Genomic DNA, 72,089 nt, shown 5'->3' on the forward strand with positions numbered 1-72,089 from the left:
GAAGCCTCAAAAAAAGAAAAAAAAAGCAAGAGTGTAAAATGACTGTAAAACATTATGCAAAAATGCTAAACTTATAAAAATAAGCACTTAACTATGATTAAAAAAAAACAGAATCTGGAGGGAAAGTCACAGCTCTGGTTTTCGGTGACCAAATTCTTTACTCAGCACTGCACTCGTGAAAACTGGTAAGAAATGTAGTATATTGAGATCACAAGATATAAATAAGCAAAGGACAGAAATGAACACTCTCTACAACCATTGAAAATTGCCCCAAAACCGACTAACGTGGGGCTTCCCTGGTGGCGCAGTGGCTGAGAATCTGCCTGCTAATGCAGGGGACACGGGTTCGCGCCCTGGTCTGGGAAGATCCCACATGCCGCGGAGCAACTGGGCCCGTGAGCCACAACTACTGAGCCTGCGCGTCTGGAGCCTGTGCTCCGCAACAAGAGAGGCCACGATAGTGAGAGGCCCGCGCACCGCAATGAAGAGTGGCCCCCGCTTGCCGCAACTAGAGAAAGCCCTAGCACAGAAACGAAGACCCAACATAGCAATCAATCAATAAATAAATCTTTAAAAAAAAAAAAAAAAAACCCGACTAACGTAAAGTACCAATTTACTCCCATTAAATTAATGTCGAAAAATAAGAATTCACAATGTTACCTAGGGTGCGAATAGCCATGTATGAAACAGAGGAGGAAAGTAAATACAAAAGGGAAAAAATCATTCTCATTGTGAAACTACATCATTGTAATTTAAACCCCACCTATCTTACAAGATGACGGATGTCAGCAAAACATGGGCCTGCCTTGATTTCAGACTTCTAGCCAGAACCGTCAGAGAACACGTTTCTGTTGTGTCAAGCCACCCAGTGTGTAGTAATTTGCTATGGCAGCCACAGGAGATGAATACACCCACCTTGCCCGAAGTCTCGGAACTCAGGGACCATAAACCTGGGATTGACACCTAGATCATCCGGCTCCAGAGCCCATCCCTTCAGCCACTGCCTTGTGTCACAACTGCCTGTGATGGTTGTGCAAATTAAAGGAGTAGATTGATCCCGGCACCCACCATACTGTAGCACTGCACAAATGGCAACTATTATTAGTCTTTAATGATGTGGAAAATGCTCACGGCCTAATTTTAAGGGAAAAAAAGAGCGTGATTTAAACTTGAGTGTAGGATATGATCTCAACCAGGATTCATCTGGCATAGAAAACTATTTGACTGAGAAGAAACCAAAGATGGTTGCCTATGGGTATGGAATAACAGACGATGTCTTTTTCCCTTCTCATATTTTACTCTTCCATTTTTGTCTTCTTTTTCTCCTCAGTGAGTATGCATTACCTTTTGATTTGATTTGATTGGCCCTTTTGACTCCGAAAGCAATGTAAAAACAAGTAACACATCCTAAAATACAGCAAAAGCCATTGATAATTGCTCACCCACCTGGTCAAGTTCACCCCATGCTTTCCCTTCTTAATCAGAGCAAACAAATGTAGAAAAGGTAATTCATATAAAAAAAGCTGTGCAGAAGGAGCGCCTGCAGCTCCGCCTGCTGGGCTGAGCTGGCTGGTGGAGCGGCCCCAGGAGATGCCCTCTCAGCTGCTCCATGGGGACAACACCCGCCGGGGACCGGGGCTCAGGCTCCAGGGACTGAGAGAGTCCTCAGCCTAGCAGGGAGTTGCTGACACAGTGGGCCCCTCACAGATGCAGTGGCAGTCCCTAAGGGGTACTTGCACGCCCATTTCCAGCCCACACATGGTTACTGAGCCCCTTTTACTTGCCAGGAGCCACGGCAGTGACAAAAAGGCTCAAATCCCTGCAGTTTTGCTGTTTGCATTCTTGAAATGGCAGTCAGAAAACAAACAAACAAAAAAACAAAAAACTGTATGGCGATTCTATCAGACAACCGTGAGTGTAAGAAAGGAAAAAGAAGGGTATGGTGGGTTGCATAGTGTTCCCCAAAAGTTTACATTTACCTGGAACCCCAGAATGTGGCCTTATTTGGGAATAGGGTCTTTCAAGGTGTAATTAAGGTAAGAATCAAGATGAGGTCTTACTCGACCCTAAATCTAATGAGAGTGTCTTTATGAAAGACAGAAAAGGACACACAGAGAAGAGGCCATGTGAAGATGGAGTCAGAGACTGAAGTGATGTGGCCACTAGCTAAGGAATGCCAGGATCCACCAGAGGCTGGAAGAGGCAAGCAAGGACTCTCCCCTTTGCAGGGAGCATGGTCCTACTGACACCTTGATTTTGGACTTCTGGTCTCCAGAAGTCTGAGAGAATAAACTTCTTTTGGTCTAAGCCACCAAGTGTGTGGTAACTTGTTACAGCAGCCCCAGGAAACTGACCCCAAAGTTAAGGTGACTGGAGAGCGGGATAAGGGTCTATTTTATAGATGGAGGTTGGAGAAGCTCTCCCCAGCAAGAAGTATTTGAGCAGAGTTGCTAGAAGGGAGAAGCAGGCCAGGAAAAGAGCATTCCTGCGGAGGGAAGAGCCACCGCCAAAGTCCTGGAGGGGCAAGAGAGAGAGCTAGAACCGGAGTCATGGGACGTTGCCAGGCCAGGGACAAGACCCTAGAGGCCTGTGGGGTAGCAGTAAGGATTTCCCTCCTTTGGAAGGGATGTTCTCAACGAATGCCCGACAAGACTACCAGTTAAGAGCTGCTGATGGTCCTGTCTCACCTTTCCATGCCACACCAGGGCCATAGAGATTCAGGAACCCGCCTTGGCCAGAAAGGCCATTTAGTCACAGCTGTTCTGCGGCTGCCACCCTGTGCTGGCACCAAAAGCGTCTCTACAAGTTCCTGGTTCAGCACCCATGTCCTCTCTACACGCAGATTCCTAGACTTATGGCGGGATTTCCAGCCTCACCTTCCCAGAGGATCAGCCAGAGGGATCCCACACTCCCATTTTGCTCCTAGGTTCTACTTCCCCAAACTAGAATGTCTTTGGTTCAAGGGCTTTCATTGACTTTCCCCACAGAAAGCTAATCAGGGAAGACTGGGAAGGCTCTGAGTCTAGCATCTGAACACTTCTTGGGAAGAAGAAGTCATTTTTTTCCATGTCAACTTTTGCCAACCTCAAATGACACATAAGAGAAAATCTTGATGTCATTGTGAGATCACATTATGAGACATCTGGACCTAGAACAGAAAATGAGGTTACTTGTCACATCCATTTTGATTCCTTTTATGGCCCAGAGCCAGTTCCAAAGGGGCAGCATGCTGAAAAGAGAGGTGACTTGGCCAAAGTCACCTAGTTAATGTGGGGTGGTAGAGTGGGGGGCAGAACCCCAGTCTCTCTACTCCAGCTCAAGTTCCCAATCCGATAGCTAACACTGCCTCTAACCTGGGGGGTCTCAGTCACTTTCCTGTCCCCAAAACCTGAGGTTCCTTCCCTCCCTTTATTTCTTCCATAAATATTTATTGAGCATCATCTACCATGTGTTAGACACTGTGCTGGGAGTGCAGGTGTGGTTCCTACCCTAGTGACAATGACCGTCGTCAAAGTGCCATGACTCTCAGTAGCCTCCTGAACCAAGGGTGGGCTGAGGAGGAAAAGAAGACCCTTTGCTGACCATATCAGGACGACTCAAAGACAATGTCCCCCAGGAGTAAGGGGATGGTGTCCAAAGGGAGCAAAGACAAACAGAGCCTGGGTCTGGCTTTACAGAAAAGAAATTTTGCCAAGTCATATACTCTTTTCTGAGTCTTACCCTGCTCGCACGTGCCAGGGGCAAGATCTTCCCATGTCATATCTAACTATTCCTCAAAACACTTCTTTCTTCTTGGTTGAGGCTTTCCCATAATTATAATCATAATAGCTACTCTTTATTTCCATGACAAGAGTGGGCTAGCCCCGCGTTCTAGGTTTGTTTTGTGTTTTTATTCATTTCAATTAGTTCACAAAGCAGTCCTATAAGCTTCCCTTGACATCATCGTTGTCACTGTCATTCTGACTACCCCGACAACTACCACAGCCATTTCTACCATTATTGTTTAAAGAGAGCGGAGAGATATTCCAAACAGAAAGAGGCAGTGTTGAATCAGAAGCCGGGGAGACTTTCCCCACCAGACCACATGACCCCTCTACACATATACATTCTCTACAACCAATTATTCCAATGCTCTCTCCCGGATTCCTTTGTGATGTGAATAATCAGCCTGATTGATCTATTTCCTCAAATGGCATTTCGTTAGAGTGTGACACATCTCATCAACATTTGCACTGGGCCAAGAATCAATAACACTGGTGATGTCCAGGAAATCCAAGGATTAGACAGAGGAGAAAGGGAATTGACATTACATTTGTATAAGGTGTTTTAGGAAGTGTTAGATTACGTGGTGGTCATCTGGAGAAAAACAAAGGTGACTTCCCAACAAAGCAACACTTATTTTATTCATATTCTTTAACTAGGCAATGATGTGAATGTATTCTATATGCCTAGCACATGGTTACGTATTCATAAAAGACACATTGTGAAGTGAAGAAATGTAGGGAAAGCATATTGGTTTTGCCAATGCTCATTTACGTGTTGTTCGGTGAGCCATCTCCTTCTCTGAGACTATGCATCTTCAGATTTTTTTAACATTTTATTCAGCATTTTATAGTTTTTTAAAATTAAAGTATAGTTGATTCACAATGTTGTGTTAGTTTCAGGTGTACAGCACAGTGATTCAGTGCTATACAGTAGGGCCTTGTTGGTTATCTGTTTTATATATAGTAGTGTGTATATTTTAATCCCAAGGAGGCAAGAATATACAATCGGGAAGAGATAGTCTTTTCAATAAGTGGTGCTGAGAAAACTGGATTGCTACATGTAAAAGAATGAAATTAGAACATTTTTTCACACACTATACAAAAATAAACTCAAAATGGATTAGAGGCCTAAATGTGAAACCGTAAAACTTTTAGAAGAAAACATAGGCAGAACACTCTTTGACATAAATCACAGCAATATTTTTTTTGGATCTGTCTCCTAAGGCAAAGGAAGCAAAAGCAAAAATAAACAAATACGTTTTCAGATTTAGAGAAAGACACACCTTGGACTGGCAGTCAAAGAGTTTTAAAAACCTTCCGTGCATTCTACAGAAAGGATTTGGGTTTTCGTAGTTTCCCTGACACGAGTGACTATTAGTGTATAACATCTCAGAAGAGATAGGAAAAGGGAGGATGAGAGTGTGAGCAAAACAAGAAAAAGAATGCAGAGCTCAACTCTTTCAAACGTAAAACAGATGGCTAGTGGGAAGCAGCCGCATAGCACAGGGAGATCAGCTCTGTGCTTTGTGACCACCTAGAGGGGTGGGATAGGGAGGGTGGGAGGGAGGGAGATGCAAGAGGGAAGAGATATGGGAACATATGTATATGTATAGCTGATTCACTTTGTTATAAAGCAGAAACTAACACACCATTGTAAAGCAATTATACTCTAATAAAGATGTTAAAAAAAAAAAAAGAAAAACCTAAAAAGCAAAAAAAAAAAAAAGAGCTATTGAAAATGAAGACAGAGGCCCCCTGAAGCTAAACCATGATTGAATAGGGTAAGGAGATTTTGATTTTTAAAATCTAATCACACACTTTGTAGAATATTCCATCATTCAAAAGTCACATGGTCTGTCATTCCTGTCTTGGGTCCTAAGACTTGTTCTGGGGCTCACATCTGAAGGACCTATTCTTTCCCAGGCTCTTCCCAGTATGATAGCTCAATACCAAGAGATGCTGGATCAAGGACTTGACCCTCTGAGCAGTGGTTTCTCAGTCGGTGAAGGAGGAGTGCTAATTCTCCTTACTGCACAGAGGTGTATGGGGACCAAGTGAAGAATGAAGCAGGGCAGCACTTAGAAAACACTCAAGACCTAGCCACACAGAGGAATTTTGATTGTTCACAACCCAACTGGCTGCCTTTCTCTCCTCTCGTCCCTAGATCTACTGATAGATGTACAGACAACAACTCTCCTTTTTGGGAAGGTAAAGATGATCTTTTCGGTAAGTTCCTCACCTCCTGATTTCATCCTCTGCCCCTGGTGAGTGCTCAGCAGACTATCCTGGTGGGGATGGCGATGGGACATTTGGTGCCAGGGTATCAGAACCCTTGCTCCCCTCTACTGCGAGTTGCTGTGTGACCCTGAGTAAATATAGCCACCTCTGGGCTGCAGTTTCCTCACTGGCATAATTGGGGTGATCTGTCTAAGCGGATGCCACTCACTCCTGCAATTCAAGTACTTATGGCTCACTCAGCAATGAGGAGGATTTCAAGATTTACCCTGAAACATCGTTTTAACCTAGCATTTGCTGACACAGAAACAAGTGCTTCTTTAGAGAACAGGTTAGACACTGGACTCACAGGAAACCCTAGTCTGCTTTGTAATGAAGTAGGTCCCGGGACACCATGAGTATCAGCCTTGACCTGGGGCATTGGACTGAAGTCAATGCTGATGCCCTCCAATGCCCTTCTGCACCCCCAACTGTTCACTTACAGTCCCTCGTTCATTCACTCAGTGTCTGATAGTGAATCTGCTGCCTGTAGCAGAAATCCAGCCGCAGCGGTGAAAACAAATGGGATTTAGGTATCTTCCAACACAAGAACCCCAGCAGGAAGCAGCTCAGGTTCAGGGCTAATGAGAGTTCTCACGGACGTTAGCAGGGATCCAGGCCCCTCCCTCCTGATGCTCTGCCATTCCAGGGTGTTGGCCTTTCTCCTTGTACTTGGTATCCCAAGGGTGCAAGACAAACATTGCATGGGCACCCGGGGGCAGAATGTCAGTGTTACAGGCAGGAAGAAGGGGACAGAGCAGAAGCAAAGAGTCTTCTCTTCTTAAGCTTTTGCACTGTTTTTCCGGGAATGAAGCACCTCCTGGTATTTCTGCCAACACCTGATAGGTTAGGGCTATGTTAGTTACTTAGGCACTCCTAGCTTCAAAGGATGCTGGACAATAAAGTATTTAACTTTCTAGCCTCTACAAGAGAAGGTAAGGGAGGAGGTGGTTGGACCAGTGGTGTGGGAGCCTGTCTGTGGGACCTGCCAAGCATACATTCAACAAACAGGGACTGATGGCCTCATAGGACCCAGACCCCAGGCTAGAAACCCTGGGAGCTCCCAAGGAGAGAGACATAGACAAATAAACAACCTGAAGATGGTAGTGTCCAAGGCAGGTATCACAATGCAGCCTTTAAAGCATTTACATTTTATTTGTTTCTTAACATAAAAGTAAAAAAATGATCTTGAAAGAACACTTTTTAAAATATAGAAATAAAAGGAAAAAAGAAATAGAAACACCTTGCCTTCAATATTAATGTTTTGGTGCTTTTTCTTCTAGCTTGTATTTTAAATCAGTTTCAATGGTCAGAAGCCAAACAAAATGCATTGGTTCATGTACCTGAGGGCTCCAGGGATGGAGGATGGTGTAAGCCACCTGATTCCCCAGTGTCAGGACCCTGGGCCTCTTTCCCTCTCTCAGCGCTGCTCTGCCTCCTGAGATGTGAGCTTTACAAGATGCATTGCGTACATACATCTATGATCCCCAAAGAGACCCCTTGTTTAAGGGCCTTCCCAGGAGTCCCTGACTGGCTGACATGGGGCACATCCTTCAGGAGGAACTTTGCAAGATTACGAGGGAACTTCAGGTTGCCAGGCAGAGAGAATTCCCTCTCTCTCTTTTCAAAATTAGGATAAGCTAAGTATATGATAATGTTTATTGAATGAGTGAATGAATGAATGAGTAGGTGAGGGAGTTGGGTTCACCCACTAATCTCACTTCACCCTCCATGTCATCCCTCTGATGAATTCAACACAAAAGAAAGCATTATGTACCTTTTACAGATTAAAGAACTGAGCCCGAAGAATTGCAATGACTAGACCCAAATTTTTCTGAATCCTCTCTTTTGGTTCACTCAGCTAATCTTCATCACTAAAATAAATTAACATATAAGGAACACAGAACAAAGCTCAGCTTGAAACAAGCATTAGTTCAGAATAAGCATTTGTCATTGTTATTGTTGGTTTTATTACTATTATCTGTGATAGCATGTGTCAACTCACTTCTGATCCACTTGGTTAAAGCATGTGTCAGGTCCCTGTGAAGTCCCATAATTGCTTAGTGGACTTTTGTGCTATGGCAGGGTTCTTCTGCAGAAGGCTGGCATTTCAGCACCATCAGCACCTTCAAAGGTGAAGACATCTCTGTCTACTTAGGAGGCCAACTCATAAGGTTATTTCAAACCTACTAACTTTTCATTTTAGAAGCAAAACTTCATACAAGGCAATTCCGAATCCCCTCCAGGAAAGATCAGGGCAGATGGCAGTCTACTAACAATCCAATCCTCAAGTCACTGAGAGTGTTTTTCTTTTTATGTTTATTTTCTAAAAATGTACATAATTCATGCTCATCTGCAGAATTTTCAGGAGATACATAAAAGTATGGAAAAGGAAATAAATATCACATATAATTCCACCTCCCAGAGACAACTATAACGTTTCATTGTCTCTTTAATATTGATTTTTCTCTATGCGATGTCAATACTTTTTCATTTTCTCTTCCTCATATTCCTTTATGAATGAATCAAACTTTTACTAACTCATATAAATATTCACCACTTCTCTTGACATGTTTTATTATTCAATCTTGTAAGACACTAAGCACATCCGCGAAACATCCTTTGATGTGTTTGACACAGAGAACTCCATAATTTCAAATGAAATTTTCTGTGCAAGACCCATTATTATTTCATAGGGCATTAAATATATACTTTTCACAGGTTTTCCCCTGAAAGGCAGGCAGTGAAGAACCTGAGTGCTTGATCGGGGCATTAGCAGGTTAGCAGAACCAGCAGCCTGTTCTGACTTTTCATTCTGAAGGCGTTGGTTCACAGGGGTGTCAGGACTGGAAATCAGCATGGAAATAAAGCATCTATTTTACTATGTGGGGAAATGAGGTCCTGAGGGGTGTGTGCATAGTTCTTTTAACACGTATCTCAGGGCACTGTAATTTCTGGTTGGTACATCTGTTTCTTGCTTTAGACAGAGATCTTTGGGGTAGGAACTATATCTCATCCATCATGGGATCCCAGGGCTTATACGATGCTGGTGCATAGGTGCTGCTCAGGAAATATCTGCTGGACTCAGCTGAGGGACAGGTGGATTCATATCAGGTAGCTGAGAACCCTGGGGCACTAAGGTGGAGGCACGCGTTGTTCAGTGAATGGTAGATGGATGAATGGATGGAAAAAAATGGAAGAAAAGAGGGAGGGAAAGAAAGAGGGAGGGAAGAGAACTATTTGAATCTTCCTTACTATGTTATTATTAATCTAATCTCCTTCGACCTCCTTCCTCTACACAAATGAATCCCAGCTTCATCAATTTTTCTAGTTCGTTTCCAAGTAGCTCTTTATTTTTTTCATTAAAATTTTTTTTTCAGTTTTAGTATTTTTTTATTGAAGTAGAGTTTATTTCCAATGGTGTGTTAATTTCTGCTGGACAGCAAAGTGATTCAGTTATACACATATATACGTTCTTTTTTCAAATATTCTTTTCTATTATGGTTTATCATAGGATATTCTAAAATATGACATGAATGAACCTATCTATGAAACAGAAACAAAATCATGGACATACAGAACAGACTGGTGGTTGCGAAGTAGCTCTTTAAATGATATTACCTTCCACTTCACCAGGAAACACACTGGGAGTGTTTGGGGCCTGGCTGGGCCTGGACACTCCCCAGCCCCAGCCCTACCCCAGATCTCCAGGCCCGGCTCCCCTCTGGGTAGTGCAGACCCCACTCTGCCAGGAAGGGTATGTGAGACAACGCTTCCAGGGCATAAACCCGCCCGTCCCGAGCTGCGGGTTTATGAGACACCAGCTGGGAGTGAAGAAGCCTGCCGGCCTGCAAGGAGGAAACATGGAAACATGTCAACAGGCTCGGGGCTGGGGAAAGCAGCCATGCGTCCTCCTCTGGACCAGCCCCACCCTGGACCACAGTGAGGTCACAGTGGCCATCACAGAGCCCTCCCTCTGGGACGGCTGTGGGCTGCACACCTTGCAAACTTCACACTTGAGCACGCACAGCTTCCTCCAGACAAAGGGCTAGCATTACCCGTTTATCAGGTAGAAAACTGGAGCTCAGAGAGCTTAAGCTGCTTGAGGTCACTCTGCCAGGGGGGAGCGGAACCAGATCCTAACAGGACGCAAGCTCTCGGAATAAAGTCCTAAGAGGAGAACCCTGGGGGCAGGGTTTCCCCCTCGGTAAAGAATCTTTTTAAACCAAGGTTTAAGTGGACCGTGGATAGGCCCATGGGTAGGTGTCCTCCTCCTCCTCGAGTCCCACAGGATGTTAATATGTGTTATGTGGGAGAAGGGAGTTCTATGGCCAAATAAGTTTGAAAACTGCCGCTCAGATCTGACAAGTGATTGAGGCGAGTCATAGTCACGTGCCCGAAGGGTCCTAGTGTCTGAGTCCTGCCCCAGGGTCTCCTCCTCCTTGGTTTTAAAATCCCTCTTGTCGAAAATGGCCATTGAAAACGTGGCCTAAAGTCATTCAGTCAAATGACCAGACTTTTCTTCTCCCTCTTATAACTAGGACGCAATATAATGTCGGGGAGTCATGAATGTGTTCTGGGTCCCAAACTCAGTGCCCTGAATATCGCAAGCTTGCAGTTATCACCAAGAAGAGAATTCTCAATCTGGTGAGTCTGGTGGGGCTTCTACTACCAAGAGATGAATGGTATTTGTTCTCTTGTTCAAAAGACCTTAACTGAGCAATCAGCAGGCACTTGCGGCAGGGTGTAAGGTGGGAACTAGTGGTAACATAGATATGAATCAAGTCCAGATCTCAAGCAGCTTACAATTTAGAAGGTATCTCTACTCTAGTAAAGATAATGAACTATGTGATGGATAAAACACAGGGCTATAAGAAAAGCACAGAGGGCTCTGAGTTGCCAAAGGAAGGAGAAAGAGATTGCAGCTGGGGAACTCTGGGAAGCCTTCCTGGAGGAGGAGACATTATGATAATCTGAATCATTTGCTCTTCTTCCTCTTCTCCTATGAGCAGAGTATATTTCCTGTTCCAGTGATGCAAGGTTTGACTTGCTGTGGCCAATGCGATGTTAGTGAGCTTGCTAGAGAACAGAGTTGAATGTGCTTGCTTGCATAAAGCTTTTTTTTTTCCTCACGCTACTGCCATCACCATGACAAAAAACAACCATGGTCCAGGGAGGATGAAAGAACCCAGCCTCCTGCTGGGAGCCAATCCCACCTGAGTTCTGCTTAGATCAGCTGATCTCCAGCTAACCTGCAGAAACATGAGTGAGAATGAATGTTTGTGGATTTAAGCCACTGACTTTTTGTGGTGGTGTGATGTGCGGCATTTTTGTGACAATTGCTGTCTAACATAAATAAGTTGGATCTTGAAGGAAGGATATGATTTGGATTATGGAGAAGGTAGGGGGCCTCTCAGATGGAAACAGGGAGATAAAGGCAAGGAAGGGGGATTTCAGGCCTGTGGGAAAATAGCAAATGAGGTGGAAAGGGATTCAATAGACTGAAGGCTCAAAGCATTGGAGCGACTCCAAATTTTAGAAGGTCTGAGGCCAGTGTGAAAAATTCAGGCTTTCTACTAAAGAGAATTGTAGGAGGCAGAATAATGACACCTCCCGGAAGACCTTCCTAACCCTCAGAACTTGTGAGTATGTTAGCTGACATGGCAAAAGAGATTTGCAGGTTTCATTAAATTAATAATCTTGAGATGGGGAGATTATTTTGGATTATCTGGGTGTGCCCGATGTAATCATCAGGGTTCTTATAAAAGAGAGGCCGGAAAGTCAGAGAAGACATGTGGCAGAAGCAGAGGTCAGAATGATGCCACCAAAAACCAAGGAAAGCAGGCAGCCTCTAGAAGCTGGGAAATTACCCCCGGAGTCTCCAGAAAGGAAAGAAGCCATGCCTACATCTTGATTTTAGTCCCATAAAACTATTTTGGCTTCTGATCCCCAAAACTGTGATATAATGCATTTGTGTTCTTTGAGTCAGTAAGTTTATGACAGTTTACTACAGCAGCAAAGGGAAACTCATACCGTGACAGAGGTTTATATGCAGGGGAAAACCCTGATTAGAATTGTATTTTTGGATGATCACTTTATCAAATTAGCATGTGTAATATTTATAATAAGAAGAATTAATAAGAATTAATTTATGCTAGTAATAATTATTACTACTAATAATTATTACTACTAATAATTATTAACTATTATAAACAGTGTATTATTATTATTATTATAGTCATCACTCATATCCAAGGGGGGCTCCTGGAACAACTCCCCCAAGGATACCAAAATCCAAGGATGCTCAAGTCCCTTATATAAAATGGCATAGTATTTGCATATAACATACAGCCATCCTCAGCATCAACTCATTTAAATCATCTCTAGATTACCTTATAATACCTAATACAATGTAAATGCCATGTAAATTGTTGTAAATACAATGTAAATGTTAGGTAAATAGTTGCCTGTACTTGGCAAATTCAAGTTTTGCTTTTTGGAACTTTCTAAAACTTTTTCCCAGTATTTTCAATCCACAGTTGGTTGATTCTAAGATGTGGAGGGCTGACTATACTAGCGTTTATTGAGCACTTAGTATTTACCCAGAACTTTTCCAAGAACTTTACAAGCGTTAACTCACAACATCCCTATGAAATGGGAGCTATGACTGTCCCCAGCTCACAGACAAGGAAACCAAGGCACACTGAGGAAGCTAAGCACAGAGAGATGCAGCAACGTGCCCAAGGTCACACAGCCCGTCTAGCTCTGCACTTAGACATTGAGGGTCGGCCATGGGAAAGGATTCGCTGAAGTGACAGAAGGGATGGCGGCCTAAGGTGGAGGCCACCATGGATGTTGCCACAAGGAAGGAGAGAAAAAAACGAGGGCAAAGCGTAGTATCAGCAGGTCAAACGTAGGAGCACTCGGGCAATTGGTCAGCAGAAGGTACCCTCCCGGCATGAAACCGCATCTCAGAAACAGTGATAGAAGAAGCCTGTGTAAACTTCTATGAAAAGGTTTAACATTTTTAAAGGAGATAGGACACAGCAAGAGGCAGAAATAAAAGCAGGAGAGGAGAATGGGGTGGAAGAAGGCAGGGCTGCCCCGCTTTAAGTAACCTTTAGATTCATGAGAAAGAGATGGCTCCTCTGGGTGGACACGGTCCTCCCCGTGGTCCCACCGCCTGGTGGGGACGGTTTGCAGAAGATTCCATCTCTCTTGCGCTCAGCCAGGGGCTCTGTGCTGTGTAAACCGCATGACCGTACTCCACTGCCCAGCTGCAAGGGTGAACACCAGCAACTCCCTTTGGGTTTTGTTGTTGTTTGTTTGTTTCCGAGAAACCTTTAATTTTAGAATAGTTTTAGATTTACAGAAAACTTGCAAAGTTAGTACAGAGAGTTCCTATATACTCCACACCCCATTTTTCTACTGTTAACATCTTATTTTATAGTCAGATATTATCTCTACGAGAATCCAAACGCCAACCATTTAATTCATTAAACCTAAAATAGTATTGAACACCTACTATGTGATAAGTGCGGGGTGTCGGCAAAATAACAGTGAGAGAGCAGACAGCTCCGTTTTTTTGTGGTTTACATTCTCACAGGAGAGACAGTCAGTAACTTGTAGATAAGGTGGTTTCAGACAGATAATAAAGAGCAAAATGTAGCAAGAAAGTGACTCGCAGAGTTGGGTGAGGCAGTCTTAGACTGGGTGGTCAGGGAAATCCTCTTTGATGAATTGACATATGAGCTGAAACCTGAAAAATGAGAAGGGAAGAAAGCATCCCAGGCAGAGGAAAGAGTGCAAAAGGTCTGGGGCAGGATAAGCTCAAAAATGAGAGACCAAACAAGTGGCCTGTGTGGCCACAGCACAAGATGTCCTGACAGGCGGCAGAAGCCAGATCAGATATAACCTTTAGGTCAAAGGCTTTTGAGCCAATTGGACAGATTCTTTTATAATCCAGGCTCTACTCCTTATGTGCTGTGTGACCTCAAGCAAGTTACTCAACCTCTCTGTTCCTCAGTGTCTTCTTTATAAAGAGCTGGTGGGACAGGGTAACATCCGGAGGCCTTGCAGCTCTGCAGCCAGCATGACTCTTGCATGCAGTCCACACAGTGGTGCTGGGCATGCACTTTACAAATCCACCGGCACCATCACAGCAACCAGGGGCGAATGATGCTCGTGGAGCCTGTGACACAGGTACCTGGTTGTTCAGCTCCAGTACTGTCCAGCTCTGCCCCTATGAGAGCCCACTCCTCACTCCCTCTATCCTCCCAAAGAAGAAAGCCTGGGTTGACATAACTCCGGAAATGGATTCTGGATCTGAGATTCCCCAGGACCAGCAGCCCACTCAGAGACACCAGAAAGGGCCGTGAGGAAAGGAGACATCCATTACACGTGCTCTGGGAAACTCCTCAGGACATTCCCAGACTTGTCTGAAGAGCCTTTGGGACAGGCTGACAAGATGATGAATGTCAGACACAGAGGAAAAGAGTTCAAAAGCCAAGGGCTAATTGCCTTGGGATAAACTCTGACTGCAGGAGACCCCTGCAGAATGCCATTGCCCTGTGGTGGAGATTAGCCTGGGAAACAGGAAAGCTTCTCAGACTGGAGTCAGAGCCACACGGCTAGATGGTAATGGCCACCATTATTGAGTACTGAGTGTGTGCTCTGAGATGGTCTCACAAAAGCACCCTTAAAGCAATACAACCACTGTCCTTGTTTTTAGAAGGATGTTTCCATTAGGAATATGCTCACAGGCAAATCAGAAAACTGTACCAATAGTGGCTTAAACAAATAGGGTTTGTTTTTGTTTTGTTTTTATTGTTTTTGCACATGGGGAAAGGTCTGGAGATAGAGAGCTCCTAATATTGGTTGGGCTGCTTTGACTTTGGCATCAGAAACCTAAGCTCCTTCTGGTTGTTTTCTCTGCCATTCTTACCAGTTGCCACATTACCTCATGCTTGTTGCCTCATGATTGCAATGTGGCTGCTGTCAGTCCAGCTATCACATCCATTACCAAGGCACTCCTATTTGAAAGGGATTGAATAGGCAACTAATGCCACTATATTCAAAGGGTAAGCTGAGTCAGGGGTCTGTGGCATGGTATGGTGGAGGTGACATGGAATGTCTCCTGTTTACTCTATCACTTGCGAGCTATGAAACTTCAACACCCTCATCCTCTCTGAGCCTCGGTTTCCTCATATACAAAAAGGAAGACAGTGATACTAGTATCCATGTAAGGATAACAAGAAAGGGGATGTGCAATTTCTTAGTAAACAATTAAGTGGCATGAATGTTCCAGAAATTGCGTGGTCCTCTCTGTGTAACACATCATCACTGGGCAAAGAGAATGCTCTGGACTCAGCCTTCCTTGGCTTTGAATTCTCCCTTCTCCACTTATTACCTGGGTGACCAAGGTTAAAAAACAACTTCTCCACCTCACAGTTTTCTCATCTGTAAAATGGGGCAATAACCGTATCTTGCTCACAGGGGCATCGTGCAGGTTAAAGGAGATAATGCAGGGAAAAGGCCTTGCCTGTTACTGCCACATCAAAGGTGTTCAGTAAATGGTGGTTGTTAGTACAATATGCTGGTGACACACAATTTGAAACCTTTCTGTTCAACCTCTCCAAGTTCCAGACCCACTGCTTCTACACTTTTCCTGGATTGCTTGACCTGGATGCTTCACAGACACTGGAAGGGAAAGGAAAAGAGGATGACAGCCTAGAAACTCATACCTCTCCCTCCTCCTTCCCCACAGGCCCCTGTCTAAACTGTCACCAAGCCCCATCGATCCCATCTCTCTAATATCCTCCCACCTCATTCCTGCTCCTCCTCCCTAGAGCCAGAGCTTCAGGGCACATTCCTAATCCTCCAGCCTAGAAACACCCCTCCAGACTACTGCTTCTCAAAATATAATGTGCTCGCAGATCAGTTAAAATGCAGATTCTAATTCCTAGGTCTGGGGAGAGGGGAGAGGATTCTCCGTTATAACAAGCTCCCAGGCGATGTTGCTTCTGCGGGTCTGAAGATCTCACTTTGCATCACCAGGCTCTAGCATCACCTGGATTATAGGTAAAACTGTGGGCTGTAGCCCAAACCCCAGTGCTACCACCACCACCACTGCCATTGCTGCTGCTACTACCACCAAGAATAATAACAACAATACATAGTATTTCTTGAGCTCTTACTGTCTTCCAGGCACCCTTTTAGTCCTTGTATATTTGTTATCTCATTTAATTTACATGAATTCCTCCCAGTTTGTGGATGAGGAAACAGAAGCTTGAAAGGTTAAGTCACATAGACAAGATATTTCTGCCGATTAGTAATGCAGCTAGAGTGCAAAGTCCAGTCTCTTATGGTCAAGGGACATTAGATGATTCTTGTGAAGTCTGTCTTAAATTTCCTGTAGCTGATAATGTTTGGTACCTGGTGTCAAATCCCTTTGGCTCACATCTGATTTCAGGCACAACCATGGTGGACAGTGGTGACAGCTACTGAACTTAAAAGAGCTTTTGTATTTTCTGCTTTCTGTGCATGGTCCAGAAGAACTGGGTGTGGGTGCGGAAGGGTCAGTGGTGGAAAACATCCCCAGGGCAACCGTCAACCAATGCACTGGCCTTCTGTTCTCAAAGGAGCGATTCTGGAAAACATTCCAGACACATTGCAGATGGCCCAACAAAGTCAAGACTCCACTGTCTCCACTGGCCTCTTGTATAACACACCCTCGTAGTAGCTTTTCCTCTACTGTCTCCATCTCTGTTCTCTCCCTCCTGCTTCCTGAGGTCACCTTCAAAATAAACTACTGGTACCCACGTCCTGCTCTCATGCACTGTGTCTGGGGAAACCAAATTTTCAAAGGACCCAAAAGGGCATGGAATGGGTGATAGGGGTGAGTGGGTGTATGGTTTTAGATGGAGAAGGGATGGGGAAGAAAGATGTATCGAGCTCCTATGTTGAGTCAAGAACAATTACACATGCCAGCTCACTGAATTCCCAAATGGTTTGCAGGCTAAATTTAATATCCCCCTTTTACAGGGGAGGAAACTGAGATCCAGGGAGTTGGAACAGCTTGTTAAGGTTACTCAGATGGCTAATGATTCAGATACGATTCAAACTCAGCTCTGCCTGACTCCACACCCAATGTTCCCTCCTCCATACTGTACCAACCCAAACATTCCACAGGGAGACTCTGTTCCAGCCTCCAGTTAACACTCCCTCCATTCTGCACTGTGATGAAGCAGCTGCAGGCATCTGCTTCTCGCTCTGCCCTCCACAGCCTTAGTGATAATATTTGGGTAGTTGAGACTAAACATCACCAAACATCTACAGTCTTTGACTTCTAAAGATGAGGATGGGTTATTCACCAAACATTTGTACAACTTATTTGATTTTTGCTGACTTTTGAAAATGTGTCTCCTAAAGACACGTGATCCTTCCCTTTGTTTACTCTTTTGGTTTGTGGTACAAATCACGGGTAGGGCCCAGGGAGGCATCCCTGCCAGCAAAGCAGCGCGCACGCTCTCCATGGACCCCCCGCGCCGCAAGGGATTTGGCAGAGACCTTGTTGCACTTTCTTCTGCAGCCATCACTTCTCCTGAGTAAAGCCCACTGGTAAAAAGTCACGATTCTGGAGCCCAATATGACCCAGGAAGTAAGCACAGGACAGGAGACTGAAGGCTGGGTTTCAGCGCCAGCTCTATACCAACCAGCAGTGTGACCTTGAATGAGATACTTAGATTCACCGAGACTCAGTTGTCCCATCTGTAAAAGGGGCTCCATCGAGGCATGGAGCACATTATTCTTCTTCTATTTCATTGATTTTAAGACAGGATTTTTGTTTTTTTACATTTTAAAAGCTTCAACAACAGGCAGGATGAATCCTAAAATCCATGTCGTCTCAGATTGATTAAAATACAGCATTGAAGAAACAATTCACACCCAGGACAAAGAGCTGAGGCAGAGCCCCCAAGCCTAGAGCTTCTGCGCTGGTTGGTCACTGACTCTGAAATCCCCAAAAGTGTTTTATATCTCACCTAATAAAATTACTGTAAAAGTTGGTAGAAAAAAATAATTAAAATTATTTTTTTTAATTATTAAAACATTTGGCAAGGGGTCATGCTGTAGGAACGCAGGAAGCACAGGCTTTGAGGTGGAATCCTGGGGTCAGAGGTCTGGTTTAATAACCTGGGTTTCAGGTTATTAAAAACTGGGTTAGGTTTTCAGACAAGATCTGTACCAAATATGTATAAAACTGGCAAAGTTCTTATCTATCACTAACTAGCTCTTTGAACTCGAACAAGTTACCTAGTCTCTCTGAGATTCAGTTTCTTCATCTATAAATTGAGGGGGAATAAAAGTGCTTTCTTCATAGTGTTGTAAGAATTAAAAAGTTAATACATGTAAAGTGCTTTCATTAGTTGCATCGTGTATGTAGTGCTCAGTAAATGTCAGCACTTACACACACACACCACAATAAGCATATATGTGTGTCTGAACAATGTCCTAGACTTTTTCTTTATCAGACCTTTCAAGTGCACCATGAGTGCCCCACTTTTACAGATGAGAAAACAGAGACCAGAAGCTATGTGACCCCCTGAGCTCTCAGAGCTACTAAGTGGCTCAAGTAGGCTGGAGAGAAACCCAGGTATATACCACACTTGAAGGCATCTAAGTGATCATCTTCCCCTAAAAATTCCCTATAACCTGCCTTCACAAGATCTTCCATGGGAATAAAGGATGGCCAGGGGCATAGGACTCCAAGGGCTGCTTGCTTATATTTGCTTTATATTTTGGGCTTCTGAATAATTTTTTGTTTTGGGGGGAAAGGGTTCAGCAGCTGAAAAATAAACAAATAGTTATAGGAATAAATACATAAGTGTCAAGCCACTGGCTTCTCCCCTCCTCCTAACTTTCCTCTTCTGGAAAGTGAGACTCAAAGAAGGGAGATGCTGGCTCAGGTCTCCGTGTCGTTTGATGTCAAGGAGAGCACCAGAGGCTGGGTCTTCACGCTGCCATCTCTCCAAGACCCACACCACCTCCATAGTGGAGCCTCCATAGTGTATTTTACGCTGAGTTTGATTTGGAGAAATTAAGCCATTTTAAACTCCACCACAGACTGGACTCACTGCGTGCCTGCCCAAAAAACCATGAAGACAACTGCAAATGCCTAACTAATGACATCACAAGCTGGCATCCTTCTAAGGGTGGACGCATGCCATTTTGAACATGCACTGCATTAGTAAGCAGTGGAATGCTAATAAAACGTGTGCAATAAATTGCATTTTAAAAGCATCATGGGAGGCTGAGATTGCTCTTTCAAGAAACCCTATGAGGAATTCTTTGATAGAGTAAGAAGGGGGGGAAAAGCCTTTAACAATGGAATAAAAATCACTCATTTGAGTCTTATAAATCCAGACTGTAGTATATGGCGCTTCCTTTGAGCATATTGCTTTTTATGTGTGTAGCATATGCCTGAACACTCATAGATAAATCAGCGGACTAACTATGGCTGGAAAGCAACAGCTCCACCTCCTCCCAATCCCCTCTTATCTAGTTTCTCCCCACCTCTCCCGTCCCTCAAAAAAGAAAACTACTTCCACCCTTAAAATATCTAAGTATAGCGACTGGGCCTCCGGACCGCAGATACTCGCTGCCTTGTCCACATCTTTGAGCATCGACCGCTCTGGAAGCCGGGGTAGGAAACTATGTGAAAGAATCCTCTCATGTCACAATTTCTGGGTGTCACTGGAACATCTGATCATCATTCCTTTGGCAATTCCAGCCTTCTCTGGAAGGTCAGTAGAAGCAATTGATTTATTCACCTCTACAGGAATCACACTCGGCCTATTTTGGTTTTCAGTGAATTATGCCTTTTCAGTTTGGGACCCAACCAAGGAGGTTTCCAGTGGAAGGGGGAGATTCTTCAGTTGGGCTGGAGCCTGGGCTGAGCTTTCTAGAGATGTCACCAACCAGGCAACTTGGAAGACGCCCTGGAAGTCATGGCCTGACAATAACTGATGTTCCCATCACTGTCTATGCAACAATGCGAAAGCCACCTACACAAAGCAGCAAGGAAATGCATCCTAATAGCATCATTAAGTCTTTTGTAGTGGTTTGACTAGGTCAAGGGTAATGGGTCAGTATCATCTTATGATCTAGTAAACAAAAGTGGTGGCACCTTTGGATTAAAAAAAAAAAAATCTAAATAAATGAAGTCACGGTGATTTCAAACAAGGAGAACAGATTGGCGATGAGGAGACCTGAGTTCAAGCACTTTGATTTTTTTTTTTTTTTGGGCTGCGCCGTGCGGCTTGCAGGTTCTTAGTTCCCCCACCAGGGATCGAACCCGGTCCCTCTGCAGTGGAAGCATGGAGTCCTAACCGCTGGACCACCAGGGAATTCCCCAAGCACTTTGATTTTTAAGCAACCCATCCTGTCACCTCTCTGAGACTCGGTGTCTTCACTTGTACAGCAGAAATAGCATCTGCTCAATTGAAATTAGAGAACAATTTGGGGAATCAAATTAGATGATGAACGTAAAAGGGTTTATCAAAAGAACACTAGTTCAGGGCTTCCCTGGTGGCACAGTGGTTGAGAATCTGCCTGCCAATGCAGGGGACACGGGTTCGAGCCCTGGTCCAGGAAGATCCCACATGCCATGGAACGACTAGGCCTGTGAGCCACAACTACTGAGCCTGCGCGTCTGGAGCCTGTGCTCCGCAACAAGAGAGGCCGCGATAGTGAAGAGGCCCGTGCACCATGATGAAGAGTGGCCCCCTCTTGCCGCAACTGGAGAAGGCCCTTGCACAGAAACGAAGACCCAACACAGCCAAGAATAAATAAATTAATTAATTAAAAAAAAAATCTTCTCAATAGAAGCAGAAAAAGCATTTGACAACCCAAAATCCTTTCATGATAAAAACTCACAACAGACGGGTTATAGATGGAATGTACTTCAATGTAATAAAGGCTATATATGACAAGTCCACAGCAAACATGGTACTCAATGGTGAAAAGCCAAAAATTTAAAAAAAAAAAACAAAAGAAGAACACTAGTTCAGAGGGAGGAAAGAACACAGGCTTCAGAATGAAGCTGCCCTCTCTTCCCCCTCCTCCTTATGTGCAGTTAGCCATCAAGTCCTACAGAATCTACTCAATTAAATTCTCTGTATGTGTATCTCCTCTTCTCCACCCCTACGCCACGTCCCTAACTCAAGCTCACCTCAACTTGCACCTATATTATTAGAGCAGGTTCTTCACTAGCCTCTCTACGTCAAGGTATATCCACAGGGCCGTTAAGGCGATTCTTCTAAAATGCAGCTCTTAGCAGCTCCCCATTTCTCCCAAGAAAAAAAAGATTCAGCTCCTGTGTAAGGCTTAGCAGAGCCTTCAAGATTCACCCCTGCCCACCTCTCCACCTTTCTATAGCCAGAAAACATGGCAAACTGTGCGCTCTCTCTTAAATTTTCCATTCAGCTCACATAGTTCATTGACCAAGGCAAGTCAGGGGCCCTGGGAATGATCTCCTGACTCTATTCCTCCAGGAACAATTAGTAGCTACCACGGGTATTGAGCGGAGTAAGGAGCGAGATGAGAGGTGGGCGCAAACCTCTGCTTCCCCGCTGACCTGCTGTAGGACTAGCTAGCAAGTCACTAGACACTCAGAGCCTCGGTCCCCTCATTTGCAAACAGAAAGGGTAACATTACCTTGATTTAAGGATTGGATGAGATCATGTATATAAACACCAGGTCGATATCTGGCACATAATAGAAGCTTAATGTATGACAGCGGCTCCAGGCTTTTGCTACATTGTATTGTTGTTTCCCTTGTTCATGGCTGAGAGAGGTGTTCCTCAGCGGGGTCCGCGGACTGCCAACAACCCGCAAACTCCATTATCCATCTGCCACACGATAAGGGGCTTGCACAGCTGTGAACCCACTCCTGCTCTCCCTGAGAGTCTCCCAGGGTCCCACCCAGGGCATGGCTGGGGTGCAGACAGTAGGTGCTCAGCCCTTGCTCCTCACAATGGGACCCAGAGAAAATGATGGTGATGTGGCGGGTCCAAGCAGAGCTGTGGGCGTTTGCTCCGACTCTTCAGCCCGGGGGTGGGGGAGGAACCGGGCTCCTGGCCCTTTCATTTAACTTCTTATTTTCCCTTTGGCATCAGTTCCTCTGCAGCATCTGGTTTCTATCACTGGACAGATGACATTTGGGGCCCAAGTTCCTTGACCTCCCAAGGACCCTGAGCATCCATCGGGCTTATCAGAACTGTGCGAGCCAAGCCAGAGGAAGGCGCCTGCGAAGATGAGGAAACAGCCTGGATCCAGGAGGGCGGCTGGAGATCCTAGCGAGGACCTGGAGCGGTGCCTGGGCTGCGCGAAGGCCTTGGGCTGCTCAGGCCAACTCAGCTGTCCCGGAAGTCCTTCAGAGGCTTCTGCCACCTCCTGCCGCCTCATCCCAGGCTCCTTGCATGGGGCAGGGCCAGCACTGAACAACTTAGTTGTGCAAACTTTCTTGAAAACAGAAAGCCCTCGATAAGAGAGAGCTGTTTTCTTTGTCATTATCATTATTATGAGACACTAAAGGAGCTTGCCTCAGTGTTCAGAAGGATCTGTCCAGATGCTTAAAGCAGCGCCAGCATCTCCATCTTTCGGGAGACCATTGCCGAGCACTTGCCATGGACCAGACACCAAATTCGATACTGGACAGCCTCATCTGTCTCACCCTCTCACATGTTGATACAAGTTACTTTTCTTTTTCTCTTGAACTTATAGAGGAAGGGATGGAATCCCACAGAGGCTGGGTGACTTACCAGTGCCTCGGGGCTTCCACAGAGCTGAGCCAGAACTCACAGCCAGTTGTGCATAGCTCTAAAGCCCACCACTGTTTTCAAGACCCCTTGCTGTGTGCTAAGAGTAAGTACCAAAGCGGAAGCCCCAGTCCTGCAGGAAAAACCTGAACTTGACCATAAATGAGGTCAGGAGGCAGATCTGTAGTGAGACAGGACTCGAAGGAGGGGTCCCCAGAGACGCCATTGCTGCACTTGCACTTAATGCAGAGCCCCTTCCTGCACACTGGGAACTAAGGGAAGCTCCTGTCCCCAGACCCCGCCCTGGTCTCAGGGAAAAGCAGCTTCCAGGAGCCACCCTCTGCCAGGATGGAACAAGCACTTTAGAATCTAGAGGGCTGATTTTTATTTCTAACAGCTTTATTGACATGCAATTTTCATACCATACACCTTACACATTTAAAATATGCAATTCAGTGGGTTTTAGTATATTCAGAATTGTGCAACCATCACCACAATCAATTTTAGAATATTTTCATCATCCTTAAGAGTGACCCAGTATGCTTCAATCATCATAAGACCAGCAACCCACCCTTTTCCTCCCAGCCGGAGGCAGCCAATCATCTACTTCTTGTCTCTATATATTTGCTGATTCTGGACATTTCATAAAAATTGGACTCATATAATACGTGGTCCTTTGTGACCGGCTTCTTTCATTTAGCATAATGTCTTCAAAGTTCCTCTGTCCACACACCATGCACCCAGTTGTATCAGGTATCAGTACTTTATTCCTTTTCATGTCCAAATAATATTCCACTGTATGGACATACCACCTTTTCTTTATCCATTCACCAGGTGATGGATACATGGGTTGTTTCTATGTTTTGGCTATTATGAATGATGCTGTTATGAGCATTCACGAACCGGTTTTTGTGCGGACGTACATTTCTTTTCTCTTGGGTGCGTATCTAGGAATGGAATTGCTGAGTCACGTGGTAATTCTGTTTCACCTTTGGAAAACTGCCAGACTATTTTCCACAGTGGCTACAGACACCAGCAGTGTAAAACGTTCCAATTTCTCCCCATCCTTGCCAAAATCTGTTACTGTCTGAACTTTTTATTATAGTAATCCAAGTGGATGCGAAGCAGTATCTCATTGAGGTTTTGATTTACATTTCCCTAATGAGGAAGGATGTTGAGCATCTTTTCACATGCTTGTTGGCCATTTGCGTATCTTCTTTGGAAAGAAGATTGTTCGCCCATTTTTTAAATTGGGTTGTCTTTTTCTTATTAACTTGTAAGAGTTCTTTATAATATATTCTAGATGCAAGTTTCTTCTATGATATACAATTTGCAAATCTATTCTCCCATTCTGTAGGTCATCTTTACACCTTCTCAATGGCATTCTACAAGCCCAAGATTTTGTACATCCTAGTTGTGGACGCAGGAGCTAGTGGTGGAGCTGGGAATCCAGAGAACTCAGCCCCAGGCGCTGTCGAGCAGAGGACTGCGCTGTCCTACTCTACGGTGGCTGGCGTGCACCGAATGCTAACCGCGCTTTTTCGTGCACTTGACACCTATTTTGTCCTCACAGTGACTCTAGGAGGGGAAATAGCCATATAGCGTCGTGAACTTTGCTGTCCAGTCTTATGGGATCAATTTCCAATTCTAACACTCACTATCCATGTAACCCTGGCCAAGTTTCTAACCTCCCTGTGCCTCAGTTTCCTCATCTGTAGTAAGGAGATAAAAGGCCAACCTTGAAGGCTATTGTGAAGATTTAATCAGTTAATGAGTGTAAAATGATTAAGGTGTGGCTGGCACAAAGGAAGTGCTTTTGTTACAGTTGGGGAAGTGAGGCTTGCAAAGGTTAATTGCACTGTTTTCTATTTCACAGCTGGTAAGTGGTGGACTCTGCCTTCCTGTCCAACTCTGGTACCAGGGTTTTTACCCACTGCACCTTGCAGACCCAGAAATCAATATAATGGTTGGGTGAATGAATGAATGAGCTAAAATAATTATTTGGCAGCGATTATGACCTGGACAGTTTCATATTCATTATTTCCTTTAATGATTAATTGCTTAAAGATTAGGTACTATTATCCCTTTTAGAGAGAGAGAAGAAAGCCATCCAAAGCCATGACAACGCTCTTTGTCCCCACCACTGCCTCGGTGAGAAGACGAGGGTTCAATTCCACGTCTTTGACACCAAGGTTGATGTCTCTTCTTTACCATCAGAATAATCCAAGAACTGGGGCAAATCCAAAACAGATGCTTCCATCTGCAAAATTCCATCCAGAGCAGTTAGACCAGGGAGAATTCCAGAGGTTATGTCCTGCCTCCGCTGATTTCCAGTCATAATGTGGACCTTTCGGCACATGAATTAATTCTCTGAACCCTGGGTTCCTTTCCTGGAAAATGTGCGTAATAATACCTACTTTGCAGGATTGCGGGAGTGACAGTGAGATGACGCGGTATAACAGCTAGCATCAGACCTGGCACACAGGAGGCATTTAGTAGATTAATAGAATTAACATCAATTCGTGTCACCACATGTTAATAGGTATAAGCGTATTAATTAATAATGATTTCAGCTTGGAGGCTGAGCGAAGTAGTGGGGAAATTGGGGCTTAATGGAAACACAGGAGGTCTGCCCTTCACAACCCTCGAGCTACTGTCATGTCGCTATTGGTCAGAGCTCCAGGAGTCAACGTGACATCTTTAGCCATTACTGCTCCGTGCACTTCTGTTTATTCAGTGCCATGCTGCCGGCCTATGAGGCTCAGCATCCAGACCACACTGTAAGGGGAAATATCCTGAGAAAGACATAACAGCTATCACAAAAGCCATGAACTAAATCTTCCCTTCTAGACTATTCGAGAATAGTGACCCAATTTGCTCAGGATTCTAATAGACTTCAGTATCAGTTAGAGTGCTTTGGGTTGCAAGTAAAATAATATTCAATTAAAATAGAATTATGCAACCAAAATGGCGTAAACAATCGAGGCCATAACATCACAAAACATGCAAATCAGAGGTAGATGTTTCCAGTGTGAACCCACCAGTTCAACAGTCTCGTCATGAGCCCTGAGGCTTTTCATCTTTCCACTCTGCCGTCTTCACGTAGTGGCAATGCCACTCTCAGGGTGTTAAGATGTCTATCAGAACTGTCGTCGCATGACATGTCCAAGGGCAAGGAGAGAAAAATTCCTATCTTGGGTTATTTTTTTCAAAACCAGGAACACCTTTCCAGAAGCACCCACACAGGCTTTTCCTAGCATCTCATTCTCTGGGGTCATCGTATGTCTCTACCTAACTCAGTATCCAGCGAGGGAGCAGAATTGCCATGAGTGACCAGGAGAGGAGGGTCGCCTTTTGGAGGGGCGGGGGTTGACCCATGAACGGAAGCTAGTCAGGCCTGCTCACGGGGAGTAAGCAGGATGATAATGGCTCTTTCAGAAATGGCAACGTGGTTCAGTGTTCAATGTCATGTGACTTCAAAGCCCAGAGCCATGAGAAACACAGAAGAAACATCCCTCCCACATCTTCAGCCCTTCAGGTTCACGTCGGAGTTCACATTCACCATCTCATTCTAGCCCCTTGGGACCCTGTAAGGCAGGAAGGATCAGGGAGTCTTTATGTCCATTTCACATCTGAGGAAACTGGAACTCTGACATTCTAGCAGGGTCCTCATCAGCTAGAGGTCTCACTCCAAGTCTGATACTGTAAGCCCTGTTCACGGCAGCCTCAGATGGGCAGGCACACCCACTGCTGAAGTCCTTCCAAGTGAGGCTCATGTGTGGACACAAGGGCAACAGTTAGGAGATTCTTACTGAAATCTCACACAGCTCCTCTTTAAAGCTTAACCTCCTTGTCTTCAAAATATTTCAGGTTGAAAGGAGATGTGGTATATATACAATGGAATACGACTCAGCTATAAAAAAAGAATGAAATTTTGCCATTTGCAGCAATATAGATGGACTTGGAGGACATTATGCTCAGTGAAATAAGTCAGACAGAGAAAGATAAATACTATATGGTATCACTTATATGTGGCATCTAAAAAATACAACAGGGCTTCCCTGGTGGCGCAGTGGTTGAGAATCTGCCTGCCAATGCAGGGGACACGGGTTCGAGCCCTGGTCCAGGTAGGTCCCACATGCCGCGGAGCAACAAAGCCCGTGCGCCACAGCTACTGAGCCTGCGCATCTGGAGCCTGTGCTCCGCAACAAGAGAGGCCGCGACAGTGAGAGGCCCGCACACCGCGATGAAGAGTGGCCCCCGCTTGCCACAACTAGAGAAAGCCCTAGCACAGAAACGAAGACCCAACACTGCCAAAAATAAATAAATAAAATAAAGAATTATTTTTTAAAAAAAAGTAAAAAATACAACAAACTAGTGAATAAAACATAAAAGAACAAACTAGTGGTTACTCAGTGGGGGGGGATCAATATAGGGGCTGGGGGGTGGGAGGTACAAACTATTGCATGTAGGATGGGCTCAAGGATGTATTGTACAACACAAGGAGTACAGCCAATATTTTATAATAACTGTACATGGAAAGTAACCTTTAAAATTTGTATAAAATTTTAAAAAATTTTAACTAAAACATAAAAACACCTTTAAAAAAACCCAGCAAATAACAAAACAAGAAAAAAAATATTTCAGGTTGAACAATAAGCTCTGGGTAGATAAGCATAGGTTTTAAGAGCCATCTCATCTGTTTTGCAGGCAGGATAAGCGTGCCGGCCTCATCTAGGTGGCTTCAACATAATCCGCACAGCTAATGGAGAGACAAGGGCATCACAGCTGCAGGCAGCCGAGGAAGCAAGCAGGAGCCAATGGCACCCTCCAGCTCAGAGTATGAAATATTTATTGCTCACTTTAATGGACCACGGCTGCCTGATCCAGGGAGCCCTGGAGCGGCCGAATGTTACGATGCTCTTACAAGAGCAACTCTGTGTCTGAAGAGTTGTTTCAGCATTGACTTGCACCTGGATTATGGGAAGAAGCTTTTTCTGTTTGTTTGTTTTTCGAGAGAGAGCTGGTTTCAGTTGTCTATGGAGGGATTTTTCTTGAACTGGAGTTCCGACCATCCTTTATGTGTTTATTCATTTTGTAAACATTCACCAGCCAGCTGTGGGTTCAGGGGCTCTAATGTGGAATTCGACAGTCCTTTCCTGGATTACCCCCAAAGCCCTGAGCCCTTTCCATGCTCTCTGCTGCCCTGCTGTCTGTCAGGACCGTGGGGTGACAGGGAACCATCCTCAGGGGATGTAAAGCGTCATGAGGATTGAACATCTTCTCCCTCCAAACCCAGCTCTTTGCTCTCGGGTCTCTATGCCTCAGGGCTCATCTTCTTGCCTCTGATGCTGTTCCATACGTGACCAAAACATATGCCCAACTGTGAAGGTCAAAAGTAAAAGACACCTCAGAGACTACCGCTTTGTGTGCCATGGACCCCCTTGGTTGTCTGGAACTCCTGTGGACCCCTTCTCATAAAACGAAATACGCAAGATTAGAGGGATACCAATTATATTTCGATACAGTTATCAAAATAGTTTAACAACAAATTGGTAAAATAATAATATTCGGGCTCCTCTATTAGCACGTTCTATAACAAGGGCTAGTGGGGGTGGTCTGAGAAGGACTGTATTTTTGAAGGACTGATGAGCATCTTTCATTCCTACAGTGAAAATATCTGCAATATAAATTGGTGATAGAGTCCCAGGCACTGCTGATAGGACTGTGGCTTGTTGCCCACTTTCATAATCAAGGTAAATTATAAATTTCAGTTAGAAGGTAATAAAAATGAAGATGCATTTTGGTTCCCATCTGTATTGGATTGAATGCTGGCCCCCCAAAAAGATATGTCCATGTTCTAATGTCCATATGGGTAAAGGTGGCCTCATTTGGAAAAAAAGAGTCTTTGCAGATGTAATTAAATTAAGCATCTCGAGAAGAGATCATCCTGGATTATGAGTGGGCCCTAAATCCAGTGACACGTGTCCTCGTACAAAATAGAAGAGAAGACCAGAGAATTCCATGTGAAGATGGAGGCTATGTGACCACGGAGACAGCAATTGGGTTGGAGCACCCACAAGCCAAGGAACCTGGAGCTACCAGATGCTGGTCGAGGCAAGGATGGGTTCTCCCTTAGAGCCATCAGAGATCACGGCCCTGCCCACACATTGACTTCAGACTTCTGGCCTCCAGAACAGTGAGAGAATGTTTCTTTTGCTTGAAACCATCTGATTTGTGGTAATTTGTTACAGCAGCTCTAGGAAACTAGTACATTAAGTTTACTGATGTCTCAAATTCTAGTATTAAGACCCCTGCGCAGGTACAACTATGTCACACATTCATTCCATACGTATCTGTGGAATGATTACTTTTATTCCAGATGTAGTTGTTGACACTGGAGCCTGGGCAGTGGATAAGCCTGCCTTAGTCTCTGCCCTCAGGAAGCTTGCATTCCAATGCAGTGGGTGACGAAAAATAAACAATAGAATAATTAATAAACAATGTCAGGGAGTGATAAGGGTCTTGAAGCAAATAAAACTTCAAGGTATATTGAAAGTGACTGGGGAACTGGGTGGCCAGGGAAAGATGACCATTGCTGAGAAGATGACCATTTAGCTGAGATTTAAGTGATTAAAAAAACTGCCAAAAATGGTGGAGGGAAGAGCTTTCCTGCAAAAAGAATGTGCAAAAGCCTTGAGGCGGGAACAAGCTTGGCTAGTTTAATGCAGAGACGAAGGGCCGTACAGCTGGAGCAGAGAGTAAGGGGAGGGTGGGAGGAGGGGGGAGATCACAGAGGAGAATACCACTGGGGCCTCAGTCTGGGTTCTCAGAGAGACGGATGCTGAGATGGGGATTAGCATGCAGGGGGATTCTTGGGGGATGCGCTCAGGATCACAGCTTGGAAGGGAGAGGAAAGGAAGCAGGATTTTAGGAGAGAAAAGTTGGGCTACAATGCAGTCACCCGCAGCTGACACCCCAGGGAGCTCTGGAGCTGAGATCATTCTGCAGAGTTGTCCTGCCTGCAGGACAGGGGACCAGGCTGGATAACCTGCACTGACCAGTCGCCAGTGACCGGCTGATCCCAGGGAGGGGAGTGCGACCACGGGTAAGGGGACTCTCTTCATTTCGGAAAAGCCACAAGCTTCCAGCGCTCTCAGCAGCTAGGAGACAAGCACTCAGTCCTGAAGGAGGATCGCACACTGCAGCACCCGCCACAGGCCTTGGCGAGGAGTTTGGGGTTTACAACTTTATGTGTGTGGAAATCACAGCTCAGAGAGGGCAGTGAGTTTCCTGATGTCACAAAGCAGGCTGGGGGCAGAACCAAGGTTAAGTACCTTGCTTCCTAGATCAGTCCTCCTTCTGTTATTCCCCATCCCTTCCAAGGGCCAGAAGGTAACATTTTTAAAAAAAATTAATTAATTAATTAATTAATTATTTATGGCTGTGTTGGGTCTTCGTTCCTCTGTGAGGGCTTTCTCCAGTTGCGGCAAGCGGGGGCCGCTCTTCATCGCGGTGCGCGGGCCTCTCACCATCGCGGCCTCTCTCGTTGCGGAGCACAGGCTCCAGACATGCAGGTTCAGTAGTTGTGGCTCACGGGCCCAGCTGCTCCACGGCATGTGGGGTCTTCCCAGACCAGGGCTCGAACCCGTGTCCCCTGCATTGGCAGGCAGATTCTCAACCACTGCGCCACCAAGGAAGCCCCAGAAGGTAACATTTTGCTCTGCATTCTGATGCCCAGAACTTCCCAGGGCAAGGCCACTTCTATTGTCCTTGAAAGTTGCTGTTTCTAAGGAACCATCTTGATCTGCTCTTCCTTTAGACACCAGGAGTGCTGGAGATGCATTTGTGTGTACCTCAACCCACGTGTGCAAACACATATGTGCCTACACGCAGACATGCCCACGCACGCATACACACATGCATACACACAGTAACAGTGCATTTCTCTGCACTGTTCTGTATCGTTGGTAACGTGGATTCTCCAGCTTTCCGTCAGTGTCGACCAATTATTACACCCCCCTGGCAGTCATCAAAGAAGGTGGGACCATCCTTTGGGGAAACCACGTGAAGACTGATTACCTGCTGTGTATGATTTCTTCTCTTCTTAGCAAAGAACACTTTCCCGGAGCCCAGGGCACTCAGAGAAGATGTCACCTTCCCAAGAAGCAAAAGCATCTTCCACACATTTCAGATTTCAATTTACCCAGCCATGGCCAGTGACTGACTTCAGATCCTGATAACACTTTCATCTCCATAAACGCCGGAGGGCAGCCAGTCAACGCAAGCCCGATGCTTCCCGGAGTCGGGAAGCAGATCAGACTGGCGTGAAGTGGCCTCTCAGAAGATCAAAAAGGCCGTGTTAGAGCTCAGCTCCACTCTCCAGAATGCTGTGATTTTTCCAACGTATGCCTTCATTTTTTTTTAAAGGAAAACACACACACGCTTAGAGTCTATTTCACCACCTTGCCCAGATTCTTAAGTGAGGTGAGCAGACCGTGGAGGTAGCTTGTGTAATCGACTCGCTCCAGACTTAGAGGCCAAGAACTGGCTTCTCCAGCCACAAGGTGGAAATGGACCCTGGGCTCACCGTTGTCCTGGGAACAAAGGACGCTGTACGTAAACGTGCCTCTCAGACTCTAATGAGGATACCCCTTTCAGGATCGACCACTAAGAGCCACAGGTGGGACAGGACCTGAGCTGTTCTAAAATGCCACAGGCAGGAGGGACAGCTGCACCCCTGGGACCCCGGTTTTGTGCCCGTGTGTCCACCACCAAGTGCCATTCAACCTTTCTTAGCATCCGGTTCTGCCACAGGTTTGATGAGTGACTCCTTCCCTCATCCTCCGTGTGTTCATCTTCTATGAAACGCTGCAGCTCTCCAAGGTCTGTGGTTGGCATTAAATGCTCAAGCCTGGAGAGGCGACAGTATCCTTGATGAGGTGTCTCAAGGCTAACACTTGCCTCCACCCCGGCCACCATTGCCCCGGTTCAGGGACTCCCGCCTGGGTTCAGACCTCCTCTGTCTCCCCAGCCTGACGCCACCATCTCTCTCAGGAACGCCAAAGCCATCCATCAAAGGTCAAATTCCCAGGCCATTAGTTCCCTACTCAGAAGTGCTGCCTGCCTCTCAGAAATGTGAACAAAGATCTCTCCTTGGAATTAGAATCACACAGCAAGGTGGGCAAGAGTATAGAATCATCTAGAGTATAGAATCATCTAACTGGGTTCAAATCCCAGCTCCATCACTCACCAGCTGTGTGCCTTTGCACAAGTCCATTCTCCTCTCTGTACCTTAGTTTATTTATGTACATGAGGAAGATGAAAGTGCCCGCTTCACAGGACATTTTATGTGGATTAAATCTGTGAATACATATAAAGTCATGAGAGCTGTAGTTGACACATCATAAATCCTCAGTAAACTTTAGTGATTCTCAATGTTATAATTAGCCAGAATCTTCCATTGCACAGTCCCAAGAGTTAAGACACAGCTGAGCCTGAGATAAAGTGAATGGAGGCTGATTATTCATAAACCTGAGGCAGGGAAACCTTCAGCTGGCACCTGCGTTCCAGCAGGCGTTCAAGGTGCTGGAAAGGAATCGGTTTTGTAAGAAGAAAAAGAGGAGATGCCGAGACAATGCTGATTGGTGAGCAACTGGGGGGGAGGGGGGCGGGTGGGTGTTGGGATGTGGGGAGACTTTCTGGTTGGTCTGTAGGTGGATTCAACTATCCTTAATCAGCTGCAACGAGCAGGCAAGCAGTTGGGGCAGTTTTAAAAGGGGAAGGATGGTTTGTTCAGTGTTTAGGGCAGAAGGCTTCCTGGAACAAGTCAGGGGTGATAGGGAGCATCTTTGTGGTCACACTGGGATAATCATCCATATGGGGGAGACTGGGGCAGGTCGTTTCTCACTCGCCTCCCATGGTTCCCACTTTCTGAGGGCGAGATCTTGTGCAGAACCTGTCACACATATTCCCCGTGGGAGCGCTGCAGAGGACGGAAGGGAGGCGACCTCCACGATGCTTTACAGTCCACACCGGTGCTGCGTAGCTTTCCTAACTCCATGCAGGATTTCCGAAAGGGACTGCAGACATTCAACCCTGCTCCTCGAGACTGACACAGATCTGCAACAAGGCTGGTACTAAACGTTTGGGAAATGTTTCCTAAAGGCGCTCCTTTTCTTAAATTTTGCAAAGTCAGCATATTATGGTGCAAGCTGGCCTGGGGCAAAGTGGCACTGTGAGTAGATGCCCCTTCTGGCCAAGCTGAGTGACCCCAAAGGGGGCTCACCTATGGGGTAGGGGGCTAGGGAAGTGTTAGCTCAGGGCTTTTATGAGTAGAAAAGCCTTGCTCTGGCCTCAACCTAGCTCTGCGGAGGTTGGGGGTATCCAGAGGCCATTGGAAGCCGCAGACCTGGGTGCAGTAAATACACGCCAGCTCACAGCCACTCCAACACTAGGTCACACGCCACCAAGAGAACACATCTGCATCTCCTGCTGCCTTCCTGATGAGGCCACCGTGTCAGCACCAGTTTTAGGCAAGGGTGAGATATGGGCCTTCAAGACCAGCAGGTGGGTAAGAGCAGGAACCTCCAGGGAAGCTCAGCATGGTCATAACAGGACATGGCCCAAGTGTGTACATGGCTGTGAATAAGAGGCCTCTCTCTCCATCGCTCCAGGACTCAGAGGAGAGACCCACAATTTCTGCCCAACTCTCATGTAAGTTACTGCATGTATACAATGTGAATTGTGTCCCATTACAGCTGGCAATTTTGTGCAATGCACAGCCTGAACAACTGTACATGGCAGCCCTGGATGGTGAATTTCCTCTACTGAGATAAGAGTGAAAGCCATGGAGGAAAATCAGATCAGTAATTAGAGGGGAAGAAGGCAACAAAGTTCATTCACATAGTCATCTCTCTTTAATTTATTCATTTATTGTTCATTGATTCCACAATTCAAAACTCTATATTGAGCTCCTGCTTAAGTCCAAACTCTGAAACAAGGGCTAGAGTCCCAGAGACAACCCAGTCACGTCCCTGCCCTGGAGGAGGCTGTAGTCAAGTGACACCAGAGAAGGTCTTTTGCACAGAATGTTTGCCTTTTGCATCCCTGCCCTTCACTTAACAGTCATGAAACAAATACATGGAGAGCTCGTGTCTGTTCCAGACATCACAGTAGAGACATGGTGTCTAGAGTCAGGAGCTGACAGTTGGGAGGGGAGCCAGACAAGGACTGACATGGTTGCCACAGGGTGGGAGAGGAGATGCACCCCCTGCCCCAATCCTGGGTGCTTTCCCCCCACATTCTTCTCCCAGAAAGACCTCCTCCTCAGACACCCTCACCCTCAGGTTGGATTCACAGCCTTTCTGCGCACCGTAGCACTCTGTTGTGCTTCTCGAATCGCCCCAAGAGCTCCATGATCACCGCCTGTTCACCTGCCCCCTCCCTTCTTCTACACTGTGAGCTTCTTGGGGTAAAAGACCTTTTCTCATGACTCTTCAAAGTTCAGTGTCTTGCCTGGTAGATATTTGGGAGATGTCAATGGACTATATGAAGGTGTGCACACTGCATGCATGAATGATGTGGTTTCCAAGGTGGGTCTCAGATAATGAGCAGATAATCATTAGAGAAACGCAAATCAAAACTACAATGAGGTACCACCTCACACCGGTCAGAATGGCCATCATTAAAAAGTCTTCAAATAACAAATGCTGGAGAGGGTGTGGAGGAAAGAGAACCCTCCTACACTGTTGGTGGGAATGTCAATTGGTACAGCCACTATAGAGATCAGCAGGGAGGTTCCTCAAAAAACTAAAAATAGAGCTACCATATGATCCTGCAATCCCACTTCTGGGCATATATCGGAACAAAACTCTATTCAAAAAGACACATGCACCCCTATATTCATAGCAGCACTATTTATAATAGCCAAGTCAGGGAAGCAACCTAAATGTCCATCAGTAGAGGAATGGATAAAGAAGATGTGGCACATACAGACAATGGAATACTACTCAGTCATAAAAAAGAATGAAATAATGCCATTTGCAGCAAAGTGGATGGACCTAGAGATTATCATAGTAAGTGAACTAAGTCAGAAAGAGAAAGACAAATACCATATGATATCACTTATGTGTAGAATCTAAAATACGACACAAATGAACTTATCTACGAAACAGAAACAGACTCACAGATAGAGAACAGACTTGTGGTTGCCAAGCGGGGTGGGGAGGGATGGATTGGGCGTTTGGGATTAGCAGATGCAAACTATTATATACAGAATGGATAAACAACAAGATCTTACTCTATAGCACAGGGAACTATATTTAATATCCTGGGATAAACCATAATGGGAAAGAATATAAAAAAGAATATATATATATATATATATATATATATATATATATATATATATATATATGTGTGTGTATGTATGTACGTATGTATATATCACTGAATCCCTTTGCTGTACAGCAGAAATTAACACAACATTGTAACTCTACTTCAATACAATAAATTATAATAAACAAATAAATAGGGAAAGAAGATGAGCAGAATATTACCAAGGAGAGAAGGACACTGGAAAATATGTCCCTGTGGGTAGTGATTTTGTCTGCTTTGTCCACGTCCTGTCCCCAGGCCCTCAAACAATAGCTACAACATAGTTGACACTTAAAAAGTATTTATTGAATGACTGGCAAGAAGCTACCTTCTCCTGCTTTGCTAGATGCTATGCAAATGAGAGAGGTCATCCCAGGACAGGATTTAAGCAGTGCCGCCTGTCCCAAGGTAGGCTTCCTGCCCTGCATCCGTGAAAACCTCCCAATCACTTCCAGGAAGAAGCTTGGAGGCACACACTTTGCTGAGAAGATGTCAAGGCTTCATTCAGACCAGAATCTGGGTTCTACGGTATCCACCATGTCTGTCACACCCCTAGATTCTGTCTGAAAGTCCCAAGGAAATGGGCTTCGGAATGGAACTCCAGCTAAAATGCTTCCCACTTGATCTGAGTTTGATAAAGTCAGGCTGACTTGAGTCCACTCCCAAGGCATAAGCCCTGGGATCCATAGGAACCGGGGGTGGTGTGCGTGGGTGAGAGAGATGAGTGATGAAAGAGAGAGAGAGAATGGAATGAGGGACTCTCTATGAATGAAATGTAGTGGTTATTCGTGTAAAAGATTAAAACCTCATATTCTTAATTAACTCAGCTCAAGCCTTCCTCAAGCCAAACCCCAAATCAAGATCTGTGCCTGGACTTTTCAGTTATTTGAACCAATACGCTTCTTATTTTTCAAGCCAGGTAAGAGTTGCATCTTCTGTTTCTTGCAGCCCACAGAGGCTCTCAGGTGGCAGGGCAACACTTCTAAACTGAATGAGACACACTGTGGTTGATTGTCCTTAATTGCTGTCTTTGCTCTTGACCTACTCTTTCAGATGCAAACCCTGAGATGCTTCCCGATAGGTCCAGCTTCAGGCCTGAGCCCTCACTTTGCAGGGGGAGGGAAGGCACCTTCATACATAGTCCCCCAAATGGAGAAGTATTTTCCAAAAAAGGAATAAGTTTGCTGTCAGCCAAACAAGGCGGCAGTCAAAAAAATTACTATAATATACAGGAGAAACTTGATTATAATTCCTGACCCTTCCGAGTCACCTGCCCCTGGAGTTAGGTGCAGCCAATCTTTGCCTCTCTCCCAGCTTGGACACAGAGGTGCCTTTATTCACGTATCTATCGAGGCGTCCCATGCATGCAGGATCTGTTTCACATTGGCACCACTTTCCAGCAACTCCTTCCACCCACTCCTGCCAGGTCAAGCACGTTCCTTCGTCCCAGGAATGTGCCTCTTATCACTGCCCTGTCCATCAGGTGGTAGCTCTTCCTTTTGCCATCCAGGCTCTAAGTGTCCTGCATGTCACTTTCCCCTCAAGTTCCTTACGCTGTTAAGACTCTGCAGGTAGAGACCTAACCCTGATCCTGCCCTCAAAGCACCGAGGGGCCTCCAGACAGCCCCTTCTTCTCTCTGAGCTTCACCTTATCTGCCCAGCCACCTCCTGTCTGGGGCAGGAATCCCCTCTGCCGTTTCCCTGACAAGCACCCGACCTGCCTGTGCTTGCACACTCCCAGGGACAGGGGACTCACTTGCTCACAGGCAGCCTGTTTCATCATCAGAGATCTCTAAAGCTGCAGCAGCCCTGGGCGGGGCCTGAGCAGAGATAACACAGTGCAATCCCCATGCCCTTGATGGCCACCCACTCACCAACGGCTCTGCACGCGGCTTTGAGGATCCGGGTCACACCATTATGTGGCAAACCAAGGCTCTGATGCTGGGCACACGGTCTGTTCCTAAGTCAGGTGTCTTCCATCTATTTTAAAGGCAATGGCTTTTTCAAGCCTGAATCTGGGGTTTTATACTGATCCCTAGATGTTGATGCTGAGGAAATGATTTGAAATCTCTATAGAGACTGCTCACCTCATTCCCATCCTACTGCATCCTGCAGGGGTCTAAGTGAGGGCTCTGGAGTCAGACATACCTGAATTTGCATCTTGGGTTCAGCTTACTAGCTGTGTGACCTTGGGAAAGTTTCTTAAACTATCTGAGCCTCAACTTCCTCAACCTAAAATGGGGATGGTAAAAATCCACTTGCTTTGCGAATGCTCGAAGGATTCAGTAAATGAAAACAGAAGATATAAGGGACTTTCCACATTACCTGGCTTTGCTGTTACTATCCCATGTGTCGTTTCCTGGAGGGGATTTTAGGCATGGGGAAGTACTTTGTTAGCTCTGGAAGCCCTGTACTTCTGATGCCATTGCCATGGTCACCACCCTGGCACAGTCTACCCAGGAAGCTGAGCAGGATGAAGGCAAGAAGCTTGCCTGGATGGGCAGCTCCACGATGAGTCCACAAGGGAGCTGAGAGGATTATGTGGTTTTGTGTTTGGGGAAAGAAGGGGCTGCTCTCTAGGGTTCAGGCCCTTCTACAGGTGAAGGGACTTGAGGTGTGAGCCGTCTGGGCTCCAAGTAGAACATCACCCCCATTCCAGCATGGCCTTTTGCTCTGGAGGCTGTGTGGCCAAGAGGAGAGAGCTTGGCCTTTGGACCCAGGCAGACCTGGGTTCAAATCCCAGCTCTACCATCACACTCAGGGTTCTTCCCCCACCTGGATTGGTAGCTTCTACCAACTTGTTCCTGATTCTTCTTTGACAAGCTCTGTTTTCCCCTCTCCTTAAAATTCAGTTCAAGCAACCCCTCACCCAGAAACTCCCTGAGGCCCCCCAGGCAGGCTTAGGGTTATTTTCTCTGTGTCCCCAGACTATATGGTGTTCTACCACCAGTCACACGGAATTGAAAGAGCCTGTTCAGTGTCAGTCTTCCCGACCCCTGCGAGCACCTTGAGGAGAGGGACACAGGCTCATTCATCTGGGTCTGCGGTGCCTGGAATGACGTTTGGCACCATGAAATGTACCAAGAATATTTGCTGAATTAGTTAATTACAAATAAAAACAGAATCAAAACCAACTAGCTGGGTGCTGGGCACAATTGTAGACTGGAGAAGCAAGAAGGGAAAGGAATAAGAATAGGGGCTTCCCTGGTGGCGCAGTGGTTGAGAATCTGCCTGCTAATGCGGGGGACACGGGTTCGAGCCCTGGTCTGGGAAGATCCCACATGCCGCGGAGCAACTAGGCCCGTGTGCCACAACTACTGAGCCTGCACGTCTGGAGCCTGTGCTCCGCAACAAGAGAGGCCGCGACGGTGAGAGGCCCGCGCACCGCGATGAAGAGTGGCCCCCGCTCGCCGCAACTAGAGAAAGCCCTCGCACAGAAACGAAGACCCAACACAGCCATAAATAAATAAATAAATAATAATTAAAGGTGCTAATAATTTTTTTTTAATAAATAAATAAATAAATAAATAAGAATAGACCATTTCCTGTACCTGGTGGGCTAGGAAGGAACCTGGGCCAGGTGAGACCCGGGTTCTACTCCAGGCTCAGGCACTACCTGCTCTGGTCTTGGGAGAAGTCAACCCCACTATCCGGATCTGGACCACAGCTTCCCTCCCCTGGGCATGGCTGAATTGGCTCATTTCCAAGCTCTCTTCCATTCCTGATACACTCTGTGGATGGAGGCCCTTGGCTGAGGCCAGGCTCTAACCCTCCCATCTTCCCTCTCAGCTCAGGGCCAGGGCTGTTCACAAGGAAACAGGCCTCCAGAAGAGGGCCGGATTGTTATCTCCAAGACAAGCCTCTAATTGGCCTGACAGTTTAAGAGGGAGAACAGTTTTTTTAAAAATGGACGCGCCTTCCGACCCAGCTCTATTACCAGCAGGTTTTCCGGCTCATTTGTTTGCCCCTGAGAGATCGGAGGCGTTCATTCTACATCAGCAACACTTACAGGAAATATGAGAAGAAATAAATTTGCCACAGACGTTATACACCACGCTGCAGTAATTACAAACCGCTGTCCTGAAAGCAGCCTGAGGTGGCTGAAATATGTGAATGCAGAATGCTTGGGAAGAGGAAAGAGGAAAAGGAGGGAAAGAAGAAAGAAAGGGAGGGGGGAGGGTGGAAGGTGGGAGGGAATGAAAATAGACACCATTTATCACCAACGATCTGTGTACCAAGCACTATGCCACGCTCCTTACCAGATTCACCTCATTTAATTCTTTCAGGATTCCTGTGAAGTAAGATTATTGTTAGCTTCAGGTTATAAAGGAGAAAGTGAAGTCAAAAGCAGAAAAACAGATATGCCAACAGTGGAGCAGAACAATGAGAAATGAGTCAAATTACCCTGCAGAACCTCCAAAAGATACCGCACGCAGAGCACCACGTACCTGCAAAGTAAGAGCGAGGCTGGAAATGGGAATTGGCTGGAAGTCTGTGTACTGAGAATTGACACCCACCCACGCAATTCCCTATCTGCCCCTGCAAAGCCACAGAGGGGCACACATGTACAACACACACACACACACACACACACAGAGGCTTAAGTTTCCAGATCTTTTTTTTTTCTCTCCCTCTCCTTCAAATGGGCAATTTCTATTGGTGCATCTTCAAGTTCACTGATTCTTTCTTCTGTCATCTCCAATCTGCTATTAAATTTATTTGGCAAACTTTTCATTTCTGTTCATTCTCTTTCGTTCTAGAATGTTCATTGAATTCTTCATAGTTTATATTTTTCTGTTAAATGTTTCTGTCTGCTCCCTCATTAAAATCAAAATTTCCTTTACATGAACTTATTTCCAACAGTCATTTTAAAGTCTTTGCTAATAATTTGCAGCAATTGGCACTCTCTTACCATTGCTGGATATATAAAATGGTACAGTAGCATGTGTTTGGGCTGGAATGGCTTGGGGGTTCTGCTGCCTGGGACATTAGTGTCCTCAGATCTTGCCCTCTGACCTGCACTGGGAACTTCCCTTCAGAGTGGAATCCTTTTTTTTTTTGACTTTTACAAGCAGGGAAAAGACCTGCCCCCACTAGTTGTAAACACTGGAAGAACAAAATATTGTAATTGTAGTACAGATTATTTTTCCATAAAACCCTCGTTCCATGGACTCTTATTTGTATTAAGAGCTTTTATATTTTGGCTTTTTGTATTTTGACTACATTGTGGTGCAGTACTAGTGCCAGAAGGCCTAATCCTACAATGAATCCTGCTATTCACTGAGTGCCTGCCACATGATAAAAAGGCATCACTGATGAAAAGAGCCCAAATAGACTAGGACTTCCCTGGTGGCGCAGTGGTTGCGAATCCGCCTGGCAGTGCGGGGGACACGGGTTTGAGCCCTGGTCCAGGAAGATCCCATATGCCATGGGACAACTAAGCCCGTGTGCCACGACTACTGAGCCTGTGCTCTAGAGCCTGCGAGCCACAACTACTGAGCCCATGTGTCACAGCTACTGAAGCCCGTGCGCATAGAGCTCATGCTGCGCAACAAGAGAGGCCACTGCAATGAGAAGCCGTGCACTGCAATGAGAAGCCCACGCACCTCAACGAAGAGTAGCCCCTGCTCGCCGCAACTAGAGAAAAGCCCGCATGCAGAAACGAAGACCCAATGCAGCCAAAAATAAATAAATAAATAAATAAATTAAAACAGGACTAAAAGATAAAAAGAAATGGTACAACTCCTATGGAAAAATGTTTGTTGGTTTCTTATAAAGTTAAAAATTTATCTCCCTAAAAAAAATAAAATAAAATAATAAAGTCTTTGCAAAGTGCAACATGTGCACTCTCTTGGATTTGGTTTCTATTAACTGATTCTTTTTTTCACTCTGGATCACATTTTCCTATTTCTTTATATGTCTAGGGAAAACTTTATTGAATATTGAACATTGTGGGAAGGAAATTATAGGGGCTCTGGCTTCAGTTATCATCCTCTGAAATTAGCAAGCCTCTCAATTGCTTGTTAATCACTTGGACTTGCAAGGGCTTGGTTTCACACTTTGCTTGTTCAGATCTGTGCAAATCTCAAGGTAATTTCCAAGCCCCTCTAACTTGGTGGGACTCAAACCTGGCAGGTCTGTGGCATGGTTGTTACTCTTAAGGCATGTTCTTTCTGGTGTCTCAGCCAGATGCTGGGAGTATTAAGGGATTTCTCCTCTCTGGCAGGGCAAGAACTCTAACTGCTCAGCACTGCTTTACCCGGAGTATCTCTTCTGCTCTCAACACCATAACAGCAGCTATATGATAAGACTTAGGTGGCTTTCCCTGTGCACACACAGCTAAACCTCAGCCACAGACTCTCAGGGACTCCCGCATCAACTTAAGGGACCCGTTTTCTACATAGGCTCCTCCTTTCCAATGACCCACCCTGAGGGTTCCATCGTCTCAAGCCCTGCCTGAGCTCGGAGCTCTGTTTTCTCAGCTCAGTGGGACCACGTTCTGTATTTGGACTCCAGCTCACTGTGCCACAGTCAAGAGAATGTCCCAGGCATCAAGCTGGATGATCAAGGGATTCATCTCATGAATTTCCATTCTTTCAGGGATTGCGGTTTTGCGTTGCCTATTCCTCACTGCCTGAAAGCAGTTGTTTCATATATTTTTCCACTTTTTTATTTGTTTACAAATAAACAAGAGGAATAATCTAGTACCACTTACTGCATCATGGCTGGAAGCCTGGAAAATGTATTTTAAACTTCCAAGACTGTGAATTACAGGAAAGCATAGCTAAAGAAGAATGAAATGGCTGTTGGGTGAGCCAATCCACAGTATGTTTCCCAATCTAAAAATAAATTATCAATCAACTTTGAAAGAAAATATAAAGTTTCAGACTTGCCAAGACTAAAATAATAAATTAATAATAAAAATAATTTAAAATGTCCTTCTACATGTATTTTCTAGTAAAATAAAGGAGTAGAAAAGGGAGACCCAGGATTCTAGAGACAGAGAATCAAACTCAGGAGAGAGATTATCAAATGGAAGTCGCATGATGGCCATTGTGTACCAGGCTGAGAAAGTGATCTAGTCAGGTTGAAAGGAAATCCATAGTGACGTAGGAAGCAGGTTTCCAGTAACACAGAAATAAACTTGACAGCATAGGACCATGTTTAAGTATTTGAAGAACTATTGACAGGCATATGACAAAAGGTAAGAACACTGAAAAAGATAGCAGTAGTCACACAGAAAATAAACTACAGGCCATTATTATCTCCAGGAAAATCAAAAAGTTATAGTCTATATAACTGAACTTTACTTAGCCTAGCAAGAACCTATATTTACATAGTCATAATTCTACAAATATTATTTATTAGTTTAACCAAAAATCATGTACAAATCTCATTAAAGGATATGGATAGGGAGAGGCAAGCAAAGGAGCTATTGAATAAGAAGTCTGTATGGGTTCTTCATTCAGATAGGCCTGGCTCAAATCTTGGTTCTACCACCATCTAACTGGGCCAACCTGGGCAGCCTATTTAAATTTTTGAGGCCTCAGTTTTCCCCTCTGTAGAATGGATGCTCTCTCATAAGAATGCTGTATTAAATGAAAAAATATACACAAAGCCCCCCACACATAATGACATAATGGCATATATACACACACGATTTGGAGTGACATATCAGCACTTACATGGTCTAGCCTCTAATTATCCTTCCAGACTCAACTGCCTCTCCCCTTTCACCCCGAGAGTGAGCTCCAGCTACACATAATCATTTAGAGCTCCCAAATTTGCCATGACAATTTACACCTTTGTGCTTTGTCTGTGCAACTCCCTCTGCTCTGAAGGAACTTTCCTTTCTACTAGTGGCCTGAACTTCTGCCCATCCTTCAGGAACCAGTTCACATGCTGCCTCTTCCAAGCTCCACCTATACCCCCTCCCATGGGAGAGAGAAAGTGTTTCTAAGCATGTTGACCAGAGACTGGTGCTCATTGGTGAACTGAGTAGTTGGCTGGGACCCTAGGAAATGTGAATGGTCATGCATGGCATGGTTTTGGCCTCATCCCTCTATGGTTGAAGAACTATGTCTCTACATGTTGGGACCTGGGATTCCAGCCCCAACTCTAAGTGTCCTGCTCCTGGGCAGGCCTGAGATGCAATGCCTACTTTTCCTTTCGGAGCCAGGCCCTGTCCCCTCAAGTCTCAACTCCCCCAGCTGCTGAAACGGGGAAATCTCATGGCAGCAGCTAACCTATCCCTTTCCACCACCTCCTGCTGCTGAAATCAGGTGGACTTCTTGCCTGGAATCCCATCCCCAAAGTGAATACATCTTGTGAAACTCACCTACTGTCTCTCTTGTTGCTTGGCTGGAAGGCTATATTCTACTGCATTTCTTGGCTTACCCTCTGGGCTATAAAGAGAGAGCCAGTGGAGAGAAGGGAAATTTGAGACATCGCAAGAAAATAAATCTATTAGCAATAACCTCATGGTTGAGATGGGAAGGCTTATTAAGGAAGGAGTTTCCTCCACAGAACTCAGACCCTTCCCTTTCCTCAAGGACACATTTTAATTTGAAAGTTAAAGGGAGAGGAATAAACTCAGGGAGATCCAGCTCTTTCCTCACTGCAATGTGAGCTGCAAAGTGGCTAGACCATAACCATCAGGCAAGGAACATTCTCAAATCGGTAGGCTTCCAGGATAGAGTCTTTGGATGACCATGGATGACCATGTGGCCTTTGGCAGGTCCCTTCACTCTTCTGTTTTGCCAACTGAGCAGTGGTGTCTTGGACCCTATGCTCTTGGAGGTTCCATCCAGCTGTCATGTTTGTGATCACTTAGGAGGCTTTCTATGTTCTCTGCTTACGTTTCCTTTGTTCCTGTTATATTTGGGAAGAGGAAATATGTCTTCCCATCTTTCCCATAAAGAAAAGGGGAATCTTTCTGGCAGCCTGCCAAATCACTGGGACGAGTTAATGCTCAGCTGATAGGCTGCGACCTCATGTCCATCAGGACACAGATCCAGGGCTGGCTGTCTCTTTCACTTTCCTCCCCCATGCAGTAAGCATCTGGGACAGGGCTTGTCCTGTAGGGTCTTGTTTGATCTTCATCCATTCTGCTGCTGGTGGTAAAGGTCTCAGGGCCCCTCTTGGGGCCTGGCCAGAACACATGGGTCGCAGGGCAGGGTTCTGGGGGAAGTCAAAGTATCCACAGGGGACCCAGGCCCTCATTCCTTTTTCCCATTCAGTTTTCCCAGTGATCTCAGGAGTGAAGGATACAAGTTGCTTGCCTAGCTATTCCACGAATAAAATGGATTAATTTCCCATTTGGCTATCATTGTTTTATGTGCAGCTCTCTTGGTCTGGATCTCCAGAGATCAGGAGGAGTGAGCCTTAGGATCAGGGCACTGTGTCCCCACCTTAAAGTCCTAATAAGACAAAGGAACTCACTGGATAGTCCAAAAGAAAGACATTGACATGACTATAATAGCGTGCTTCATATAAATCTTCGTGAGTGCTTATTATATTAAATGAGACACAGCACTAGGAAATGTAACAAGCTCTTAAGGAACCCAGCGAGCAGCTGGATAGATCTGCTGCCCTGAGGGCAGCTGGGAGGCATTCTGAAGGAAGTGACTGATGGCCCCCCCCTCCCACCAACATTCATCCTGAAATGTCATTTTTGTAATGACCTTGCAATAGCAGGGACTCAGCTGGGCAACTCTGGCCCTTTAGAAACATTTTGACAGCCTCCTGTTTGGAGAGCCCGACAGTTATTAAGATGGAAGAAGGCAGTCAGAGGCTCTGTCAAGCAGCCAGGGGGTTCCCGCTGAGGCCACTATAAAGGGGAGCAGTGGGGAAAGCATTCGGAAAGTTGGGGATTGCAGTAGGACCCCAGACCGGGGCTCCCTGAGCCTTTGATTGAGACAGGACAAGTCTGTCCTCACCAATCTCAAAAACCTGCTTCCTGTGCATCCAGGGCCTGGAGTTCTAAACAAGGAGGCTGATAAAAGATAGATTAAAAGGCATTAAAATAGTATTAGATTTCATGGCACAGAGAGGCCTGTCAGGTCTGGGCTCACAGAGGGAATTACTGTAAGGCAATGATCAAAATGAGTCACCAGTGTCTGCTCAGATTGTGCTGATGCCTCTTGAAAAGGCAAAAACCGGGCCTATTGTTTGTGTCAAAAATACTTCTGAAGAGGCTACAGAAATGAAAAGATGCTGATGCGCCAAAGTCTGGAGGGAGAGAAATGGGAGAAAGAGAAGAACCAGTAGCCTTATTATGTAGGGGAAGCAGGTGAGCAAGGAATAGTATTTCAGAGCAGGATGGAACAGGGGGCTGATGGTGGAAACGGGATGAGTTGGGGAGGCTGAGTTGGAGACCTGGCTCTGTCACCAGGTAGGCTTTCCCTTTTATTGAGCTTCTACTATGTGCTAAATACTCTACTAGGTACTTAAAGCATAATACTCAGTGAAAACGACAGTTCCTTGAGGAAGCTGTGTGGCCCTGAAGTTGTCACTGCCCTTCTCTGAACCTCAGTATCTTCTTCTGGAAAGTGGTAATCATCCATAACCCCCAAGGTGGTGGAGGAACATATTAGTTCACTAGGGCTGCCATAACAAAGTACCACAGACCTGGTGGCTTAAAGAACAGAAATTAATTTTCTCACAATTCTAGAGATTAGAAGTCTGAGATCAATGAGTCCACCTTCAGGTTTCTCCTGAATCCTCTTTCCTTGGGTTGTAGATGGTCATCTTCTCTCTGTGTCTTCACGTGGTCTTCCCTTTATATATGTCCGTGTGCTAATCTCCTCTTCTTGTAAGGACAACAGTCATATTGGGTTAGGTCTCTCCCATAGGACCTCATTTTACCTTAATTATCTCTTTAAAAGCCCTCTCTCCAAACACAGTCACATTTTGAGGTACTGGAGGTTAGGACTTCAACAGATCAATTTTGGTGGGGGGCACCATATCAGAAGTTTAAGTGAGATATCATGACTGAAAATGCAGAACACCTAAGAAGGGTACTATGTGTGGTAGTTGAATGTAAAGAAAAGTCACTGAATAATCATAATCATGATAACATTTACTGAGAACGTATTACGCTCTGGCCACCGTGATGAGCACTTGACATCACGTATTATTTAACTTAAACTCTTGTGACAAACCTATGAGTTAGGTAATATTCTAATCTCTATTTGATTGATAAAGAGACTGATGTACATATAGACTAAGACAGGAAGTTGTCCAACATCACACAGTAAACAGTGAAGCCAGAATCCAAAACTCCATCTTGTCTGGTTCTAAAACCCTGTGATCTTCATCAATCCACTGGCTGGCTTTCTATAATGACAAAGGGCTCACATTGTAGGAATCTGAAAGGTGAGCCAAGCCCTCTACTTCCCGGATCTCTTTATCATGCTTAAGCCCCTCTGTAATATCTGGCTGTAATAGGGAAGAACAAATCTGACTCCATATTGGATCTGTTTCTTTTTCTTTAACCTTTGTATTCTATTGTTTTTGCTATAAGTTAAGAATGTTGGGCTTCCCTAGGTGGCACAGTGGTTGAGAATCTGCCTGCCAATGCAGGGGACATGGGTTCGGGCCCTGGTCTGGGAAGATCCCACATGCTGCGGAGCAACTAAGCCCGTGAGCCACAACTACTGAGCCTGCGTGTCTGGAGCCTGTGCTCCGCAACAAGAGAGGCCGCGATAGTGAAGAGGCCCGCGCACCGTGATGAAGAGTGGCCCCCTCTTGCCGCAACTGGAGAAGGCCCTTGCACAGAAACGAAGACCCAACACAGCCAAGAATAAATATAAAAATAAATAAATAAATAAAAGATTACTAAAAAAAAAAAAGTATGTAATGCTATTGATGATTAATCATTTAAAAAAAAAAAAAGAATGTTGCCTGTAGCCTGAAATATACAGGACAGCCCATTCTCAAGGCTCTGACCTTTAAGAGTATTAACACTTTTCCATTCATATAGAGATAAGAAGTTGCAGAACAGAGAATAACATTTGTCTTGTTGGAGGTTTACAGGAACATCATAACCTGACATATGTGCACAGCTGCAAGAACGAAGGATTCTGACACCAAGAAGTTTGCAGCAACCAACCACATCCCCTCCCCTTTTAATATAAAAGAACCCTGAATTCTAACTCAGGGAAGATGGTTCTTTGGGATACTAGTCCACCATCTTCTCGGTCTGCTGGCTTTCTGAATAAAGTCCCAACACCTTGTCTCTCGATTTATTGGCCTGTCATGTGGTGAGCAGTACGAGCTTGGGCTCAGGAATATGGCCAACTGGCCAACATGCTCCTGTTTGCATTCTTCTGGTGACGGGGCACTCACTACCTGCTGAGCCAGTCTGTCTAATTCCTGGACAACTCTAATGGTTTGAAAGTACTTCCTCCTCCAGGCAAACAGATGGATTCAGGTTCAAAATCAGAGCCAAGGAGACATTCTCCATTGTCACTTCCAGCGAGGGAATCTTTGACAAGTTCTTGCTGCCTTTAGAGGTAAAATAGTCATAACATGCTCTTCTTAAAAACTGCCAGCAGCGTGACGAGAATCAAGACAGAAGACCGAAATTGCTTTTCTCTCCTCTCGCTAACACTGTCATCAGGGAACAGGCCGACTGTAGAAGAGCTTCCGTCAGGGCTAAATTTATATTCATTCAGGTGTCACCGCACTGTGCTTTCTCACATCTCTTCTCTGATCAATGCACTCATTAAAGATCCAGGCTCAGCAATAGATTCACCTCAGTGCTTGTCACCCTCGGGTTTCAATAACACAGGCTCTGAGACTAACAAGCTACTGAAGAATGAAAAGCATAAAACCCCTTTCATTCCCTCCTTAGATAGAGTCCTGAAATTGTTTCTCTCCATCCTTTAAAAATTGTTCTGTTGACTGTATTAATTTTATTGAGGAGCTTTGAGGAGCACATAAGGGAAGAAGGAGGTTGGGGAAATATTTATGCACATCAGAAGGTGTTTATGGGGCCCTTGTATATTTATGCCAGAGCGCTGAGAAATTCAAACAACAGTCATGTCTGTTTTCCTTAACTTGAAAGGTTTGTTTGGACACTTAAAAGAACGTTGGTTTAGCTCCTACCTAATTACTTTCTTTTTCTCTTAACAGAAGCAAGTTTTCACTTTTGCACATTCCCTTCTAGAATCTGTCCACATGCTCATGTATTTTCACAGTTCCAAGCATGATGTACAGATCATGTTCTTACTATTATTTTCACGAAACAGTCTATCAGAAGTATTTCATATGTTGCTTCACTCCTTGTAAGTGGCATCTTGTTACTGAATAGTTTATGAGGCTCTTAACCGTTCCTGTCAGATTATTTCCCTTTCTTTCATGACTAGATATGACTTCCATGTACATTGCTATTTTCTTCAGTTAAGCTATTTCTTTAGGTTTGACCCCCTTGGATGGGCTCACTGGATCAAAGTATATGAACAGTCTGACGCCTTGCTGACTGCATTTATGTATGCATTTTTTAAAACAGAGTTTAGCCATTTACATCACATCAGTGTGTAAGAGTGCACCAGTTTTACCACTGTTTTACCAACACCATATGATTAGTACATACCTAAATAATGAGCTTTACCTGATGGTCTTTGCACTTGTACATTTATTTAATTTTTTATTGGAGTAATAATTTTTATTGTAGTATAATTTACAATATTGTGTTAGTTTCTGCTGTACAGCAAAGTAAATCAGTTATACATATACATAAATTCACTCTTTTTTAGATTCTATTCCCATATAGGTCATTACAGCGTATTGAGTAGAGTTCCCTGTACCATACGGTAAGTTCTTGTTAGTTATCTATTTTATATATAGTAGCGTGTATGTCAATCCTAATCTCCCAATTTATCCCTCCCCTTTTCCCCCTTGGTAACCATAATTTTGTTTTCTACATCTGTGATTCTATTACCGTTTTGTAAATAGGTTCATTTGTACCATTTTTTTGGATTTCACATATAAGCTATTTAATTTTTACAGGGGAATGCTAATCACCTTGCAAAGGCTTCATGTCTATTTCTAGTACAAACATCAACTATATTATCTGAAATCAAACCACTGTCGTGATCTTAGCTACCCACTTTGAATGTCATGGTACTTTATGCTTTTAAGAATTAAGGCTGTGTGCACTTCTATCCTTTTGCAATAGGCAGTTTATGGTGGGTAAGCCAACTGTTAAGCTCAGGAACTGGACGTTCACCACGTGGTGGTCACCATGCTGGGAGCTGCAAGGCTCATATTTGTTTGGCAGATGAGGAAACCGAGGCACAGACTGGCAGGGAGTCTGCAGCTTAGTGGAAGAGCTGATCCAGGGCCAAGCCTTCCATCTGATATTCAATGTGAGTTCTACTTTCTTCACCAAAACTGTGACTATGCAAAATTCAGTGGAAAGGCCGGTTGCAGGCAATGTTCTTATGCTACTATGATAGGTGTCATGTTTCAACAAAGCTGGAAAAGGATTTGAATTATTTTTCAAGCACATGGACAGGGAAGTAATTCTATGAACTCTTGATATCATTAGACAGTGACTTCAACTAGCTTATTTCTGAGCCTCCGTTTGGTCAAAATAATAGCTGAAACTTGTTGTGTGTCCCTATAGCAAGCTTTGTGCTAAATGCCTTATGGGTGCTACCCCAGTATCACCATCATTCCATTTTATAGACAAGACAACTGAAGGTATGGAGTTTAAGAAACGTATCTAAAGCCATACTAGTAGCATGTGCTGTAGCTGGAAACTCATCTTTCTAATTGCAAAGGTCATTGTCCTAACTATAGTCTGAGCACTGGACTTTCAAGTTGGGCAAACCACAGGTTGCATCTCATGGATCCTCTCATTTTATAGAAGGAAAACCTGAGACCAAGAAAGCTTGAGTTACTGGCCTAAAATCACATAGTGACAGATCTACTACTAAGGCCAGACTCCCCAAATCTTCCTTCAAAAATTCCAAGTAATATATTACATCCCCCCCACAGGAGGCAGAGCCTAATTCCTCTCCTCTTGATTGGAGTCTTGCGAGCTAGACTTAGTGACTTGTTTCCAAAGAATAAGGTATGGAAAGGGGAAAATAGTAACATTATGTTGGAGAAACCGGCAGACACCACCTCGATCAGGTGATCAAATTTCCCATCACCAGTGATATCTTATGTTGACATCACATACCCCCAGTATCAGGCAGCCGGAAGGACACTTCACCTCTGTGCTATCTTCTCAGAAACCTATGACTCTAATCTAACCAGACAATTCCAAATGGAGGGTCCTCCTTCCAACCCTGACTAGTATTCTTCACAACCATCCAGGGCATGAAAGAAAAAGAAAGATTAAGAAACTATCTCAGATCAGAATAGACCAATGACATGACAATTAAATGCAGTGGGATCCAATCCAGGACAAAAAAGAACTTAAGGAGAAAAATAGTTAATATCTGAATGAAGTCTGCGAGTTAAGAATACTTTACCAATATTAATTTCTTAGTTTTGATAATTGCACCATAGTTTTAGATCCCTTGGTTATATATACCAGAGTTACACACACCTTAGGGGAAGTTGGTTGAAAAGTACAAAGAAAACTCATTTTATAGTATCTTAGCAACTTTTCTGTAAATCTAAAACTATCCCAAAATAAAAAGTTTAATGAAATTGAAAAACAAACAGTTTTACTAAACCCAAGCTGCCTGTTTCATGGGCATTCTCTTATAGCTTATTATTGCCCACAGAAGAGGGGGTCCAGAATACTAGGGGAGCACTCTTCATTCTAAACAACTTATTCTTATAAGGTAGATTGCCTTACAATGTAGAATATCTACACACACACACACACACACACACACACACACACTTCAAGCTGCTAGAATTGGTTCCAAACATACAATAACATTCTCTCTTCAGGCTGACAGCCTGGGGTTTCATGTGGCCACTTGTTAGGGGAGGAATGTCCCATGTTATTTATTTTTTTCTTTCTTTATAGAGGCAACAATGCTGCAGTTGAGCTTCCGTAGAAAGAAAATGACATTCTTTCCATTAAAAGAAGGAACAGTTAAAAATAAGCATTGGGGGCTTCCCTGGTGGCACAGTGGTTGAGAATCTGCCTGCCAATGCAGGGGACACAGGTTCGAGCCCTGGTCTGGGAAGATCCCACATGCCGCGGAGCAACTGGGCCCGTGAGCCACAACTACTGAGCCTGCGTGTCTGGAGCCTGTGCTCCGCAACAAAAGAGGCCGCAACAGTGAGAGGCCCGCGCACCGCGATGAGGTGTGGTCCCCACTTGCCGCAACTAGAGAAAGCCCTCGCACAGAAACGAAGACCCAACACAGCCAAAAATAAATAAATAAATAAATAAATAAATAAATAAATAAATAAATAAATAAATAAATAAATAAAATAGCATTCCCTTTAAAAAATAAAAATAAAAAAAATAAGCATTGGTACATACTGCAGTTATCATTCAGAATACATGCAGGAACGGTGACATCAACTAATGGGAATATGGCAGCTGCCTGCTGATTGAAACCATCCTCAGCCCCATGCGGAGGTGTCCAATGCTACTTGCTCATTTGGTCTGTCTGTCTGATGTTGACAGGGAACCCACTGAGCAGGGGCCAAGGCTCCCTGTTTTTCAACACAGCCCAGAGTCAGTTTGCCCTCAATTGGGTGTTCGCTGGAAATGGGGGGAATGTCACAATATGATTATGATCTCATTAACTTAATGTTTGCCTTTGATTCACTGAGATTTTCCAAAGGAAGGAGGCTCAATGAAAACCAGTAACAAAATGCTCATTAAAGAGGCCACTAACATTAACTGAAAACTAACCACATTCCAGACAGTCCTGGACACTCCACCATGTCTGCCATGCTCCAGCCAACCTGCTGGAAGGTAGCACTCGTCCCTTTTATAAACAGGGCACAACAGAGCTGTGAAATGACTTGTGAAGTTGACACCCTAGAAGTGGAGGTACGGACATGCATTCCCCAGCCCCTCCCTTTTCTCTGCTCCAGAGCACTGATGAGTCAGGCATCGTGCCTGGCACCCTGGATGCCAAGAGGATTGTTTTCATCCTGTATGAATTTCTGTATAATTTCTTCCAAAAGGAACTGAGATGTCTTATGGAGACTCAAAACTGGATAGAAAACCAGTTGCATCCCGCAAAGTATCCAGTGTGGAGGTGGGTGCTGGAGACTTTTCTGAGCATCTAGTAGTCAAAGCTGCAAGACCCTCCATGTCCATGAGGAAACACCAAACAGGCAATAGGATGGGTGAAGGGACAGCAGGAGACGTGGTTAAGGCATGTATACCACCTCTTTAGAGTCTGCCTTATCCTCTGGGATGTTATCTTAACCCTCCATTGGGTGCTGTATCTTGGAGAGCCATAGACCGTGTATTCAATCATTTTTTTCATTCTCCACAGTGGCTTGCATATACTGCTTTGCACGTGACTCCTTTGCTCATCTATAAATGATAATACCCAATTCAAAGGAATACTGTGAATGTATCAGACAGTGTGTGTCCACTGCTTAGCGCGTGCCTGGTTCACGTGAGGCTCAATCACGGCAGCCGTGGGCTTGGTGTGCACTTAGTGGAAGCGTATTGATTTGACTTAAATTGCTTAAGGCGGACAAAATTGCTAAGGGTCCTGCGTGAGGTAATGGGACCACATATTTCAGTGCCATCCACCTGGAGGAGAGGAAGAGGAGGAGAGGGAAGCATGGATTGGGGAAGCAAGAGTCAGAGAGGAGGGGAGGGAATAAGGAAGGAATTAGAGGAGGCGAGGGAAGGGGGAAACGGGATGGGGGAGGAGAGGGGAATGCAGAGTCGTGTGGAAGAGGAAGAAAGAGGAAAGACAGTGAAGGGGAGGGGAGGCCAACAGCAAAAGGATCATCAGTCTGAACAGAAAGAATGGCCACCCCCACGATAGGGTGGGAAGGATGAGAAGGTAGTTTGGCCAGTGTGGGTTTGGGGGCACTTGGCAGCGACAAGTAAACTGCGTTGAGAAGTCAGATGTCTGGGTCCAGAGCAGGATCAGAAACTGTTCTATAAATGGCCAGGTAGTACATATTTTTGGCTTTTTGAGCCATGCGGTCTCTCCTACAACTACTCAACTCCGCTGTTGTAGCTGGAAAGTGGTCTCAGCTACCATGTAAAGGAGCCAGCATGGCTGTGTTCCAGTAAAACTTTACCTACAAAGCGAGCACAGGTTGGATTTGGCTCGGGGCTATAGTTGGCCAGCCCCTGCCCTAGAGCATCAGGCGGATGTCTGGACTGGATATAAATGGTCAAGGAAAGGTGAAGTCATGAGTGTGGATGAGGGTAGTGGGGTGGCCCAAGACGGTGAAGAGAGGGCCTGGGACAGACCTGGGGGCTCCCCCTCCCCAGCTGTGCCTGGAAGACTAGTTCCTGCTCCCAGGCCAGCTTCCTGGGCCTCCAGGACTCTCCCTCCCCTGTGGCCAGGCTGGCAGGGAGCTCTGTCCTGTCCTCGCCCTGGTGGAACAGGATCTTGGGCTGCTGGAGGCATGGGTTGTGGCCCATCCTCCCACCTCTGGTGAACAGGTGTCGTGAAGGTTGGAATCAGCCCTCCCCCTGCATCCTGAGTGACCTGGCTCTTTCAAAAAGGGAATATGTAGATGAAAGAGGAAGGAAGGGAGGGAGGGAGGAAGGAGATTGATAGATAATGGATAGATAGATAAATGATAAATAATGATGCTGATGATAGATAGACAGATGGACAGATAGAAAGATAGACATAAAGATAGATAAAGATAGATGGACAGTCAAGCCCATCTCAGACATTTGCAGAGCCTTGAGTTTGGGATATAAATGGAGGCTCCTGGCCTGCAGTCTACTTCTCTGTTCCCTTCTCCCCAACTCCCATACTCCCATCCCCCCATCCTCCCATCCTCGCATCCTCCCATCCTCCCATCCCGTATCACAAAGGGCCCCGTGTTCATGCATGCAATCACCCCACGCCAGCCACCCCACCCTAAGCAGCCACCCATGTTGACCCCGGGGCCTAGGGATGAGAATGCCAGCTGCACTGGCCACCCTCGGGAGGTCACACATGGGTAGAGGCCCACATGCCCCTGAAATCAGGTTTGGGGCTGTTGAGTCAAGGAATTCTACATCCTGAACATCCAGATCATGTTCTAGAAGGTGGGACATGCACCCTGGGTGGGCACCTTCTTTGGGGCTCATGGAGTCCTCGTGTTTAGGGAGAGGGATGTGGCACAAGGCATGGGGCTCAAGGTATCGCAAGGCTGAAACGAAGGCATCGACCAGACTGCATTCTTACCTGGAGGCTCTAGGGGAAAATCTGTCTGTAAATCCAATCTTGCAGGCAGAACCCAGTACCTTGCAGGTATAGGACTAAGGTCCTGCTTCCTTATCAGCTGTTAGCCAAGAGTCACTCTCAAAACTTTAAGGGGCCACCCACATTCTTTGCCCTGGGATTCTCCTCCTTCTTTAAGCCAGCCATGGCACATCAAATTCTTTTCAAATCTCTGACTTTGTGTGTTTGACTTTTAGACCAAGGATTAAAGAGTTCATGGGACCAGGTTGGGCCCACCCAGATAATCTCTCTATGTTAAAGTCAACACTCTGGAGCCCTAATTACATCTGCAGAATCCTTGGCGCCATAATCATAGGGGTGACGTCTCATTATAATCACAGTTTCCATCCAAACTCAAGAAGAGGAAAACATACACGGGCGAGGGTTATTGGGATAGTATCAGCCAAGGTTCTCCAGAGAAAAGACCCATAGGTTATACAGATACATAGAGAGATGAAGATATGAATAGGCATATGCGTATACATATATTGATGTTAAGAGATTTATTGGCAAGTCTGAAATCTGCAGGGCAGGCCAACGGGCTGGAAACTCCAGCACAAGTTAATACTGCAGTCTTAAGTGAATTTCTTCTTGTGAAACAGGGCTTCCCTCTTAAAGCCTTCGACTGCTTGGGTGAGGCTCACCCACACCATCAAGAGTAACCTTTATTATTTAAAGTCAGCTAATTGGAGATGTTAACCACATCTATAAAACATCTTCACAGCAACACCTAGATTAGGTTTGATTAAATAACTGGATCCTATCGCCTCTCCAAGGGGACACATAAAACAAACAGCACAGGGATCATCTTGGAATTCGGTCTGCTCCACTTTTGTGAGCAGCTGTGTCATACTAATAACCCGGGTTGCAGCTGTGGTCAACCAAGGCCCCACAAGTCCTGGTACTGTTGCTATTTGTGTCACCCGTGTACATTTCAATATGCGTGTGTAACACTGTATGTCTGTCCAAGACCAGAAAGGTATCCGCAGCCCTCCCCCCTGCCTGGAAAAGCCCCATTATATGCTTCTCAAGGAGTATGCTCTCCCAGGACTGTGCCCTTCCTGAGGGGGGGAGTTTAGAAGGTTCAAGAGGGGCTTGGCAGGCCTCCTGCCGCTTTCCTCATGGTTAACCCTAGTCACGAGCCCCTGCATCTCAGCTGCAGAGAAGCACCAGCTCTGACAACTCTTGGGGGGCAGAGGGGGGGAGAAAGGCATTTGCAAAGCTTATTAATGGGACCATACATATGTATACATTTTACAAAAAGCCTGTTTATTTTAAAAATCAATTTCTCCCCTGCAGATGGCACATTGCAAAAAGCGAGGAGAGCACAGTAGCCCCCCTGCCAGCGGCAATTCTGATCGCTCGTCTCCGAGTGGCTGAGCCCCGCTACGTGGGGACGCGTGCCCGGTTCAGGGTGTCCATTGCTGCTGCACCAGAGCAGCGGGGGCCTCCCGGGCAGACCTCCTACCTGGGTCTCACTGCGGGTTTTGCTGAGCGAGAGCACGGTCTGCAGGGGCCATGCAGGACAAAGGGATCCAAGCCCAGGTGAAACCAGGAGCGGGTATTGGCCTGAGGGGCTGGAGTAAAGTTAGAAAAATGCCAGGAAAAGTGGGCTGCGTTGCCTCAGTTTCCTCAGACTTAGCAGGAAATCAGGATTGGATGATCCTCCCCATGGAAGCTGGTGGAAAGTGGATTTGCCGCCTTCTGGAGCATTTGCACTACCCTACCTCACCCACGTTAGCAACAGGGCTGACAGCCAGCTTGCCTCTCCCGGAAGACAGCGCTGTATAAAAATACCGGGCACACCAGTTTTTATTGCAAATCGCATCAGAGCCTCAAAGCAGACACGACTGTCACTCTGACTCACATTCTCAGCCTCAGCTTGGATTTCAGCTGCAGCTGGTGTGGACGTTTCTGGGGGTCTGTAGCTCGCTTTGTGAAAACAGGATCTGGTCCACACGTGGCAGCCACACTGCTCCTGCAGCGACACATTCCTGGCCTGTGGGCACGGACAGCTCAGACATGGAGGGGTGTGGGCGGCCCTGAGCGGTACCTGCAATAAAGCCCAAGAGCCTACTGCCCTCCGTGCTTGACGATTCTGGCCGGCATCCTGGATGTTTCACAGAAGGTTCTGGAGGAAGGGCGCCTCCACTGCCCACAGCAGCAGCCTTATAACCCTTCTTATCATGCTTTGCTTCTTCCCTGGTTCACTCTCCCTGCTCCCTCATTCCGGTTCCTTCACATCACCTGCCAAATAAACTGTGTAAATACAATTCCCTGTTCCGACTCCTTCGGCTTTCGGGGGGCTCCTAGCTAGGACATCCCTGGAAATGGTATCCTCTCACTAAAGATCTTAACTTTGGCTCAACCCTTACTGAACTGTTTGTGCCAACGTCTCTACACCCCAGACTCAACTGGAACAACCTTCATGGTGAAAAAGATGGGTTGATAAACTTGACAGTGGAAACGCAACACATGCCTGGGAAATTCACGTCTCTTGGAAATTAAGAAACCACAGTCACCCCTTTACAAACTTCAACTCCCATGGGGGAAATTATAACACGCACACCTTTCCTTCTCTATATTCTCTCAAGAGTATTGAGAGGAATACATTTACGATACCTACAATACTTACAAAACTTACTGACAACCAGTAACAATGGATTGAGGTCTGGGCTGGCAGGGTCAGAGTAGAGATTTTTCACAGCGCCACGTTGGGAAGGAAATGACACAAAGTACACACAAGCTTAGGGTCTGTTTCCCCTCAGCTTCTAGGATGGGGACAGGAGGAAAAACGTGCATAACGCACCTTAAGACCATGAGCCATGATGGCTCCCTGGGAGGGAGGAGAGGGGGTGAGATCATAAAGGCCAGTAAATACGCGGTCAAGAGCCAGACACACAAAATAGAAGACAGGAGTCTGCCAGAAATATCACGTGCCACATCGGTCAAAATAGACTAGGTCGGGGGGCTTCCCTGGTGGCGCAGTGGTTGGGAATCTGCCTGCCAATGCGGCGGGCATGGGTTCGAGCCCTGGTCTGGGAAGATCCCACGTGCCGCGGAGCGGCTGGGCCCGTGAGCCACAAGTACTGAGCCTGCGCGTCTGGAGCCTGTGCTGCGCAACAAGAGAGGCCGCAACAATGAGAGGCCCGCGCGCCGCGATGAAGAGTGACCCCCGCTTGCCACAACTAGAGAAAGCCCTCGCACAGAAACGAAGACCCAACACAGCCAAAAATAAATAAATAAAAATAAATAAATTTATAAAAAAAAAAAATAGACTAGGTCGGGGGCTTCCCTGGTGGCGCAGTGGTTGAGAATCTGCCTGCCAATGCAGGGGACACGGGTTCAAGCCCTGGTCCTGGGAAGATCCCATGTGCCGTGGAGCAACTAGGCCCGTGAGCCACAACTGCTGAGCCTGCGCGTCTGGAGCCTGTGCCCCGCAATAAGAGAGGCCGCGACAGTGAAAGGCCCGTGCACCGCTCTGAAGAGTGGCCCCCACTTGCCACAACTAGAGAAAGCCCCCGCATAGAAACGAAGACCCAACACAGTCAAAAAAATAAATAGATAAATAAGTCAGGAGCTCTTTAAAAAAAATAAATGAAAATAAAACTGAAGAAAATAGACTAGGTCGGGAATTCCCTGGCCGTCCAGTGGTTAGGACTCCGCACTTTCAGGGCCAAGTGCGTGGGTTCAGTCTCTGGCGGGGGAACTAAGATCCCGCAAGCCATATGGCACAGCCAAAAAAAAAAGACAAAATAGACTAGATTGCGTTGTGTAACAATGCCAACTCTTTGCGGCTTAAAACCACCGAGCTTTGCTTCTCTCTTACGCTAGGTGTCCCTCGAGGGTGGGCTGGGGGCTCTGCCCCGCGCTGCCTTCGCTCAGGGACCAGGTAGATGGAGCGGCCACGGTGTGAGTCATGGCCGGTGACAGGCAGCAGGGAGGGAATCTGGCGAGTTGCTCACTGGCCTGTAAAGCTTGCACCCAGATGTAGCTTTGTCACTTCTGCTCACATGTCATTGACCAAGGCCAGTCACATGGCCACACCGAAAGAAGTTAGGACTGCTGTCCTACCAGAGGGCAGAGAGCTGGAAACTATCGGTAAAGAATGCAAATTGCTACAAAACACATTACGAAGACCTCCACAACTCAGAGGAGGAAGGCCTGAAATGTTTCCAGGGCACAAGGGATGCCAAATGGATATTATTTGTAAAACTGATTTTTTTTTTTCTATGTTATTTTCAGGTGTCACAAATATCATTGACATTTTGGTTACATATGGTCTCATCCTTAGAATCTTGCTAATATTTTATAAGTATATGTATTTTAAATACTTAGCAATATTTGTTACATGTATGTGGGTATATAAAATATATATATTTAAATTTTCATTTTTATTATTTAATTAATTTAATTTAATTTCTATATTAAGGCATTCATCTTTTTACTTGAGGATTTCAGCCTCCCTAAGTTTGTTTGCATGTTTTCCTATAAAGCCCTATGTTCTATAATCATGCATGTGCCTCTTTGAAGAACTTTATGACCTGTTCTTTTGGCGTTTGGAAAGGACCACTGTATTTTCCATCACCGAAATCCAATTCCACGGTCCTAATATTGTGGAGCGTCTCTTCTAAGGCGCAAAGCAAAGACTGGAAGAGAGGTGTGTGTGTGTGGCAGGGAGAGAATCAAGAATGAAAGAGCCAAGAAGGTCAGCATCACGACGGGGAGAGGGAAAGCGACAGAAGAGAGGTGGTGAGGTCCCACAAGCTACATGGTACAGCCAAAAAAATAAAAGACAAAATAGACTAGGTTGTGTTGTGTTGTGCAGCAACGCCAACTCTTTGTCCAAGCGCCGCTCCCACCCCCTGGCACGCAAGGAATCTTGAAGAATGAGGCAGCCTTGTGAGGCCATGTGTCTTCAGAACAGTCACTGGGACACACAGAGCTGTCTTTTCACGCAGGCTTAATCCTCCTCGTGCTGTTCACTACGACCGTGGTGCTGAGGGCTCAGGTGGGCAGCCCTTCTGTACATACTGATGCCAGGGCCACAGAGGCTATGGGGCTGGTGTGGGGACACTGAGGCAGAATCCCAGGTCCTGCCTGGAGGGAAAGGGACTCAGCCCTGTGATGCCTCCCTGGAATCCAGCCCAGACACTCGCCCCTCACTGGGCCAGGCAGGGCCATTACATCACCCCCTTACTCTCTCTCTCTCTCCAGCTGGACCACTGAAATCCCACTCTCAGAATCCACCTGCTGATGATTCAGGACCAATTCAAGGGTTGGAGCAGGAAAGACCTTCACTGACAAAGAAGAAAAAGCTTTCTGTTTGTCTTTCTCTTGTTCTGTTTGTCTCTCTCTAGTTCAATAGCTGAATGTATGTTGTGAAGAACCAAGGGGCAAGAGACATCCAGAAAATGGGTTTATTATGGTTTCCAGCTGGTACTACGCTTTCATTCCCCTGATATTCTTTTTTTTTTTTTTTTTTTTTGGCCTTGAGGGTTATCTTTATTTTATATATTTTTTTAACATCTTTATTGGAGTATAATCGCTTTACAATGGTGTGTTAGTTTCTGCTTTATAACAAAGTGAACTGGCTATACATATACATATATCCCCATATCTCCTCCCTCTTGCGTCTCCCTCCCACCTTCCTATCCCATCCCTCTAGCTGGTCACGACCCTGATATTCTTGATAAGGGGCAAAAATGGTTCCCTGCTTTCTGAACGCCTTGTCCTCCAGGAGGGGAGATGCCAGGGCCTGGCGCTGTCTCGCCGCCCACTGGCTTTGTGTCTACACTGTTTCTGCGTCTCTGAGGCTGTTTCCTCAGCTGTACAAGGGAGAACAAGGGACGCTGGACTAAAGGTTGGCAAAGGCTGCCTCTGGATCCTTTTAAGTGATACCTTTTTACTGAATGCCATGATTTGGGCCCTATGTTATGTGAGTTCAGGGTTCTTTTAAAAAATATAACACCATATCCTCCATGCCTAGCGAATGATTGGTCACTCCTTTCAAACACATATAAATCTTCCCTCTTATGCCTTCCTGTGATCTCCCAGAGCTTGAGATACAGAGTAAACATTCCTTGAAAAATCTTGTGAAGGTTTGCAAATGACAAACCATTCTGTGCTTAAGCATTCTTAACTCTTATCAACCTTACTCAGATATTTTAATTCACTTCTAACAGCAGTTGGCATTTTTTTGAACGCTTACTATACTCCAGGCATCGTTCTAACAGGTTGAATGTTCTAAACGCCCTCTTATTGGGTCCTGATGATAACTTGCTGAATTGGTGCTATTATCACGTCCCATTTTACAGATGAGTCAACTGAGGCCACACCCCTGGGGAGGGATAGAGCAGGACTCACATCTGGCAGTCTGGCTCGAGAGGCTGTGCTCTTCCCCTGGGACTGTATGACGCATCCTCGTTTTCTGCTTATTTTTCCACCCACCTGCTCACTTCCCAGAAGCTTCCCTCTGCTCTGCTTTTTCCCTTCTAAATGCCAACCACTGTTTCTCTTCTCGGGATTACACAGTATGGTGTACCTATTTCAAGCCAGCTACTATCTTTGCACAACGGTAGTCTTCCATTATCCCTGAAAACAAAAGCTTGAGGATAGGGGGTAGGAAAACATGTAAACTTCCTAAGATGTATGTGTAGCAGGGACTGGTGTCAGAGGCCCCAAGGAGACCAAGGACCCTACCAACGATAGCGGTAATTGGAGTTGGGGTCTCCACCACGCCCCTTCCTCATCTTCAGCTGCTAAAACCCAGCGTTCCCCAAGCAGCAAGCCTGCTCTCCTGCAAGAAACGATATTCTCCCCCAGCAGACTGTTTCTAATTTCACCTTCTTGGAATTTTCATTCCAGCACTAAATCTTCTCAACTGGCAATTGCTCCAGAAGCATTTTCAAAGAAGAAATGAAAATCGTGATCACCAGGCTGAGGAAACAAATGCATTTTATTCAGTTACAGGAATGAGGAGACCCAAATCATTCCCACCCAGAAAGTCTGCTACTATGGCTCCTGTCCCAGCCTTCTGCGTGCTCCTGACTTCTAGACCAAGGTCAGGGGACGAGGCTGCATCCAGCGTCTCCCGGCTGCACTCTCCCCACGCCTGCTGTTGACGCCCCCTCCTCCTCTCTGGAAGGAGCACCTCTCCCAGGCTCCACTTCCTCCTCTTCCTCTTCCCCCTCTTCCTCCTGCGTCATGACGGACGATAACAGCATCTGACCTGTGGGTGGTCATGACCATTAAACCCACATGCATGCGAAGTCTACCAGAGAGCCTGGAGCCCTGGAGGGGGGCTAAGAATGATAGCTGAATTCAAATCGAGATGGATCTTGAGGATGAATATGTGTATTTAATGAGCATGAATAGGGCAAATTCTGGCTACCATGTGATGGTTTAGATGCAGCCCGGGAAGAAAAGTCCATCCCTTAACTCAGAATTTACAAAATACAAAAAGACAGACACTCATAGACCGAGTCCTAACTCAGACCCAGGCTGACTTGTCTTGTTACTTCAGACACAACCAGCGTAGCTCCTGCCACGTCTTTTGGGCCCTTGGGAGACCCCGAGAGCAGTGGTAAGGACTGGCCTGAAGGGGCGTGTGCTTGTAGAGGCTCAAATGGCAGAATGCAAAATGCCGATGAAATCAACACACAAAATGATGCGATGACAATTCCTGTATGTGAGCGCCTCCCATGTGCCAAAGACTGTGTACATATTAGCTCCACACAGCACAATAACCGTTAAGTTTCCATTGCAGAGATGAAGAAACTGAGCCCTTTTGTCCAACAACTAGAAAATTGGTCGATCCAGTGTCCCTGAAGTTCACTCCAGGTGGGATCATCGGTGTCTTTTCCCAGGTGAAGTGGGTGGTCCATGGTCACACCAGAGCTAGCTAGTGATGGCATCTGGTCCATATATTAGGTCACGTCGCCTGCAGCCCCCGCTATATCAGTTGCCTCTCATCAGCACACCCACCCCAGGACGTAGTTCCAGGATCCTAACAAGTACGGCAGGCACACTTCCCACAGCCCGGCGGCTTGGTGGTAGAAACCTGCCACTGGAAGTCAGCAAAGCTGCTGGTATCCGTCTCAGAGCCCTTTTTATATATCAGCAATTGGGAGTCCTGGTGTTTCTGCAGGAAGAGGGACCCAGTAGCACAGATACATACGGGAGACCCCAGGAATGCGGAGGGAAGAGCCAGGACCGCGGAGACCAACGGGAGGGATGCAGAGATCAAATCGTGATTGACCTTGAACGGCATCGTGGGAAAGCAGACTCTACATCCACCTCAGTGGGGAGCCCGTGAACCATGTGAGGCAAGGGCTGGCAGGGTCGGACTGTGGTCTAGAAGGAGTTCTCTGCTGGCTCTCTGGAGGATGGCTGGGCTGGAAGGGAAGGAGTTGGGTTTGCATGGGAAGGATCAGTGGCCTCAGTTTGCAGGAGGCCATGGGGAAGGAAGAGCTTAATGATGCCTGTCACCAATCTGTCACCCAGTGCACAGACATTTATCATTCAGCTATTTTGTTACTGATGTATCCCCGGCACTTAGAACAGTGCCTGGTTCAGAATAGGCACCTAACACATATTCACTGAATAAATGGGGAACCGCCAAGGGCCAGGTTGGGGTGGAAGTTTAAGAGTAACCAGCCCCAGGGTTCCAAATTAGAGCTTTCTGAGGGTTTATCCCATGGCCTGTGCATGATTCCATTCTGGAGGGTGGAATAAGAGAGGCCTGGTCCCTGAGACCTGTCCCCAGAGACACGGGGCTGGGGATGGGGGCACGATATCAGGAAATACTGCCCCCATTAGCGCAGATCAACGAGGAACCTCCGAGCTTTCAAACCGAGAGAAGATCCTCCCGGCCAGGCTACCCGAGCTGACCTCTTCCCTGGGGCTTTCTGGAAATGACTCTCCGTGGTAGGCTGAGCCTAGGCCCCTTCCAAAGATGCCCATGTCCTAATCCCCAGAACCTATGAATGTGTTACTTTACTTGGTAAATGGGACTTTGCAGATGAGACTAAGTTAGGGATCTTGAGACAGAGACATTGTCCCAGATGATCCAGGTGGGCCCGATGTGGTCACAGGGCCCTTGTAAGAGAGGCTCAGAGTCAGAGAAGGTGATCTGAGCATGGGAGCCGAGGTCAGAGTGATGTGGTGAGGGACCAAGGAGGGCAGGCCGCCTCTAGAAGATGGGAAAGGGAAGAAAACGGATTCTCCCCCAGAGCCACCAGGAGGAGGCAGCCCTGCCAACACTTTGGTTTTAGACTTTTCACCTCCAGAAGCATAAGAGAACAAAGGTGTGTCTTTTTTTTATTAGGAGACATAGCACATATTTTATTAAATGTATTTCTAAGTGTTTTACAGTATTATTATACTTGTTAAATTTCATTTGTTTTTGCTTTGATTTAGAAATGTAGTTGATTTAAATTAAAAAAAAATTTTTATAATTTCAAATTTACAGAAAAGTTGCAAGGATCATATAAAAAATTCTTTATCCAGATTCACCAGTTCTTTACATTTCCCCCTATATGTTTTATGATTTTTTGTCTAAATCATTTGAGAATAAACTGGAGATAACTTTGCCAAATGTGTGTCTTTTAAGCTGCTAAGTTTGCGGTAGTCTGTTACAGCAGCTGTCGGAAACTGCAATACACCTCCTCTCCCCTACCTTTGCTACCAGCATGCCAGCCTCAGGAGAGGCCTTGAACCCCTTGTTTCCCTCAGGTGCTGCTAGGACATAATCACCAGGAAGTAAGGGAGAAAACGGGAAAGAAACAGTATGACTTACATGGGCCAAAGTTCTGCTTCCACCAGGACCACCTGCCTCCCTTTCCAACCATGGCCTCCAGGTCGTGACATCCTAGTAAGTTCTGAACAACTTGATTGACACAAAGGCCAGTTCAGGAAAAAATTTAAATATTTACAGGCTGTATTTTTTTTTTATTCAAAATGCAAATAACTCTCCTGGGCCCCAGAGGATAATGTATGTTGGTACAGCCCAGATAACTATTAGAACTGAACAATGCCCATGGGGAAAATGGCACGTTTAGCTTCTGAATTAACATTTGGAATATTCGAGAAGTAGTAACAGAGATGCGGCTTTCTCATCTTCAGTTCTTTCCTTTTATCCTTTTCAAGTTTTTATCTTCAAAACACTCCAGGGTGAGTATTGAGATCCCCGCTTTACAGATGGGAGCAATGAGGCATTCTCAAGATCACAGAGAGAGTCCATGGCATGGAATTGACTAGACGCGTGTGTTCTGGGAGCTGTAGTGTTGTCTGAGCACCTGGTGTGTGCCAGGCAGGGCGCTGGTCCTGGTGGGGCACAGACATGAAGCCATGTGGTCTCACGGTGCACAGAGGGGGTCTCTCCCAGGCCCGTGGGTCCCCTCCCTCTTCTGTGCTCCGGGTTAGCTGAACCGTACAGCCCACAGCAGCTCCAAAGGGGACAGTTTCCCCCCAAAGTCGACTGTCCTCCAGAGCATCCACAGGGCCCCCCGCACCCACCTTGGGTCTTCCTTGGGGCACAGTGACTATAAGAGATGGGCACCTCTCCTCGAAGCCTGCGGGGTCTCCTTGAGAAATCCACTTCCGCCCGTCCCATCCATCTACTTTGTGTAAAATCAAAAGTGATATTTTGGGCTTCCCTGGTGGCGCAGTGGTTGAGAATCTGCCTGCCAATGCAGGGGACACGGGTTCGAGCCCTGGTCTGGGAAGATCCCACATGCTGCGGAGCAACTAAGCCCGTGAGCCACAATTACTGAGCCTGCGCGTCTGGAGCCTGTGCTCCGCAACAAGAGAGGCCGCGATAGTGAGAGGCCCGCGCACCGCGATGAAGAGTGGCCCCCACTTGCCGCAACTAGAGAAAGCCCTCGCACAGAAACGAAGACCCAACACAGCCAAAAATAAACAAATAAATATTAAAAAAAAAAAGTGATATTTTATTTAGATGAGGGGAGGGGTGTCCATTCACAATGGCGGGGGGTGCACACGGAGTGATCCCTACATTACCCGCTTTTTGTAATTGCAGACATCTTCAGATCCAAGAAAGGAAAGTCAAAACAGGGCAAGCCAATCCTTCCTCCCTGGGGAGCTCCTTCCTGAGGCCATCCTTTCCCCCAGCGACTGACAGGTGGCACCTGTCCCCTGCCCCCAGTTGGTGACCTGTTCCCTCACAAGCCTGAGAGAAAAGCTTCCCTGGTGTGACGTCATCGCCAGAGCATTTGGAAAACAGGAATCACCAAAGCAAATGGGAGGGCTGCCCCGAGCTGTAATGGTAGAAACAGGATGTGAGGCAGACAGAGAGCCTGAAATAGAAGCTTCTGTGGCCACAGGGAGAGGATGAATACATGGAGGGCAGCAATGGCTACTGGCCAGCCCTCAGTTATTGGGCAAGTTTATCTCAAGGTTCACAGAGGAAGGGGACCGCCTCCATCAGACCCAGGCTGGGAGACCCAGAATTTGCTCACCCCTCCTTTGATGTAATGGCCAACCTACCATGAGCCACGGGTTTTCACTTGTCTGTGACATTAAGAAGGAGGGCGTGCAGGTGCCGTCCACGGTCTGAAACCACGGTCCAGAGGCTGGCCCAGGGCAGCCCTCTCCCTTCCCGTGAAGCCACCCACCCTCTCCCGTGACCCCAGCCAGGCTGATCTCTCCCTGTACCCCTCCCTAACCCCAGGCTCCACCCTGGACAGAAGCACAGGGTCTTTGAGTCCCCCGACCCTGCACCAAGCAGTGAGCTGGCTGCCAGCTGGATCTGTCCCCAGCCCCTCCACGCTCTGAGCCATCGGGCACTGCCTTCCAGGAAGGGTCATGCTCTGAGTGTTCAAGTCACCTGGGATAATAAGACCTACCCTTTCAAACCTCCTTGCTTTTCCTTATCCCCCCTCACAGATAAGGATAGAGTGCCTGGGGCTTCCCTGGTGGCGCAGTGGTTAGGGATCCGCCTGCCAACGCAGGGGACACGGGTTCGAGTCCTGGTCCGGGAAGATCCCACATGCCACGGAGCAACTAAGCCCGTGCGCCACAACTACTGAGCCTGCAAGCCACAACTACTGAGCCCACATGCCACAACTACTGAAGCCCGCACGCCTAGAGCCCATGCTCCGCAACAAGAGAAGCCACCGCAATGAGAAGCCCGCTCACTGCAATGAAGAGTAGTCCCCGCTCGCTGCAGCTAGAGAAAGCCCGTGTGCAGCAACGAAGAGCCAACGCAGCCAAAAATAAATAAATAAATAAATTTATCTAAAAAAAAAAAAGGGATAGAGTGCCTCGTCCTCCCCTCGCTGCGCCCAAAGCATTGGTCCAAGTTTCCTTTAAAATACTCCCTTGACGCTACCAAAATTACCTGCTTCAACCTTTACCTGCAACAGTGCTTCTCCAGTGGGGGTGACTGCACCCCGCCAGTGGACATCAAGCATTGCCTGGGGGACATTTTTGATTGTCGCAGCTGGGGGTAGGGGTGTTTCTACGAGCATCTTGTGCGTAGAGGCCAGGGATGCTGCGAAACCTCTGACAATGTTCAAGACAGCCAACAGAGAAGTAACTGGCCCAAAAGGATTGTGTGGAGGCTGAGAAATCCTGCTCCTCCCTGTATGTATTGCTTGTGGGTAGAAGCCTGAACTTCACTCATCTTTAAATTCCCCAGCGCTAGCACAGACCTTGGCACAGAGTCAGAATGCAGTATACCAGCTGTTGGTAAATAAATGTAGTGAATGAATTCTTGCCTTCCTGAAACCTCTGTGTTGGACAATCACCTTCATGCAAGCGCAGCCTCAGGCCCACAGGTATCTATGTAAACATATCTGCACACACATGTATGGACACACAGATGAGCACACATCCAAAGACAAACGTGCATACGCGTGCATGCAGAAACACCCATACAAACACACACACACACACATACACACACACACTCTCATTCCAGAGTCCAGGGACCTCCCTGACTCCTGACCTGATCCCCCAGACCCCTGTTCATCTGAAGATTGGGAGTCTGTTTTCTCTGCTACAATCAGAACAACTTGGGTGCAGACACTCCGGCAGGGGCATTAAGTGCTCTCCGTAATTAATTTCACTGACTAAGACGCATTTTCTTATCGTGGCTCCATTAGTAAAGAAGCAATGGACCCAAAAGGAAAAAGATCCTTTTTTTGCAATTACACACGCAGAAGGCAACTCAACAACTGGAAAAGTGACATGTCAATTTGACAAGGGCATAATGGCCCAGACGCATTGCAGGCAGGCCTGATTTATTCAGTCTTGCAATGTTAGCGGGCCTCGGGAGTGGAGTGGATGGGGCTTGGGGAAATGCAGAGGTAGCGCCCACCAGCCCCACGGCAGCACCAGCTAGAACAGGTGCAGGAGGGCAGGCTCCTTTTTCCATGCTTCCTCCTGTCCTGGGGACGGGGGGAAGCTAAGGAAAGGGCCAGCAAGGAGGAGGAGAGAGCCACAGTGGAGGTGGCATGAAGATCTGGGTGCCGCTTCCTAGAAAGGCTGGAACAGGAAGCGGGTGAGATTTACCAACTCTTTGCTCTCTGAGCCAAATCAGGTTACAGCAGGCCTGTCCCACTTCTGCCCTGTCAGCGCTGCAAGGTCCTTAAGGTTCGCAGGCCCCGCGTCCCCAGGGATGGGGATGGTGTACCCCTTTATCACAGCATTTCATACCCTCGGGATATTTCCTCGTGACACATTCTCTTCCCCTGCGAGGCTATGAGCTCCCTGAGCAAAAACGAGGGGTCTTACTCATTTCTGTATTTCCAGTGCCTACCTTAGTAAATGTGTAATGAGTAAGTAAGTAAATAAATCAACGAACAAACTTCAATCAGATGAATCTGCCGAGAGTTTCAGATGAAAGCAGGTCTAAAGGGCAAGGGCCAGCTGACCGAAGGCCACATTTGCTGTGTTAAAGAGTCTGAGTCTTATTCAAGAGTCAACAAAGAATTAACCAGGGCAGTGGCACGGTAAGTTTAGTGCGTTAAAGAGATCCCTTGAACCTAGGGGCAGGACAGGAATAAAGACACAGACATAGAGAATGGACTCGAGGACACAGGGAGGGGGAAGGGTAAGCTGGGACGAAGTGAGAGAGTGGCATGGACATATATACACTACCAAATGTAAAATAGATAGCTAGTGGGAAGCAGCCGCATAGCACAGGGAGATCAGCTCGGTGCTTTGTGACCACCTAGAAGGGTGGATTAGGGAGGGTGGGAGGAAGACACAAGAGGGAGGGGATATGGGGATATACGTATGCATATAGCTGATTCACTTTGTTATACAGCAGAAACTAACACAACACTGTAAAGCAATTATACTCCAATAAAGATGTTTAAAAAAAAGAGAGAGAGAGATCCCTTTATATAAGATATGTACTGCAACATTTAAATTTATAAGCAATGTCCGGAATTTTTGTGCTTTGTGCTGGGTTTGGTTTTCAGTGAGAAAAACTGATGAACCCTTTGGTGCTGAATATCATCTGACAGTAAACCCTTCTTCATATCATCTTCCACCCAAGACCTAGAATTTGTCTGTTAACTGTACTTAACTTAGTATATGTGATATGGTCTCAACCATGTAGTAGAACATGGATTCGGAAAATACAATAAAGAAATGTACCAGGATGTTCCAATTGGTTGCCTCTGGGAGAAAGGATCCTTTGTATTCTCTGCTTTTGTTCTTATTGGTTTTTGTTTTGTCCAAATATTCTCTGGGGCACAGAGTGTTGATGTTTTATGGAATTGCCTGCCCTACTCTCAGCACTTCTTTTTTTTTTTTCTTTTGGAACCTTCCACCTCATCAACCCAGTAACACAACAGCTGCTGCATGTGTGAAACAAGACCACGCCCCAGGCTACAGCTGAAGGTATAGAGATGGACCCTTGAATAAAATGTACCAAATCAAAGTTCTTTCCCAGTGTTTTGGAAACGAAACTAGGCCGTATCTCTCCAAGTGGCTGTAACATAAGGTATGGGATCTGGAGAGTTGATGGCAGCTGGACAAGGCTGGGACAGAGAAGAAAGAACTGTTTTCCAAAGAGAAGCAGAGCCAAAAGCAGACTAGGAAGAGTCCTGCTGGGTTTCAGGCTCTGCCTTCCCATAACCCTGAAGCCCTGCCATATTCCTATCCCCCCACTCTGGGCACGACCCCAGCCTCTTCCCAACAATTCTCCCTGTTGCCTAAGCTGGTTCCAACTGGATTCCTTCCACTTATTCTCCAACTAATTATAATTAATAGGATTTGCTTTACTTTTTCAACCAGAAAAAAAAAATCTTGAAAATACGAATGGGTATAATTTCAATCTCTGTACATTCTTACGTTGCCTCTAATTTCAGATCTATACTTTTGCAACTGTGACAAACCCACCAAACCTTCGAGGGGTTTCCTTCAAAATGAAAAAGGGAAGACCAGTGGTTTCTGGGGCTGCTAGCTGCTCTAATGAATCTTGCCACTATAACCTCCCTCCCCTCGTTGCCTAGGCCAGGAGCTACCTTCTGATTGGCAACCCTGCAGATAACCTGGCCAGGAATCCACTCTTAGGAGTTTGAGTGAGCGGATGCTGGCATGAGAGATGTGTATGAGCTATAGCTCTACTGTGTACGAGCTATGTGAGTGTATAAATTACTAACGTCCCTACCCTCAATGTCCTGATCTTTAAAATGCTGCTAATGACGGGCATCTGCTTTCTAGAACTTGAAGGAATCTCACTCAGCAGAGTTACTGGTGCACAGGAAGCACTAGATAAATTGTGGCTCACACTGTCAATCGTGTATCTCATCTTCCTCATTCCTCCCTTAGAGCAATTTCCACTTTAACAAGGACATGCTCTTTCCTAGCATGTTGTACACTTGCATCCCCACAACTACCATGTGTCCTTGAACTTCATAATTTAAATGTTTTATTGTGATTTTCCCAATCTTCGGCTTTTATTATCTGCCCAGGGTTAATGTGTCTATCTTGCATGATGCAATAGAAGTGTATCAGTCAGCTTAGGCTTATGCTGCAGTAACAAATGAGTCCACCCCCCAAAAATCTTGGTGGATTACAACCACAGAGGTTCATTTCTTGCTCACAATCATGTTCATCTCAAGCTACAAATAGGGTGCATCTCTGCTCCATACCTATTCGTTCCAAGACTAAGGAGCAGCCCCTACCGAGGACAGACCTGACTCGTGACAGAGAGAAAAGGGAGATCGGAAAACACCTTAAAACATTCATTAGATTTGGTGCATATCACTTCCACTTTTATTTTTTGGCCAAAGCAAATCACATGGCCAAACCTTCTAGCAGTAGGAAGAATAATTTTCTTGCATGGATGAATTCAAGAAAATATTTTGAACAAACTATAGTCTTTTCTTGGAAGGTTCTGCACCTGGTCTTAGGGACTCTGTGGCCGGACATGCAGGAAAATATTTAACTTAATGTTGCAGGTCCTGATTCCCTTTGGGTAGGGAAGTGGAAAGGATAACGTGGTCTCTCTATTTGGTTCTTTCCTTTGATGTTGTATCTCTTTGGGCTCCAGTGTCCCACCCACCCAAGTAACAACTGATATTTAATTCCAGCTATCATACAGATGTTCACATCAGAACAACTGGAAGGAAATAGTCCAAAATCTAATTATGGTTTTTCTCTGGGATGACTTTTTATGTGTGTCTTTCAAGATTTTCTAGAATGAATATGCATTTATTGAATAAGAAACTAAAAAATAAATTATTTTTTAAAAAATTAAAAGATTAGTCTGGCAGCAAAGTGGAGGACCAACTTCAGTGGAGACATCCTGCAGGCAGAGATTCAGGGAGGAGAGAGATGGAGCTGAAGCAAGGCAGTGGCCGTGGGGACTGAGGAGAATAGTCATGTTAACTTGGACTTGATAGGACTCGTGACTCTATGAGGTGGGAAGGGAGGCTTCTGCTGAGCACCTACCTTGGGTCAGCACCAAGAGACCTGCAGAAGGTCAGCACCTTCTGACCTGCAGAAGAAAAGGACACCTCCCTACAAGAAGGCTGCAGGTATCATTTTTGGGTACGCGAAAATCAGAAGGAGTTGCTTCCTTGAAATTTCACTCCCAACACCAGTATCTCACCCAGGTTCTGCCCTGGTAAGTGGGTCAACATCTAATGCTCATACTTTGTTTTATTATTTGGAAACCATCATGGGAATGCCACCATCTTGTTTTTAGAAAACAAAGGCTTGATGGACGACTGATGGATTCATACCATACGTCCTCCTGTCACCACAGGGGAAAAGTGCATATTCAGACCCTCCTGACATTACAAAGAACACACGTTCTCAGGGCAGGACAGAGTTGTACTCAATTAGTGTGAACCTGAACAAGTCTCTTGTGTTTCTGAGATTCAGGCTTCTCATTATGTAAGTGGAAATTATGATACTTACTCCAAAGAGTTTGTAGGACTAGAAAGAGGTCATCTTTGAAAACATCTCACATGACAATGCCCAGAAGATGATTGGTAATTATTATAATGATAGAGCTGTACTGG

General features: G+C 45.9%; 1 pseudogene across 1 annotated transcript; it reads left to right on the plus strand.

Annotated features, from left to right (window-relative positions):
• The first annotated feature begins 10,132 nt into the window (after positions 1 to 10,132).
• On the plus strand, positions 10,133 to 24,255 carry LOC309614667 (protein FAM229B pseudogene; annotated as a pseudogene). The gene has a single exon. The product of its transcript is annotated as a protein FAM229B pseudogene (transcript).
• The last annotated feature ends 47,834 nt before the right edge of the window (positions 24,256 to 72,089 follow it).

Source organism: Balaenoptera borealis (genome assembly GCF_965194805.1).
Source record: "Balaenoptera borealis genome assembly, chromosome: 17".
Classification (NCBI taxonomy): Eukaryota; Metazoa; Chordata; class Mammalia; order Artiodactyla; family Balaenopteridae; genus Balaenoptera; species Balaenoptera borealis.